Source organism: Ostrea edulis, chromosome 8 (assembly GCF_947568905.1).
Source record: "Ostrea edulis chromosome 8, xbOstEdul1.1, whole genome shotgun sequence".
NCBI lineage: Eukaryota > Metazoa > Mollusca > Bivalvia > Ostreida > Ostreidae > Ostrea > Ostrea edulis.
The window spans coordinates 18710332-18782420 of record NC_079171.1 but is presented as its reverse complement, the minus strand read 5'-3'; the positions used below and the strand labels follow the sequence as shown (position 1 = coordinate 18782420).

The window sequence follows — 72089 nt, the reverse complement described above, 5'->3', positions numbered from 1 at the left end:
TGTCTAGATCTAAAACTGAAGCATGCTTTTGAAGAATTTCATCTTTTGAAATGACAGTTGGAATATAAGTATGATTACCAAAAGTGGAATTAATGACAAATTCATTTAAAATACAGTTGTAATGAGCCTTAAAACAAAGACAATGTTGTTACAAGCTTTGTCAAATGGAATCAAAACATATACCTTGTGTAATAATGGGTTCATTTGTAGGAAATACTGGTTGTAGACTTGAACTTGAAATAAGTTTGAAATAAGTCTGAAATCTTTTATGACGAAGAATGGTGTTTATGTTGACGGCATCTATTCCTTTGTTTGTAACCCAAAAATAATTATATTTTCATCCCGACCCGACCATGTTACAAACTCTTTACACCATCGTCTGTAGACACACTTACAACGAAACAATTTTTTTCTCAGTACAACAGTGTATCATTCTTGTTAACAATGTAGATTATCAATATTTGTCGTTTTCCCGTGTGGTTTGTGATATTTGTTGATGTAATATATGTCTCTTGATAAAGACAGGGATTGCGTCGAAAATTTGAGTTTTAAATAATCAACAGTGTCATGGCCTTTTCAGTGCTTTTATAAAAAAAATTCTGGCCTAGTGTCTTTTTAGATCCAACACTTTAAGAAAGGAGGATATTCATGCTTCATGTTCGGGCGTTCATATATCTATCTAACATTTCACTGTTGACGTTTTCGGCTTTAATGCCTCTTCAGACAGTTATAAAATGAAATACATATTACTAAGTAATGTCAACATATCACGACGTAAGTAATTGTCCTATGTTACGTCATAATAAATTACACTGGTAGCGGTATAATACACACAATATTGGACAACACTTGGAAATCAATTATAGAGTTTGGTTAAATGTAGTTTCAATTTTAAACAGTTATTTTCTATTAAGTTTGGGATTAAACAATTTTATAAAGTACATGTAGTCCTCCTTTGCAACTTTGGAAATTTTGCAGTCATTATACATTTTATAAAATGGAAATATGTTGAAATCTTTATGACCACAATTGGCAAAATGTTCGGAACATGGCGAATTTCTGATACTTGGATCGCGAATTAGCTGCTTGTGGACCCGCACACGGGCGTTCAGTTTGCTGGTTTGTCCGATGTAGTTTTCATTACAGGTAGGGCAGGTCGTGAAATGTATTACGTTTTCAGATTTGCATGTCATGTTAGAATTTGGTGTTAATTTTTGCCGCATTTAAGAATTGTATCTCTGCCTTCCTCTAGATGATTACATGTACTGCAACGTGAATCCCAACATTTATGCACGGATTTGGAATTTTCGTAGTAAATCGGGCGCGAGTTAGAATTCTCTTCAGATTAGGAGCCTGTCTTCAGCTCTTTTTTATTTGAGATTCTTTTATCAGGTTTTTGAGATTTTGGGATTGTTCTAATATAGGAAAAAATCTAGCTGTTCCAAAAATATTGTGGTTGCGAGGGTTATGCGTAATTACAAAAGGAATATCGTTGTTTACATCGTTTTCTTCGTGTCGGGAGTTTCTTAAGATAGATATTGGTGTGTTCCGTGCTTTGGAAATTCCGTCATTAATGTGGTTTTCCGGATAATGTTGTCGCCGAAGTTATGCTTCCAATTCCTCCAGTCGTTTTGACAGTAATGAAGTATCCGTAACTATTGTACATATCCGTCTAACCATGTTGTATGGAATGTTACGTTTAGTATGGGAAGGGTGACATGAATGGAAATCCAAATATTGATATGAATCTGTTTCTTTGCAATAAAGATCCGTGATTATATTGGTATCATCCTTAATGATTCGGAGATCCAAAAATGGCAGTTCTTTATCACTCACATCCATAGGAAATTGAATCGATTGATGTAATTGATTTATTTCAGCACGGAATTTTTGTAAATTATCTGTAGTTTTATTCCAAAAGATGAAAATATCATCAAGGTATCTTTTCCAATTATGGCGAATATATTGTGCATATTTGCATAAAAAATCCAGGGAGTTTATTCTATAGTTTTTCTTCCAAGTAACCCATTACTAAGGTTGCATAGGTAGGAGCCACCTTTGTCCCCATGGCCGTGCCTTTGATTTGAAGATAGAATTGATCATCAAATTGAAAGTGGTTATTTTCTAAAACTACTTATCAAAACATGGGGCTCACAGCGGGTGTGACCAGTCGACGACGGATGCTTATTCCTAGGCACCTGATCTCACCTCTGGTATATCCAGGGGTCCGTGTTTGCCCAACTCGATCTCTATTTCATATTCCCTCTGAGAGTTATGAGATTGATCACTGTTTGATACCTTTTCATATATACTACCTACACTGCAGGAGGATTGTCACATAATAATATTTTGGTCATCCACCTCTAGACATTGAGAAGAAGTTTTGCAAAGGGTATATCGCTGTACAGCATCCTGGTATTGTTTTGACAAGAGCGTTAAGTATAAAATCTTTAGAAAATATTTCGTTAATTTCTGTTGGATATTTCTCAATCCAAAATTTCACAGCTTCTAGTCCCAAGTCATGTGGTATGTTGGTGTAAAGACTGGAAAGCATCAAAACTAACCAAAAGTGTGTCTTCCTGTACTTTTCCTGGATTGTAATTGAGAAAATCCAAATCATCACGGATAAAACTGGGTACCTTTTTGCATAGTGGTTTAAGAATTAAGTCTATCTTAACATGAGGAAAAAAATGAATCTTTTTATCTATACGAGATAAAGTTCTGTGTCCTTAAAATAAAGTCAATTACATGTACCTAAAATATAAAAGACGTGTCAAAACAATACCAGGATGCTGTACAGCGATATACCCTTTGCAAAACTTCTTCTCAATGTCTAGAGGTGGATGACCAAAATATTATTATGTGACAATCCTCCTGCAGTGTAGGTAGTATATATGAAAAGGTATCAAACAGTGATCAATCTCATAACTCTCAGAGGGAATATGAAATAGAGATCGAGTTGGGCAAACACGGACCCCTGGATATACCAGAGGTGAGATCAGGTGCCTAGGAATAAGCATCCGTCGTCGACTGGTCACACCCGCTGTGAGCCCCATGTTTTGATAAGGTAAACGGAGTAATTCGTAGTCAGAGTCAGTGTGCCAAGAACGGTCTAACAATTGGTATGAAACACGTCAGACAGACAGACAGACAGCATTTCACCCAATGATAGGTTGTATATTATAGGTTGTATGTAGACCGTTATAACGACCAGACAATTTGTGAAATGCTGACTTTAAACGAGACTGTTGAAACCCCTGTAACATAACTTTGTCAGTAGCCTGCCTTGATCAAAAACTGATCTTACGCAGAACAAGCCCTTGCGTATTGAATCAGTTGAGAGATATAAACACCAATACAGGTGATAATGGAATATTAGTACATAAATATGGAACGTTGACGATGGAGAAACAAATTCAGGTTTGTCTGTTCTCATCATGACCCTCAGGTTCAATTCGGATTCACAAGAGGGTTTCTGATACATACAAAATCTTCTAAAGAATGACAAAGGTGCAGTATGACAAATTAATATGCAAATATCATCAATTTGCAAATTCTATGGTCGTTTAATTATCTAATTCACAAACACATCCTGTGATTAGGTTGAATGCTGTCTGACGTGTTTCACACCAATTGTTAACCCGCTATTTACATACTGATTTGACTACGGATTACTCTGTTTACCCGATCAAGATTATAGGACCCACAGCTGGTGTGACCAATCAAGAGGAGATGCTTACTCCTCCTAGACACCGGATCCCACCTTTGTGTTTCCAGGGTCCGTGCTTGCCCTACTTTTAATTTTGTGTCTTTTATAAGATTAATGAGATTGATCATTGCTTATCTTCACATGTTCATTATGTAGTGTAGATTCAAACTTATACAGACTCCAGGGATTTTGACGGGGCTACAAGAGGGAGTGTAAAGTGATGAGAATGTGGGCCATTTTTCCTCTCGAGAATCACAAGGTTATACTTAGTCTAAATAAAAGAGTTCTTTGTAATGTAAAGTATGTGAACAGCGGCTTTAGTTTACATTGCCAATTAGCAGATGGAGATATCATGTGGCACATCAAAGGATGCAAACTTATACGGGTTGGACTAAAACCACCATAGGCAACCGCTCAACGGATTTTGTTCAAAATTTGTAGGATTGTTAGTCACCATATGTAGTTGATCAAATTGCTCCGCCATTTGAAATCGACAAATATTACAAGAGTTATGGGACTTTGTTAAATTTGTACATGCTACACTACATAGGAACACTGGACGCAACTCCTCAGAGACCGCTGGACGGACTTTGTTCAAATTTTGCAGGATTGTTAATTACAATATGCAGCTGTTTTAATTTAATGTTATACATGGGTATTGTTCTAGTAAGCAATGTAACCCCTAAACATCTTGTTCCAAGAAACTGTGTGTCAGAAAAACATAATTTCTCTACATATATCTTCAGCTGGCATGGGGCGTAACGGAAGGCTGGTATGCGGAGTTAAGAGATTTTAATCGCTCGACAGACGGCGCTGAGATATCATTTACCTGCGCGGGGTGGTGCGGCGAATGTGGACCTGTTTCTGGACCCATCAGATTTCAAGTGTCGAAAGAATTTAGTAAGATATTTAAAAACTATTTTCTACAATTAAAAACTTAAAAGTTATTTAACCCACCTGAGTTGACATCTCAAATGAAAGTTGGAGTTTGTCATCTGATTTTTTACTTCACTTTATCGACTTTTTCTATATAATAATTGGATCAGTTTAAACAAAGTGCGACGCAAAATTTCCTTGAGTAGAAGTATTTCAAATATGCTCAAATGAGGAGGTATTTTTTTTGAAAAAAAAAATGAAATCAACTCATAAAATTTCCTCAAGAACTTTTTTTTATCAGTAAATCTAAGATGAAAATGAGACCTTTTAATGTGATAAATTTTCAAGATTTTACATAGCAGTTAATTATTGTTATTGTATAGCGTATGTTTTTATCGAGAAATGAATAAGTACGACATGAATATTGTTTGTTTTCATCATGCTATGATATACAATATCTAACTTCTTTACTGATATATGAAATAATAATTATAGTATTTTGTTATTGCATCCTGTAATGTTGCTGTGTTTTAGATTGCTCTTTAGTGGGACCTCATCCACAGCAATTGCGATATAAATTAAGAGTAGTCATTAACTATACTAATTAGATATAAATTAGAGTAGTCATTAATCATACTAATTAGATGTAGATTAAAGTAGTCATTAACTATACTAATTAGATATAGATTAGAATAGTCATTAACTATGCTAATTAGATATAAATTAGAGTAGTCATTAACTATACTAATTAGATATAGATTAGTCATTAATTATACTAATTAGATGTAGATTAGAGTAGTCATTAACTATATTAATTAGATATAAATTAGAGTAGTCATTAACTATACTAATTAGATATAGATTAGTAATTAATTATACTAATTAGATGTATATTAGAGTAGTCATTAACTATGCTAATTAGATATAAATTAGAGTAGTCATTAACTATACTAATTAGATATAGATTAGTCATTAATTATACTAATTAGATATAGATTAGAGTAGTCATTAACTATATTAATTAGATATAAATTAGAGTAGTCATTAACTATGCTAATTAGATATAGATTAGAGTAGTCATTAATCATACTAATTAGATATAGATTAAAGTAGTCATTAACTATACTAATTAGATATAGATTAGAATAGTCATTAACTATGCTAATTAGATATAAATTAGAGTAGTCATTAAAAATACTAATTAGATATAGATTAGTCATTAATTATACTAATTAGATGTAGATTAGAGTAGTCATTAACTATATTAATTAGATATAAATTAGAGTAGTCATTAACTATACTAATTAGATATAGATTAGTAATTAATTATACTAATTAGATGTATATTAGAGTAGTCATTAACTATGCTAATTAGATATAAATTAGAGTAGTCATTAACTATACTAATTAGATATAGATTAGTCATTAATTATACTAATTAGATGTAGATTAGAGTAGTCATTAACTATATTAATTAGATATAAATTAGAGTAGTCATTAACTATGCTAATTAGATATAGATTAGAGTAGTAATTAACTATACTAATTAGATATAGATTAAAGTAGTCATTAACTATATTAATTAGATATAAATTAGGGTAGTCATTAACTATACTAATTAAATATAGATTAGAATAGTCATTAACTATGCTAATTAGATATAGATTAGAGTAGTCATTAACTTACTAATTAGATATAGATTAAAGTAGTCATTAATTATACTAATTAGATGTAGATTAGAGTAGTCATTAACTATACTAATTAGATATAAATTAGGGTAGTCATTAACTATACTAATTAAATATAGATTAGAATAGTCATTAACTATGCTAATTAGATATAGATTAGAGTAGTCATTAACTTACTAATTAGATATAGATTAAAGTAGTCATTAATTATACTAATTAGATGTAGATTAAAGTAGTCATTAATTATACTAATTAGATGTAGATTAGAGTAGTCATTAACTATACTAATTAAATATAGAATAGAATAGTCATTAACTATGCTAATTAAATATAGATTAGAATAGTCATTAACTATGCTAATTAGATTGGGTACAATTCATTGTGAGAGATTGTCTGGGAAATAAACGTTTTTGAGATGAAAAAGAAATAAAAACAGTTTGTACACATCGTGTTCCCAGAGGTCTGGTCGATGCTACAACGGGTTTAAAGTGTTATAGAAGAATTATTATATATCATGTATAAATGTAATGGTTCTGGCCGTGGATATCGGCCTGGGTAGCTCAGTCGGTAGAGCACCTGACTAGTGATGCAGGGGTCCCGGGTTCGATTCCCGGTCCTGCCATACATTTTCTCATTTCCTGTTACAGATTTGGTGCCGTTGACCACCCCTGGACTTGGAGGTGAAAGTCCTCCCAGGGGCAAATAAGAACTTGGGTTGCGTCTTCGAGGGCGAAGACAATTTAAGGAGCGAGGAATGTAATGGTTCTGGCCGTGGATATCGGCCTGGGTAGCTCAGTCGGTAGAGCACCTGACTAGTGATGCAGGGGTCCCGGGTTCGATTCCCGGTCCTGCCATACATTTTCTCATTTCCTGTTACATAACAAAATTCTTTAAGATATATTCTCAAGATCGTGGGGATCCCAGTTAGGAATTCAGTACCCTTACTTGTCGTAAAAGGCAACTAAATGGGACGGTCCTTCGGACGAGACCCCAAAACCCGAGGCCCCATGTCACAGCAGGTGTGGCACGAAAAGATCCTTTCCTGCTCAAAAGTCGTAAGCGCCGAGCATAGACCTAATGTTTGCAACCCTCTACCGGTAATGTTGACGTCTCAAGATTTATTAATACTTTCAAAAACCTCAACATTTCTTCTATTTATAATTTCTATTGTATTTGCCTTGTTACATACAATGTTACATCGTTACGCTAACACTTCTATTTATAATTTCTATTGTATTTGCCTTGTTACATACAATGTTACATCGTTACGCTAACACTTCTATTTATAATTTCTATTGTATTTGCCTTGTTACATACAATGTTACATCGTTACGCTAACACTTCTATTTATAATTTCTATTGTATTTGCCTTGTTACATACAATGTTACATCGTTACGCTAACACTTCTATTTATAATTTCTATTGTATTTGCCTTGTTACATACAATGTTACATCGTTACGCTAACTACAGTTTGGTTTGTCATTTATTATTTGAAAAAAAAAACAAACAAGTATCGCTTTTCGATAGAGTCCACTCTGATGTCACAATCAATAACGTTGACAAGTCAGCGTTTTGAGTGTGATGTCCCAAATGCTAGTATTTCAAAAATCTCCGCGAAAAAATAAAAGTACAAGTATATATAAAGGCAATAACCTTCCGCTTCATTCGTGACGTAACGAATGAGTGGGAACCAGGCATTATAATTACGTAACGGATCGCAAGACAGTGGGAACCAGGCATTATAATTACGTAACGGATCGCAAGACAGTGGGAACCAGGCATTATAATTACAGTTTAAACCCATCTATTAATTCACTGTGGAGGTGATATATATCACTATTCACTGTTCTGATAATTTTTCAAAGACTTAATCGGTGTACTGCAGAAAAATGTCATTTCCTTGATCTCTTCAAAAACCATAGTAGAATATTGTATAAACCATAGTTTCCTGGGCCACATAGGAGTTTTAAAATGAACGATATGGTCCATGGACCTCTTGTTTGGATCAATGGGAGCGGTTTAAAAGGCTTCAAAGAAATGTAATTTTGAAAAGAAAACCTCATAATTATGAAAAGAAAAACTCGTAGTCCAATTTTTTTTTTTTTTTTTTTTTACATTTGGATATCCGTATCTGCAAAGTTTAAGGTACCAATAACCACACAGAAGTGGGACGTTTAGATGTCGATATTTCTTACCAGATTTCGTTGATCATTTAGTCTAGGAAATGTATAAGTAAATGGAACAATATGATATATAGGTAATATTCTATAAATATTTTTAGTTTCAGCTGCCGAAGCTAACGTTGTAATCTGCAAAACCTGAACACTGTGTATTCTTCATCACGGAAGTCATCCGACCGATCATGTGACACAGAGGACTATTAATAATGTAGTTTAGTTAAGGTTGCCAACGCGTTCATCGGAATCCCAGAGCACGGAAAAAGTTGAATGTGATGTTATGTAAAAAACAAACACCCCCCCCCCCCCCAAAAAAAAACCTGATAAGGGTGCAACTGTCATACACTGTACTTTGTAGTCTAAAGTAATTAAACATATAATCAATATAATAATTTGCATTTATTCCTGGGGTCATGTGTACCGTAATTGAAGATTGGCGCGAAAAAGTGAACATAAAACAACATAAGACAATCTGTTTACTAAAATTTGTTGAAATAGATCAGGGTTGTAAAGTAATTATTCGAAGTAGTGATATGAATATCTTGGGGGACAAACATATTTTGAAATCTCGTTTTAAAAAATAGAAAATTATAAATACTGAAGGATTAATGATGTCTATAGAAGAAATGATTCAGACGTTTCGTTATTCTCCTATTGTAATTGTAATTGTAATTAAAAGATTTATATAGCGCCCTATCAACATTAGTTCTCTAAAGCGCTTTACAAATGTGAAAGAAAAGATAATATAAAATCGATGTGCACATACATGTGAATAAAATATTCATAGTGTCAGAATTAAAATGCATAAATATTATTATTAATATATAGCGATATGATATGATTACCCTAATAACATATGAAACAATTTAAAACAACCCTTAGGAATAATTAGATACATAAAAAGGACACAGGTATACTAAGAAACAAACAGCAGGTTGGTTTTTTTGTTTTGTTAACAGCACTGTAAGAGCTGTATGTAAGAGCACTAAGTATATAAAAATAATCACAAATTAAAAGCTAATCTTAAGAGATGCGTTTTGAGGTCCACTTTAAAATTAGACAATGAAGTACATTGTCTGAGTTTAAAAGGCAGAGAATTCCAGAGACTCGATGCAGCCTTGTCCAAACGTCGATCCCCATATGTTTTCGTACGTGTCCGAGGTACCTGGAGAATATGCAGAGATTCGGATCTTAGTGATCGTGTGGGATTGTAAATTGTAAGGATATCCTTTATGTAAACTGAAGATAGGTTGTTGAGAGATTTGAAAGTATGAAGATGTATCTTATATTGACTTCTGTATTCAACTGGGAGGCAGTGAAGATCTATTAGAACAGGAGTAATATGGTCGGATTTGTTTAGCGTGTTATTAATCTTGCAGCTGTGTTTTGTGCCCTCTGAAGTTTGCTGGTGTGTTTAGAATGAACACCATAAAGCAATGCATTTCCGTAGTCTAATCTGGATGTAACTAGCGAGTTTACTAGAGTTTTGCATGCTTCATCATTGATAAATGAACGGATACAGCCAATTCTGCGAATGTTCACATATTTTGATCGGGAAATAGAGAGACAGTGTTTTTCCATGGTATGGGATTTGTCAAAGAATACGCCTAATTTTTTTTCTTACGAAAGATGAATCATTTACAACACAATCACCAAATTCAAGATCAAAACAGCTCATATCTTTAAGTCTGTGTTTTGGTGCGAAGACTACAAGTTCAGTTTTATCTTCATTGAGTTTGAGGAGGTTAATACTCATCCACATACGTATGTCCGATAAACAACTCGAGAGTCTTTGAGACATATCAGTCCAATTGTCACTAGGTTCAACGATGATATAGATCTGGATGTCATCGGCGTATATATGATACGTCATATCATGACGTCTGAATACTTCCCATAAGGGTTTTGAAAAAAGACAGTAGAGTCTCGGATCCAGGACTGAGCCTTGTGGTACACCACATTCGAGGAGACAAGCATCAGACAAAGATGAACCGACGACAACACCCTTGATATCTATCACTAAGATAGGATTTAATCCATTTCAATGCATATCCAGTGATACCAAACATGTTTTCTATACGTTGCAATAGGATATTGTGGTCTATGACATCGAAAGCCGCAGAGAGGTCGAGCAATACAAGGATAGCGCAACTGTTATTGTCAAGTGCACATACGATGTCATGATGTACCTTCATTAGTGCAGTTTCTGTAGAGTGTCCCGTTCTGTACGCGGACTGAAAATTGTCATGCAGTTGATGCATATCCAGGTGGGTTTCGATTCGTTTTACAATAACCTTTTCAAGAATCTTCGAAGCAAACGAAAGATTTGACACAGGGCGATAGTTTTTGAAAATTTCTTTGTCAAACCCTGGTTTTTCAGTAATGGTCGAACGATTGCCTGCTTAAAGTCACTAGGAACAATAGATTCCAACAGCGACTTGTTTATGATTAAAGTGATGGATGGCAAGAAACTTTCAATGTATTGTTTCAATAGATGCGCATGAACTGGGTCCAATTCACAAGATCTGGGTGCTGAGTTCATAAGGAGTTTTCGAATCTCTCCTGTAGTTGCAGGTGCAAATTTCCTGAGGTGTTCACCATCAAATGGAATACCAGAGAAAAAAGGATCTTTTGCGCCATTGTTCGAGGCACTAGGTTCGCAAACTGATGAACGGATATTGCTTATTTTTTTCGTGAAAATATTTAGCAAAGGTTTGCGATAATTCCTTTCCCTCAGAAGATGCTAGTTGCACATTCTTCCGCGTTACTTAGAGGCTTGATTTCCAGCACCCCGCCTTGTCTCGTTCTCCGTGCACGATGAAACCTCTTTTTTACAGGAACTTCGTGAATACACCGTAAAACATCCTTAACCTCTCCGTAAAACTACAGTATAGTCTAATCTCACAGCGACTTCATGGAGGATTAGTGAATAGGGTCTTGATAAGTTTTCCACACGAATGATACATGTTTGTGGGTAATTAAAGAAGTGTTGTCGACTTGTCCAAAATCAGTAATATCTCATAATTCCCAGTGACGACATCACCTTTACTGTGATCACAATTTTCGACATATCCATTGTATTTACAATACATAGTGTGAAAACCTTATCACTGTCAACTGTGTAATGTTTTAAAAGTCTTAAATACTTCATCGTCACATCTTAACTCACCTGAGCTGAAGTTGTAATAGATTTGAAAAAGGTACCGACCGTATATCACATTTCATCGATCTGTGGGTCATATGGATCGATGTTTCGATTATAATATGATTGAAAAATTCCGACCTTTCTGATTGGCTGAGATTCAACATTGCAGAAAAATAGAACATTATGAACATGGCTTCGAGGTGAATGTAACATTTGATTGTCCACCATCGAACCAAAATAACATTGGGAATTTCCAAATCCATATCACTGATTATTTTGGTCCTTCAATAAAAATTTGCGTCTTATTCACTTTTGACTAGATCATGCATTGAAATTGTTAAGAATGGATGACTTCGATCATGAACTGTTGTAACAAATGTTGAATTATAGTAACATCGCATCCGATCTATCGATGACTGAACATAAATCGTTTGGTAACTTCTAGTAGCCGGTATAGACTATTTAGCCAAGGCAATTGTTCAGCCATATAATAAACAAAAATGCTCTCATTTGTCATCACTTTCGACCAGTTCTTGCATTGTATCTGCATACAAAATGTTTCGATGTTTTGAAATATTTAATCATATGATAAAACAAGTATTGACATTTTTGTCGGTCAATACTATACAATTAATCACTCTTCATGAGGTCAACATTGTGAAATGATGACCTGAGACCCTACCCACAAAGTGACCTGACCTGAACAAGGCCCAATAAAATTATTGATTTATTATATGGACTCAAAACATTATGCAATGGTTCGTATACAGGGTCGACAATCTGGCATTCACAAAAATCCTTTTAATGGAATTGCCAAGCCAAATGTTCTGTGACCGACTGGAGAATTGTCGAACCATATGGTATCAGAATCTTTCCTTAGCGCTTTGATTTCTGCCAGAAACACTCGAAATTTGAGTTTAACTTCTGTAGGTACTTCTCCAGACTAGAAACTGGACACCTATTATCATCTACAAGAACACATTAATCGAAAATTGAAAGAGGTTATGTTTCTGAAACAAACATAAATAAATGCAAAATTTCGTTATGCTCCCTTCAAAGAAGAGGGGTATACTACTTTTCACCTGTCGGTTGGTCGGCCAATATCTTGAGAACCGTTCACTTGATCATATCGATATTTCATTTGTGGGTTGGTTATGAGTAGAAGAGGTTTCACGTTCAAAGGTCAATCCACTCCGGACATGGGAAAATACTGTCCGCTCAATATATTGAGAAACATTTCCTTGACAAACATTAAACATGGTACATTGTGAAGAGTAGATGACCCCTATTGATTTTAAGGTCACATGGACAAAGGTCATAGGAAAATATTATAAGCTCAACATTTCGATCACCCCTCGCTTGGCAGACATCAAACTTGGTACACTGATACATTGTAAGGAGCAAATGACCCATATTGATTTATAGGTCACATGGACAAAGGTCAGGGGTAAAACTGGACATACAAATATACTGTCCATTCCATATTTTGAGAACCCTTTCCTTGACAGACATCAAACTTGGTACACTAGTACATCTTAAGGAGTAGATGACCCCTCTTGATTTTGAGGTCACATAGTCAAAGATCAAACAGGACATAGGGATTTACTGAATATACATATCTTGAGAATGCTTTGCTGGCAGACATCGAAATGTGTACACTGGTATAGTTTAAGGAGTAGATAATCCCTATAAAATTTGGGTTCATATGGTCATAGGTCAAACTAGACATAGTCATATATTGCCTCCTATAGAATTAGTTGCTTGATCGACACCAAACTTACTGATACATTATAGGGGTAGATGACCACTATTGATTTTTAGATCACATGGTCATTCCACTCTGGACATTGGAAGATATTGTCTGCTCTATATCTTGAATTGGTTTGACACTACTTTGATTTAAATGATGCACGTGTATAACCTTTTTCAATTTTGCACCATGGGGGCATATATGTTTTACAAACATTTCTTGTTTTATGATATTACGTCTTCCTGTACGGTCGCGGTAGCTCAGTGGTAGAGCGTTCGCTTTGTAGTCGGTATGTCATGAGTACAAGCCCAGCCCAAGGCGTTAAAATAGGTAGTGATTGTTCCTTCGCCAAACGCTCGGCATTTAAAAGTTAGAATGACGGCCGGTCTTTCGGATATGACCTTAAAAACGGAGGTCCCGTGTCGCGACAGGCGTTGACACGATAAAGAACCCTTACTACTACAGCCCTGAGCGCTAAGCATAAGTTTAAATTTGTGGTACTTCACCTTCAGCTGGTGACGTCACAATAAGAGTGAAAAATTCTCAACGGGACGTAAAACAATCAATCACTGATATATGCTCAATGAATCAAGATATAGGGCTCATGGCGGATGTGACTGATCGACAGGGGGTGCTTACACCTCCTTTAATGTGTCCGTCTTCCTACTATTCATTTTGTATTTCTATGGAATTTATAATATTTATCATTGTTCGCTTTCTTCATATTTTTTGGATAATATTTTAATCAATATCAATACATACGGGAGAATATGGACACGACATTTCTTTGATCATTAGCTTGCAATAATCGTGGTAGAATTGGATATGAATTGGTACATCTAATGAAATTATCAATCAGTTTTCAAATCATAAACAGAGAAAGCGCACAAAGCTCATTGATTGTCAAGATGAATGCCTTAGAAGAAAACACACATGTCTACATAAAGGGAAAAACACAATACATTTCCAATTACTTATGGACTGTTCTCTAACACTTCAAAGTTAAGAAAGGAAGAATTGATATGTATAGCTAAAATAATATGACTTTAACCAATTAAAAGTATTTTTTAAAGGAGCATTAGCTGTGAAAGTGATGGCAACCTTTTCCCCCTCAAATTTCTCAATGGCATAGGGATATATAAAAATGACTAATAAAAACCTTTATTTTGTACAAAAACAAGAGAAACTTGATAAAACTACGTTAGTTAACTACTTTTAGTGTAAAGACTCAAAACATTATGCATTATGCATTATTATAAGGAAGAATTATTGTCTTGCAAGGCAATGATTTAATCACCAAAATTACATATTCATGTCCCTGCTTTGACATTAAAAAGTGTTTGTAATAATTAGATACTACTGTTATTACTGGGATGTATATTATAGAGCAATTTTCATTGAATTCATATTTTGGTGGCAAAATGACAGCTAATGCCCCTCTAAATTTTTCGCTATCATATCACTTTTATTTTCTGTAAACTTGGATGGTTTCTACTAATTCCGAATCTACAGACTTGTCCAAGCTTAATCTACAGATATGTCCCTCCCTAATTAATAGATTATCCCTCCCTAATCTACAGATATGTTCCTCCCTAATTAATAGATTATCCCTCCCTAATCTACAGATATGTTCCTCCCTAATTAATAGATTATCCCTCCCGAATCTACAGATATGTTCCTCCCTAATTGATAGATTATCCCTCCCTAATCTACAGATATGTTCCTCCCTAATTAATAGATTATCCCTCCCTAATCTACAGATATTTCAGCCCTTAATCTTTCTCCCTATCAAAAGAGTTGCCTCTCTCTGATCTACAGGTCTGTCCCTCCTTAAACGTATATCTCCCTCTGTAATCTACAGATATGTACCTTCCTTATCAAAAGACTATCCCTCTCTAATTTTCATATCTGTACCCCCGTAATCTACATATCTGTTCCTCCCTAATCAACAGACTGGCTCTCTTAATCTTCAGATAAGTCTCTCCCGAACCTTTAGATATGTGCCTCCGTATCATTGAGATATGTGCGTCCATATCATTTAGATATGTCCCTCCATATAATTGATATATGTCCGTCCCTAATCTAGATGTCTGACCCTTCCTAATCTCCAGATCTGTCTCTCCCGAATCCTAATCTGCAGATCCCTCCGTTTACAAGTTCGTCCCTCTCTAAATCAACAGACATGTCCCTCTCTAATCAACAGACATGTCTCTCTCTAATCAACAGACATGTCTAGAAGGAAGATGTGTCTTTCACTAATCCTCAGATCTATTTCTTTATTCCTTTAATTTCATTGGGTCAAATGCTGTCTGACGTGCTTCATACCAATTGTTAGGGCGTTCTTAACACACTGATTTTGTCTACAGATTAATCTGTTTACCTGTTCAAGATAAGGGCTCACGGCGGGTGTGACCGGTCGACATTCAGATGCTTACACTTCCTCTAGTGTTTGTAGAGGGCCATGTTTGTCCTACTCTTAATTTTGTATTTCTATGGAATTTATGACATTGATCACTTAGCTATCTTCACTTTTTGTATAATCTCTTGATTAATAATCGGTATCAATATATACTACTCAAAATTTGATAAGGATCGCTAGGTTATATGTGTGTAATTTACCACCAACATAACAAAAGACATAAATTTGACTCAGAAACGTGTTTACTCAGGTTATGAATGAAAATTCATGAACAGTATGAACTTTTATCAATACGGAATGCTTGAAATCTGATAACAACACCAAAAGGCATTTCATTACAAAAAGTTAACAGCAAACCAGAGAAAGAATTACACAGTTTTTGGGGATAGTCCATCATTACACTTAGTCGATGAAGTGTCAATACCGGGTATGGCCTCCCCTTGCATCAATGACGGCTTGAGAACGTCGGCCATGCTGTCAATAAGCACCCGGATGTTTCCAATGGGAAGGTTGTTCCACTCTTCGACGAGGGCGTTTCCGAGCTCTGCCAAAGTCGTGGGTTGTGCTCTACGGCGTGAAAGGGCAACCTGCAGCATGTTCCATACATGCTCAATCGGGTTCAAGTCCGGCGAGAGCGCTGGCCAGTCCATACGGACAATTGTCTCCTGCTGAAGGTACTGCTCCACCACCCTGGCGCAATGAGGACGGGCGTTATCATCCATCAGGATGAACTCAGGGCCAACAGCACCAGTGTAGGGTCTGACGTAAACACCGACGATCTCATCTTGGTACCGCACCCCGTCATTGTTCCTCTCTCCAGGACATGAAGATCTGTTCTTCCATCCCTGCTGATTCCACCTCAGATCATGATGGAACCACCACCATAACGGTCATGTTCACTGATGTTGGCACCATGGAAACGTTCACGTTGTCGTCGCCACACTCGGTGCCTCCTGTCTGTAAAGTCCAAACAATACCTGGACTCATCGGTGAACAGAACTTGAACCCAATCGTTCTGTATCCAAGTGACATGATCTTCAGCCCAGTCCAATCGCTCCCGCCGGTGTCGAACAGTCAGAGGGACTCGAACACATGCCCTTCTCGAGTTGAGACCTGCATTGTGAAGCCGATTCCGTATCGTCTGAGTGGACACATTCACCCCCGAGGCGTTCAGGAGGTCGTTACGTAGGATGATTGCTGTCCAGAAGGGATGGCGTCTTGCCTGAAGAGCCACAAAATGGTCTTGGTGTTGGGTTGTCGACCTCTGATGACCACCCCCATGTCGGTGTGCTGCTGTACCAAAAGTTTGCTGTCGGTTCCAGGCCCTGTTTACAACGCTCTGGCTGACGTTTAGTGCATTTGCAACGTCATGTTGTGAATAGCCAGCGTCAAGCATTCCAATACATCTACCCAGTTGTTCTGTTGTCAGGCGACGCCTTTCACGTTGAGGGGGGCATTGTGTTGATAAACGTAGTGTAAACACTCAAGTAAGTTTGAAATTTTAGAAAGAATCAGACACCGATGCCTGAGTGAAAATCGTGCAATGGTAGCAAAAGCATAAACTGTGATGAGAAACGCATTTCCCATGGCATGAAATGCACGTGCAAGTTTGTTGAAGACGTTTTTGATTTCACTTGGACACAATATTGTCAATTATGCAGTTATTAATTTTTTAAACAGAAAAAATATCTATGATCCTTATCAAATTTTGAGTAGTATATATATATATATATATATATATATATATATATATATATATATATATATATATGGGGGAATAATGGACGCAACATTTTTTTTTATCCTTGCAATGATCGTGGTAGAAATGGATATCAATTATTGATATATTTAATGAAATTACCAAAGAGCTTTCAGATCCTACACAGAGAAAGCGCACAAAGCTCATTGATTGTCAAAATGAACACACAAGTATACATACAGGGAAAACACACAATACATTTCCAATTACTTATGGATTGCTTTCTCTTATTCCATCTGTTAAGAAAGAAAGAATTGATATTGCAAAAATAAAACACCTTTAACAAATTAGAATTATTTCTGAATTGTTTTTGTGTTATATCACTGTTATTTTCTGTAGACCTGGGTGTTTTCTAATCCTAATATACAGACTTGTCCCTGCGTAATCTACATATCTATTCCTCCCTAATCTATAGATATTTCCCTCCCTAATCAACAGAATGTATCTCCTTAATTTCAGATATGACCCTCCCTGATCTGCAGATTTATCCCTCTCGAATTTACAGAATGTCCCTTACTAATCAACATACTGTACCTCCGTGATTTACAAATATCTCCGTCCCTAATTAACATATATGATCCTCCCTGATCTGCAGATTTATCCCACTCGAATTTACAGATCTATTCCTCCCTAATTAACAGATTTATCTCTCCCAAACTTACAGAAGTGTCCCCTAATCTACTCCCCCCTTATCAAAAGATATGCCCCTTATTAGTCAACAGACATATTCCTCCCTAATTTACAGGTCTGTCTCTCCCTAATCCACAGTTATGCCCCTCTGAAGAAACTGTAAATTTCTAAATATACGCGAGGAAATATTATCGCGTAATTTCAAACGTGACGTCACTCGCGAAAAAGAAACATTTTTCGCTTTTATTTTTATATTGCTAAAATACATGCAAAAACACTTGATCAACAGAGCTCTCGCAAATTTATTTTCTCGCGATTTGACATCCCTGGGTCATTTCGCGATAATAAATATTCGCGTAAATTAAAGAATCTACTGTGTGTCTCTCGCTAATATACAGATTTCTTTCTGTATTCCTTTGATTACTTGGGTCAAATGCTGTCTGACGTGTTTCATACCAATTGTTAGTCAATTCTTTACACACTGATTTTGACGACGCATTACTTTATTACGTGTTCAAGATATAAGGCTCATGGCGGATGTGACCGGTCGACAAGGGATGCTTACTCCTCTTAGGCACCTGATCCCACCTCTGGTGTGTTCAGAGATCCGTGCTTGTCCAATTCTTAAGTTTGTATTGCTTAAATGACTTAATAGGTTGGTTGTAAGTTGTACGACCTGTCGAAAAATTTTCGCCCATATTGAGACGTCACCAGCTGTATGTAAAGTACAACTTTAGACCGATGTTTAATGCTTATGGCCGTAGCAGTGATGTTTACGTCTTAGGGTTGACTCGGCTATGGCACGAGCGGGCCTCGAATTCACAACCTCCTAATTACGAAGTGAACGCTGTACCACTGAGCTACCGCATCCGGTGTGGTGTTATTGATTGAAACCTTACTTTATTGGATATCAGTGTTATTATAGATAACAGTGAGTGACGCCTGACTTAATACGATATGAATGTTATTATGGTTAAGACCAAATGACGCCTAGCCTTAATCTGATATCATTAGATATATGATATTATAGATAAAACTGATAAATGCCTGTCTTTATCTGATATCAATGTTATTATGGATATAACTACTTGAAGCCAGTCTTTATTTGATATCCATCTCATTATAAATAACACTGATTGACGCCTGCATGTCTTTATTTGATCAATTTTGTTGTAAAACGATTTAAAAACTGATCATATGCAGAACAAACTCGTGCGTATCGAATCAGTTGAGAGACATAAACACCATATGCAGTCGATGAGGTTGATTGATGTTTGTCATCCCCTCGCGGAACTACGTAGTTGCAAAGGGAATATCACATCGCTGCTGTACATGTGTGTGTGGGTGTGTCCGTTACAGCTTGTGGGGACAATTTAAAGAAAACCCTTGCACTATGGATTATCACACTTCGCATACGTCTGTGGCATTGTAAGAGGAAGAACTATATTTTCAAGTAAATTGGTGAAATATTTTTTAAAATTATCGCGTCATTACCACAATCAAACACTGGGATTTTATGTACGAGTTAACAATACAGATTTCCGGATAAAGTGAAAGTAAAACTAGAATAGTAAGAGGGAGGGGTTGGAGGTGGGGGTTAAGTATTGACAGCTTGGACAACGTCAGGTAAGTTGATGAGCTAACTTTGTGTTCGTATGATGTTATATTATTCAAAGTTAGAGTACACAAATCAAATGGAATAGAGCTTAGTACATTAGTTTGAACTGTATTTTTCTTCTTCAGTAGAAGAACATGATGATATTGGGAAAGAAGTGCATATTAATTCCTCTCTTACAAAGAGCTTAGCGCATTAAATCGAGGTCCGTACTAGGGACACCGTTTGCTTCTTCAACCCTAACGTTGTATATTTCTGCAATTGTTGGATTAGCAAAGTTGCTGTACAGCGAAAAAGTTTTTTTTTTTTTTTTTTTTTTTTTTTTTTTTTTTTTTTACAATACGTCGTATAGCGAGTGACAAGTCAACGTACACTGGAACTGAATTGATATTGCTATTACTTGCATAAATACCACGTTTATGGACTAAAACTGTTTTCAATGTTTACATTGCACCATATTCTGACGATTTATTCAGGGAAACAGTGAAATAAATTCATTAAAGTGGTATATGAGTCACAGAGGACGACCCCTCTGTTTTACAGGTACCAGGCGCTTAAGTTTAAGCTATAAAACGAAATCCACATCATTTCGTGTAAGTCTTAAGTCAATGACAGTAAGTCTGTACATCGTTGAAACTTTTTAACAAGCGGGTAGAGTCAGCAAATGTAAAAATAGTGGTTTAAAAATGAATTCACATCTTGGTGTGTTATTCAAACATCCTCGCTTCGTCAGGTAATTAAAATAATTTGATAAACTCATTTTGAACATCATGGTTTCATTACCACTCGTGTCAGTTAACAATACAGAATTAATCTGTGAGGCTCTAGGATGTAAGTAATTTGTGAAAGCAAAAAAAAGACACTTGACAAGCTTCAGCGATCTCTCATCACCGGGATTTTGTCATCCCGTGTTATTACAAAAAATAGCCTAATGCAACATTAGGCTATTTTTTTGTAATAACACGGGATGACAAAATCGTTAGAATCGTTAGATTTGACGCTTGAAGTAACAGTAAGTTAGGTATATCACCAGACTTTAGAGCGTACGTGATGTCTTTCTGATAGGAAAAAGGGAAACTGCCCAACCACGGATGCATGTTATCCCCCCCCCCCAACAAGATGTTTTGCACCTGTTTGTTGGTCAGTTGGTACACAAAATGTTGTCCACTTGATATATATTGAACCTTTCCATGATACCTCTTCCGCTGAGAGAGAGAGAGAGAGAGAGAGAGAGAGAGAGAGAGAGAGAGAGAAGGGGTGATGAGAGCAGAAAGAGGCAGGGATGGGATAAAGGAAATAAATGAATTGAAAGTAGTTTCTACATGATAAATACGTCATATTTACTCTTATCAAAACTATATATATATATATATATAAGCACGAAAACCCAACAACATCCTACTTTCTTAAAGTGTCGGATCTATTTAAACCCGCGTCTTTATCACGAGACATATATTATATAAACATATCACACACCATGAAAAAAATACAAATATTGATAATCTACATTTTTAACAGGAATAATACACTGATGTACTGAATTGAGAAAAATGGTTTCGATGTCTACAGACGATGGTGTAGAGAGTTTGTACCATGATATATATTGCAGTCCATGTAACCTGTAGTTAATGTTGTAAACTTTCTTTTTTGAAATTTCCTTCTTTATAAGCTGTCTTGCTGTTATGCCCTCTGGGCCCAAATTTGGAATAAACTTATCTTATCTATACATATCAAAACATGCATGGACTAATCCATCTTGATTTTCTACAAAAGAAGTTGGTCCCATTCCTCATTTATGTCTAAAAATGCATATGTTCATAACATTTGCTGTCGCGAGGGGATGATCCGCTTAGCGGTGCTTTTGTTCTTATTTGATGTGTTTTTATTCATTAACCCTATACTGAATACATAAATCTAAGTGTATTTCAGTGTTATTTTATTATCACATGTAGTTATCATTGTAATTGACAATCATACTCTCTCAAGCCACTAGTGAAAGAATGCATTAGGACAATATACTTTTCGGATTGCATTAGATAGAAATCGGAAATTTTCCAAGGATAGATATCATGGGAGAGATAGCAACTTAATATGTAAAATTATGGGTTATTTTGGCCGAAATACAAATATATATAATTACTCAAAATAATACAAAATACAGCGATTTCAAGCTAGCTAGTGTAAACTCCACATTTCTTCTTTCCATTGGCTAAAGTTTAGTTCAATATTTCGGAATACTAATGAAGAGTAACTATTTCATCCCCTGTTTCCTTCAGAAAAAAATTAATTGATTATTGACATACGAAGTTTCAGTCTGTAACTGAATTGCAAAAACCATGATACTAGTGCTATCTAATATAGTAATGTTATGTATGTGTCTGATGACAGCATCAGCTGGGAAAGCAGGTAAGTTATTTAGTTATTGCGTTTCTAGAGTATGTACATCGGTATGTAAAACTAGAATTCCTAATTTCTATAGTATTGACATTTATCAAGCCAAACTGATTAAATAGCAACTCAAAATTTCTTGTTCCTGGCAATGAAAGACAAGCAATGTATCAAAGAATAAAATAAACATCTATTTGAAAATCTTAGCGTTTACTTTTGAATGTCAATTTGATATAAAATTAATCTTTCACACGTTTCTTTTTCCTTTAGGTGAAATATACTTTCGGCAGATTAAAACACGACTAGATCTTATCGAACCTTCATTGGCGGTCTGGTCTGGATTCGCTGACAGATTGAGTCAGTGTGGTTTTATATGTTTGCAAAAGGGTCGCTGTGTGTCCTTGTTGTACAGTCCTGTTGACAACTCTTGTAAGCTTTTCGATGTCATCTATGATGAAAGTGGAGGCATTGGTGACATAGAATATTATATACTAGATACCGGAAGTACCATTAGGGGTAAGTAAACGATGTTTGGGGATATGGAGGAATCGCCTCTTTTGTCTGTTTCCCCGAATACCATCCCACGATAACCTAATAAAGAAATACCTGGAACTCGTTCTTCAATTAATGCTCATGTCTGTCACCCCTTTGCTCAAGTTAAAGGTCACTGGGAATTTTGTGTCCGGGCCATAGTATTCTGATAGAAAAAGCAACCATGGCTCAGGGTCATTTTCGCAAGTCACTGGGAGAAAAGTTACATTTCGTGTCTAGTCCATAACTTTTTAATAACGAAAAAGAAAACATTAGATTATCGTATGCAGGATTCCAACAAGCAGTTTCCTCAGCTTTTGAGCACAAACACACAGGATGCTATAAATGTGTAGGTATTGGTTCAATGCTTATTCTACATATATTGCGTAAACCTATTCAGTTGAATACTTTCATGTCAATTCAAATTTTGAGAGGGTTTGGAAAGGACTACATTTTGTGGCGGGAGAATTGTTTTAAAAAGCTCTAAATCAGCACAATTTTACAGTTTCTGTTTCATCTAATATATTGTCAATAATAGTCTGGGCATGTAACGTATTTCAATTCTGTAATTTATTATGCAAGTTGTAGAGAATTGAAAGTAATTCAATTATTATAAAACAAAACACCAATTCTTAAAATTGTTTGGAACAACCTCCTTTTGAATAGCCCGAAGTAAGACATTGATTTCTAGTGCAAATCTGAAAACTAACTCCTACTATGATCTTTTAAACTCAACTTTTATATGAAAATCTTATTTCAATCCGGGTTAGAAGAAGTCCTCAGTACCCCTTGCTTGTCGTAAGAGGCGACTAAATGGGGCGGCCCTTCGAATGAGACCACAAGAACCGAGGTCCCGTATCACAGCAGGTGTGGCACGATAAAGATCCCTCCCTGCTCAAAGGCCGTAAGCGTCGGGCATACATGTAGGCCTAGATTTTTCAGCCCTTCACCGGCAATGGTGACGTCTCCATATGAGTGAAAAATTCTCGAGCGGGACGTTAAGCAATATACAATCAATCAAATTGGCCGACAATGTTTAAAAGCCTTCTAAACTATTCCAAAGAAACGCACAGGAATTGTAATATGATGCCTTTTATTTGATAATAGAAAAAATAGACACCAGTCATGGTAGCTCTTTAGCAGAGTGTTCGCTTTGCGATTGGGAGGTTGTGAGTTCGAGTTCCGCTCGTGCCACGGCCGCGTCAAACCTAAGACGCACATATAGGTAGAGATTGTTCCTTCTCCAAACGCTCGGTATTTAGAAGTGAGAGTCAAAGGTGCCATATGTATATACGTCCTCTTTGTAACTATTTTCATTTAAATTCATTGTTTTACTCTACGTATGCACCAATAAGTGTAAAATAAATTTGCCATGGAGCGTGTGTGGACTTAAAACCGTGGTTTGCGACAATGCTTCAGAACAAGCATTGAAAGCACTACAGTAATAATGTCTCCTACCGGCATACGTGGAGGAAATGTTTAAATAATCGTGCAAATGGGACACAAAACAACGCACCGATATAACATTCATATCTGTATGTTAAATAATTATGAAGGACTTCAAAATACTGCTTAATATCAACTATTTGAAGGCCGATTTTGAATACCCGCGACTGCAGCAATGCGGTAAAATTGAGAACTGCCGACGTATCAGACTTCGCTCACCGACTACACAAAAATACCCACGTAATTAACAGATTTGATACATGTATAAATTTTCCTTGACGTTCCTTTTGTGATTTAATGAGCTTGAAATATCAAATTAATGAAGTATATTTTTACAAAATCTGCGATCGAGGCTCGTCGACTGCCTTAATTCAGACTTCCTACTTTAAGGAGGTATACTACACCAGAAAAATTTGATGTGGATGTGTACAACAATAATTTTGAAGTTGAAAACTTTCAAGTTTACTTTAATTAGTAAAAAAAATGCAGTTTTAGTAGAAAACAATCTGAAACCCGTACTGGACTCGAACACACGATCAGCAGTCGACGTGCTACCTACTGAGCTACTCAGCTAGGCGATATTTTTTTTAATGAATAGACAAATATTGCTGATATTTAATTTTTTATCCATGTTTTAAAAGGAAGTCAGTCATTATGACGATGTAGAATACCTCCTTAACGCATTTCCATTGAAACTGAATGCCGATCCCGATGAATAAAAAACTTGAAATATAAAAATTAATTTCTCTAAAACTTGTCCATGAAACATTACGAACTTCGAACTTGATCTGTAGGTTGCAACTCTGAAACTATACTACAAATTTCAAATGAAACCACGCAAGCATAACGGAAAAAGTCTGGAAAACCAAACCAACATGGGACAAACTGACAGACAGATGGAGTACTCAGAAGAAAGTTATAGTACCCTTCGGTTTTACAAACCGGTAGGAGATTAATAACTACATTAACTTAATAACTCCTTGATCTATATTCACATTCATCATGGCGTCTGGAGAAATCAATTTTCGCGAGCACTTCCTTTCTTGTTTGCAGCAGATTGATTGAATCACACACCCGATGCTATTAATTAGGTGTAATAATTCTAAGTAATGCCATTCATAAGTAGCTTGGCTTTTTATTTTTTAGTAAATGCTACATACTCATTAATTGCTTATTTTAACAAATTTAAGTAAATAGAAATAGTTAAGTAAAGTCATACTCTAAAGTAAGTAAACTATTTTAGTTTAGTAATTGATATGTATTTCAGTAATAGTTTTAAGACTTTAAGTAAATGCTAAGTAATCATTAATTGCTTATCATTATGATTTTGCGTAAAAATATTTACCAAGTAAAACTTGTTTTAATAGTGTACCGTCACGTACTTTCAATTTAAATGAAATTTATCTCTTAAATTTACATTTGACTTTCAATTCTATTGGAATTCCCAGCCGTTGAAATAGACGCACTATATTTTTCAAGATTCATACGTGCACTGTTTACAACTACAGCGTGTTCATGAGGAAATGGTTACCATTACAATAGGTAAAGATAAACAAAAATTGAAATGTAAATATTTAGAAATGTATGGTAAAGTTAGGAAGTTTTCCGTATCTGAAAATAACATGGAAATTTATAGTTATGAGTTTTACCAGGAAATTACTTCTAAAACATCAATATCTAATCATTTAATATCCTTTGTGTGTCTTACAATTTATAAATATTAAATAAATTTAGACTTGATGAGGAGCACATATCCGAAGAAAACTTTACACACAAACTTAAGTCTCGCCTAAGAACACAAACTTAAGTCTCGCCTAAGAACACAAACTTAAGTATCGCCTAAGAACACAAACTTAAGTCTCGCCTAAGAACACAAACTGGTTCCCTGTACCTACAACACTCTACATGTAAACTCTGTATACTAGCTTTTAATATCTGAAAATGATTACAATGTACAACACAACATACAACACAGTGTTCAGCTAGTTTATGAGTAAATCAAGAACCAAGCGATTGTGAAAATTCAAAAAGCTCAGAAATAAAGATTTAAGATAAAATCAATACCTCAATTCTTTCTCAACAATTAACTATATATCGAATGTTACCCACATTGTGACTTAATCTATTATTTATTATTGATTGTACACTTATATATGTTCATATACCGTTCTTAATAATTGCTAATTAGCAGTAGCCTTTTCTAATTTTAATGATTTAATGTACCTTTAGCACCCTTCCAAATTATATTCGCACATCATTATATTGGAAAAAAATCTCCCTTTGTCTATCAAGAAGTTCTTACACAACAAAGAAAAAATATTTCCCATTCTTAATTGGGGGTTTACATTTTTTCGCGGAGTTGAAAAACAATCATTTGTTGATAATCATTTCAATATGTTTTATGCCATGTAAGTAACATTTTCTGATTTATTCAATATACAATAAGCAGATACAAAAACAATTATGTTCGAGCAAATACCTGGAGCCTGGATACAGTAGTGCATTATATGTCATTGGAACTGTAACTATGTCACACAGCTATAATGTCATATCAAGTATATTGTGATATAAAGTATTGTTTTGTTCGAGAATTTCTAAAACTCAAATTGAGACCACCAGCGTTCAGTTCCGTTACAAGCATATTTTAAAGATGTTCGCACCTGAGATTTGGAGTAATGTTGGTTTTTTGGGAAGTGTATTTTTAGCTCTTCTGAGCCAAAGGCTCAAAGAGCTAATGCTATGGCCATTTGTGCGGTGTGCGTAAACTTTTTAGAAAAAGGGCTATAACTCAAGAACCCCTTGGGCAATTTTTTTCAAATTTGTTACAGGGTATCATTGGCCCAAGGGCTTTCATACATACTAAATAGAGGGATGTGACCCTTTAACAAGGGGAGATAATCAGGAAAATACAAACAAAAGTAGTGGTTGCTAAAAAATCTTCTTCTCAAGAACCACAGGGCAGATTATCACCAAACTTACACATAAGGATGAGGATATGTTGTAGATTAAAAATTGTTCAAGGTATTACCCTGGGACAAAGGGCGTGGTCTCGAGGTCACTTCAAAGTTGACCTAAATTTAAATTTTTTTTAAATTCCTTAAATCTTAGATATTTTAGTCATTATAAGGACTAGGATCATCAAATTTTGACAGTTGATGCATCTTAGGACCTTGTGTCAAGTTGTCTCAAAAGTAGGTCACGGTGACCTACTTTTTGAATTTTGCAGGTATTTATTTTAAAATTAATTTTGATGCGTATCTTGGACACTTTGAAGCCTATGATCATCAAAACTTGTCAGTTGGTGGATCATGGGACCTTGAAATGCGTCAACTGAAAAATAGGTCATCGTGACCTACTTTCTGAATTTTATGGCTTATCATTTATAGATATATTTTAAGTTGTTATTTCAAATACCGAGAGGTTTAGAATCATCAAATCTTGCAAGTTGATGCATCTTGAGGCCTTGAAACATATTTATAAAAAAAAAGTAGGTCACAGTGACCTACTTTTTGAATTTTGCAGATATTCAAATTTCACATTTTCAATTTTAGATGCATATTTTGGGCATTGTAAAACCTAGGATCATCAAAGTTTGTCAGTTGATGCGTCTTCAGTCTTCGGTTTGTGTCGACCAAAAAGTAGGTCACCGTGACCTACTTTTGGTATTTGACAGCTAAATTACTATATTTCAGACACTATTTGACCTACAATCATCAAACTTTGTCAGTTGATGCATCTTGAGTCTTCGGAGTGTATCGACCAAAAAGTAGGTCACTATGACCTACTTTTGGCATTTGACAGTTATATTTATATATTTCAGTCACTAATTGACCTACAATCATCAAACTTTGACAGTTGATGCATCTTGAGTCAACGGAGTGTGTCGACCAAAAAGTAGGTCACCTTGACCTACTTTTGGAATTTGACGGCTATATTTATATATTTCAGATACTATTTGACCTACAGTCATCAAACTTTGTCAGTTGATGGGTCTTGCATATTCGAAAGGTTTCGACCAAAAAGTAGGTCAACTTGACCTACTTTTGGAATTGGACACCTATATTTATATATTTCAGATACTATTTGACCTATAGTCATCAAACTTTGTCAGTTGATGCGTCTTGCATGTTCAAAGGGTGTTGACCAAAAAGTAGGTCACCTTGACCTACTTTTGGAATTGGACGGCTATATTTATATAATTCAGATACTATTTGACCTACAGTCTTCAAACTTTGTCAGTTGTTGGGTCTTGCATGTTTGAAGCGTGTTGACGAAAAAGTAGGTCACCTTGACCTACTTTTGGAATTGGACGGCTATATTTATATATTTCAGATACTATTTGACCTACAGTCATCAAACTTTGTCAGTTGATGGGTCTTGCATGTTCGGAGTTCGCTGACCAAAAAGTAGGTCACCATGACCTACGATTGGAATTTGACAGCTATATTTCAATATTCAGATACTAATTGGCTTAAAATCATCAAACTTTGTCAGTTGATATTTCTTGGGTTCTCAAAATGTGTAAACCAAAAAGTAGGTCAGATTGACCTACTTTTTTTGAATTCTTAGGATTTAACTAAAGATTTAGAATACTAAGAGGCTAAGAATAGAAATGGTGGGGTTGTACAATTTATCAGAAGAGCGATTCTAGGCCCTTGGGCCTCTTGTTGATTTCAACATCGAAGGAGAATAAGGAAATTAAAAAGAATAACTAGGGTAGTTGCTATTGAGCTACAGTGTTTTATTGAGATCAGTATTGAACCAGTAAATACTTAGTTGTAGCATCCTGCGCAGTTGAGCTCAGGAGCGAACTTCCTTAAAACATTTTTTTATCTGAATTATCTCCTGCAATGAAACGCGAGTTCGGTTTTGAAGGTATAATCTGAAAGATTTGCTACTCTTCGAATTGCCGAGCGCTTGGGGAAGGATCAGTCCTTTTTAAGTTTTAACGCAACAAAGGCACAAACGGGACCCACGACCTCACCCTGACGAGGTGAAGGCCCTAACCACTGGGTCACATCGACCAGACTCACTCTCACGAGGTGAAGGCCCTAACCACTGAGTCACATAGACCAGACTCACTCTCACGAGGTCAAGGCCCTAACCACTGAGTCACATAGACCAGACTCACTCTCACGAGGTGAAGGCCCTAACCACTGAGTCACATAGACCAGGCTCACTCTCACGAGGTGAAGACCTAACCACTGAGTCACATAGACCAGACTCACTCTCACGAGGTGAAGACCACTGATTTACCGCCACCAGTGTTGTATAGAAAAGAAAACACAAAGAATTCGTTTCATATTTCAAATATAACATCTTCACTGCATGCATACTACTCACTAACTCTTGTTGGTGTAGTTAAAAATGAAGACCTAAAGTCACTTATTTCAAAATACCCGAAATTTAGAGAGCCCAGATCTTTCAATTTACAACAGAACTTCAACTCTATAATGTTGAATATTATGCCAAAAGATGGCTAAATATGAAAAAGGGAGGACTTGATACCTTGTCAGAATGGATAGAAAGTATAAGAGTTAAATAAACAGAAAGAATCTGACCAATTTGAAGAAGATATACATACATTTTTGTTTTCACCGCAAATATTACCAAGCTAGTCGTATACGATTTTCTTGAGGTGTTTTTGTTCTCTTGCTATGATATAAATGCGATTGTAGCACTCTCCGAAATAGCTTTAAATAAGTTTTCCTCATCATAATTTCCGTAATTCACATTTTGATCTTCATGACGACCTGGAACTTCTGAAAATGCGTCAGTGTCACCTTCCTAATGTTTTCTATCGCCAGGAACGTTATCTTACTTTGAATTGAAACGTGCTATTGTTCTAAAAATTGAATTGGGTTAAATTCTTTTGGTTAGATACTCGCTGCAATTTGGCGCTGTAATTTAAATTTAATTTTTCTGCTTAGATTAAATTTTGTCTTGATAAAAAGTATCATGCTAGACAATATTTTGTGTGCAACATCATTTTACCCTGTACCTTTGTTCAAAATATTAAAGGATTAAACAAGAAATAGCTATTTAAATTTTGAGGATGAGACAGTCCTTTGAGAAAGTGCTGGTTCCTAGCAGCTGTCTCACCCTAACCAATATAAGTGTATCAGATCTGATACATTACTAAGTAAAGGTAAGGTAAAGATAACGAACAGTAATCAATCTCATAACTCCTATAAGTAATACAAAATAAAGATTTGGGCAAACACGGACCCCCTGGATATACCAGAGTGAAATCAGGTGCCCAGGAGGAGTAAGCATCCCTGTCGACCGGTCATACCCGCCGTGAGCCTTATATTCCGATCAGGTAAACGGAGTTATCCGTAGTCAAAATCACTGTGCCAAGAACGATCTAACAATCGGTATGAAACACGTCAGACAGCATTTGACCCAATGATAGGTTGTATTGGCAAACTAGATCGTTATAACGACCACATACTTTGCGAAATGCTAACTGTAAGGTAGCTCACTACATTCAGAAATAGTTTCTCAAATCAGTACGAATTTATTTCATTATAAAAGATATGATGATATACAATAAGTATATATGTCAAAAAGGCAAAAAATATACCAATTTGGACAAAAACATGATTTTCAAAAAAATCATTTTTAACTATATCAACACATGAACAAAAGACTTTGAGGGATTTGAACTCGAGATTTGCGGTTCACCAGCCCAATGCTTTAACCACTAAGCTACGATGATAGACAAACAAATCGATCGATACAAATAATTTCACAAAACATTTAAATCGCCATCTTGTGACGTGGTGTCATACAGAGTATAAGCTTTAGTGTAGTGAGCTACCTTAAACGAGACTGTTGGAACCCCTGAACCATCAACTTGTCAGTAGCCTGCTTCGATTTAAAAACTGACCATAAACAGAACAAGCTCTTACGCATCGAATCATCTGAGAGATATAAACACCATATGCAGGCGACAATGGGATATTGCTACATAAATATGGGGATTTGACGACGGAGAAGCTGAAATCATCCTGTTTGCCATAAAGTTGAGTTGTTAGTTTGCCGTTAATATCTACTTTCAATAAAACATCTAAGTATGAAGCAGAAGTGAACGACTCTGTGGTTTCATTTATTTCGAGTTCACTGGGATATATCGGATCGACATATGAATGGAAATTATAATTTTAAATAGATAATACGTCGTTGATATATCCAAATGTCGAATTAAAGGCTACAGCAAGAGCTTTTTCTTCTCACGTAGAAGTTTTTGAATAAACTCTTTTTCATAGGAATTTTATAAAAAAACAAGTCAGCTAACAAAGGAGCACAATTCATGCCCATGGGTATTCCAACAGACTTTGGAAGACCTGATCACCAAAGACCACGAAGATATTGTCAATGAGGAACTCTAGCATATTTTTTGTATTTTGGAATCAGAGTGGCGTTTAAAGTAATTCCACCCTCCTGTGAAGTCATCAGATTTTGCAAAATCAATGATTTATTTAGATTTATGCATGTTGGGAACATAAATTTTGTGAGAGTCTTTTCCGATAGTTATTGTAAAAATTCTTGTTAAATCTAAAAACAAAATATCTAAGTTTTAGATGAATAGTCCATAATACGTTTTAAAATATTGAATCCAAGGGCAATAACTCTGTTTTTATTTATTTCTTTATCAAATCTATTATGTGATAGATGTCCTTTACTTTTACAGACATTTTGTATATTTTCGTGAAGATACAGTTTCATGAAATTGATATGAATGCTATTATATCGTCATAACCAGTTTGTATGAAATTTTGATAACGCTGTTTAAGGAACATTGCAATTTTCGGACGGTGATATGTACGTCTCGCATCTTAAAAAGTGTGATGACCTATGCATTTCATTTGATAATTTGTTAGTTTTAAGTCTAATGATTGGAAATAAATATACTTTTAAAACTTGTGTAAGATAAAACTGCGAGTATGGATTTACCTTAACAAATCTAATATTTTGAATGAATGATCACTAGATATGAATATTTCCGTTTTCCATGTTTGTTGAAGAAGCAACTGTTAATGATGTCAAAAAGTCTAGTCTTTAATGTATCGTGAGGAATGATCGTGTAAAGTGATGAAAATTAATACGTTTTGATGTTGTTGATTTGAGAAAGGTTTTGCGATTTAAAATTTACTAAAGGTTCTTTAAAACATTTTTAGAATCAACATTAGAATACATCGTACACTGTAAAAAAAAAAAAACCCATCTGGTTACATGTATAGGTGCAACAGGAAATTTTAATATAAAACTAATGAGAATTCCCAGTCAGAAAAGCTTACACAACACCAAAATAATGCTTTTGAACATGAACAACCTGAAGTAGATACCGGATATAGTATCTGGTAACAATAACATGAAAGCTCGAAAGTCTCGCCACAGGTTCCAAAACAAACACATCAATATATCATAAGACCTGGTACAATTGTGAAACCAGAGTGATTCAATCCATGTAAAATATAAAGCACTAAATTACTATACATGAAAAGGTGAAGATAACTAACAGTGATCAATCTCATAACTCCTACAAAGAATACAATATTAACATGGACTTCTGGGCATACCAGAGGTGGGATCAGGTGCCCAAAAGAAGTAAGCATCTCCTGTCGACTTGTATGTTGATTGTTCATATTGTGTTTGAAGTGATTATGCATGTAAAATGGTTTTGTGTTTTGGTTAAATGAGATTATATATTATCTAGTCATTTACTAGTCAGAACATTTATCAAGAGTTATCTGTCGTTATATTTTGGTATTTTGTATTGAGCACGTGCGACGCGTATATGTTCTATTTATAATCAAATAATGAATATATAGGTTAGAAACATGTTCGTTTGTGTTCGTGACTTTTCATAATCGGTACACCACCCGGCAACATACAAAAGAAACGCATCATTAATTACGATTTCCCGCTATTCTCTTTGTACTTTGAATTCAACGTGATTACTAAAACAAACCCAGCACTGCATTCAAAAGAGTTGAAATAACAAGTATAGTCCGACAATGATTCTTACTCTGGTGTAAAATTAGTATTTTTCACGTGACCGTGGAGTAGTTCTTAGCACAGTGTTTCTGACTACAGATTACTCTGTTGACGTGATTATAGGACTCGTTTACTTAATTATAGGTCTCACGGCGGGTGTGACCGGTCGACAGGGGATGTTTACTTCTGTAACGTGCAAGGGAGGTCACTGCCTGTGAACCCCCGTGGGCTCGTACCCATGATAGAAACGGATAACCCTGAGATGCTGCAAATATGTACAATGCGCAGACTTTAATCAGTTATACTGCGCCTATATAGGATCTATTGACTGGTAGCGAACAAGTGCACTGGCAGGGAATTCCACACACCAGCGCACTTCCACAAGGACAAGCAGGGATGCCCGCACCCGTGCCCTTGCGCAGCGATAGGCAGGGATGACCGCACACTCTCTAATTACCGGTTCTAATTAGAGACACTGGCAGGGATGTCCGCACACCAGAGCTCTACCACAAGACAGTCAGGGATGTCCTCACACCTGATCTTGCGCAGCAACAAGCAGGAATGTCCGCACACTTGTAGCTATGAGATGCCAAATCCAGAGCAGGGTTTGACCACCCACTCTGACAGTAATAAGCAGGGATTACCACACACTTACTACTTAAACGTACAATATAAGTAGGGAAGTCTGCATACGTACCTTGCAGGGTTTGTCGAGTTTTACCTCTCGAACAGATCTTTTTACCCATTGTGTAGAAGAATCTTATATATCCGCAGTACCATAATGATCCGTAGTGTATAATTACTTACAAATTAAGACAAAATACTAATCATGGCCAAACTGGCTAATCTTTATAGAATCTACTATAGAAACACACAATGATTATAATTTTATGAACTTTAATTTAAAACTAACCATCATGAAATATTTATTTGAGTATGTCTAATAAGCAATTAAAATGACAAGGGCGATAACTCTCGCAATAAGGATAACATAAGAAATACAGCTTTCCACTTCACTTCTCCTAGCCACCTGATCTCACCTCAGTTATATCCTGAGGTCCATATTTGCTCAACTATCTGTTTGTATTCCTTATAGGAGTTATGAGATTGATCACTGTTAGTTATCTTGTGAAACCATAGAACATTTTGCCTTTTTTAAAGCGGTTTTCAAACCTTGGCAATAGGCGATTGGGTGATAGGTGATTGTTATGGTATTTGACAGTGTACATGTAGTATAGACGTGATTGGTGGAAGGAACTTAACTTTTGCGTTTGGGCGGTTTCGAATAACCCTGATCTTGGGTACCACATGTTCTCTGAAGCCCCTAGGAACACGGTGGATTGCCAGGGTATCGGATGACAATAAATCCTTATTGGCGTCCTCTTTTAGCGCTTGTATATCTCATCTACGAAATTTTCGTTTTGTTTGAGGAACTTTCTATTGATTTTCAAAGAAAACTGCTGGTTTCAATTCGATCGATCGATCGATCGAGAGAGAGAGAGAGAGAGAGTCTCTTGACACGGTGTGAAGTTGTCTAGATTTGTACTGTACTTCCTGTTCCATCACGATACCGACCAGGACTTTAATGTAAACAATCTAATAAGTAAAAAAGGTGGAATCAGGTGACTCGGAGGAGTAAGCATCCCCTGTTGACCGCTCACACCCGCTCTGTCTTGCTGTTGACTAAGTTCAGCTATAAATATGTACATGTATACAAAAAGGTAGTAATTGTAGTGAATTGGAGAAAAAGTAAAGATAACTCTCTTTTTTTTAGGTCACCTGAGTAAACTCAGGTGACCTATTGCAATTGGTTTTCGTCCGTCGTCGTCTGTTAACAATTGAACATTTTTAACTTCTTCTTAGTAACTGCCAGTCCAATTCTTTTCAGATTTGGTATGGAGCATCATTGGGACAAGAGGAACATAAATTGTACATTTCAGGACTCCAGCACCCCTGGGGCCCTAGGGGTGGGGAAAAAACTGCCCAAAATTGACGAATTTTCAAAAATCTTTTTCTCAAGAACCACACACATGTAAGAAAAACTAAATGCATAGTGATGTAGAGCATGAAAGCCTCTACCACAATTGTAAATTTCATGATCCCCGGGGTAGGGGTTCTGACCCCAGGGCGGGGCAAATTTTGTTATATAGTGTTTATGTGTAAAACACTTAAATTACATCTTCTTTAATGCTATTGATACTAAATTAAAAGTAAATAGATATTTAGAAAGAAGAGGTAGTCCTTTGCCAAAATTGTAAAGATGATCCCAGGTGTAGGGGTTTTGGTGTCAGGGTGGGGTCAAAATGTTCAGTTATTAAATGTGTGAACAATAGATATTTTTAACTTCTTTTTGATAACTATCATTCCAATTCTTTTCAAATTTGGTATGAAACATATTTGGAACAAAGGGAACATAAATTGTAAATTTCAGGATTCTTTAACCCCTGGGGCCTTAGGGACAGGGCAAAAACTGTCCAAAAATGACAAATTTTCAAAACTCTTCTTCTCAAGAACCACACACATGTAAGGAAAACTGAATGCATAGTGATGTAGAGCATGAAAGCCTCCATCACAATTGTAAATTTCATGATCCCCGGGGTAGGGGTTCTGACCCCAGGGCGGGGCCAAACTTGTTATATAGTGTTTATGTGTAAAACACTTAAATAACATTTTCTTTAGTGCTTTTAATACTAAATTGAAACTAAATGGATAGATCCGGTAGTATTTTACCAAAATTGTAAATTTCCCCAGAGTAAGGGTTTTGACCCCAGGGTGGGGTCAAACTTAGTATATAGTGTTTATGTGTAAGTTTGCTGATACTCTATAAAATCTAAATGCATACTTAGGAAAAGCAGAAAAGGATGTACAAAAAATGGTGAATTTCACAACCCACAGGCTTTCAAGTGACATTTTGGAAACACTTGCAATAAGGGCCATTTTTAGGGCAAATTATCAAAACAATAAGGGCCTTTTAAAGGATTTTTAAGGGCTTTTTATACAAAAATAAGGGTTAAATTTACAAATCAATAGGAAAGAAAAAATGTTTTATTCACCATTTGCAAGAGCAATAATACAAAAACTAATTACCCGCTCAGAAGATCATACCAGTGGTCATCAACAGCCATATTCGACATTCAGCACAAACCATGATATAATTGAGGTGAACTCCCATGGCTCACAATCAATGCTGAATATGGCTGATAACCATCAAGAATTAATCAGCATATTCATTTTCTGAAAATATTATAAGAATAAATTTAATAAATTCCAACACTTACTTTATGTCAAATTTATTTAAACTTTCAAAATTTGAAAATGTAGGAATTTCAACAAAAAATTAGGGCTTTTTGAGGATTCTAAAGCTCAAATAAGGCAAAATAAGGGCTGTTGTAGAAAAATAAGGGCCCGCTTGAAAGCCTGAACCCAGGGTTATGACTCTAAGATGATTCCAAATTATAGTCATATCTTTTGATGTTTTAATGTTAATACACCTATTATTTAAAACCATCAGTGTATGCACTTTTGAGGGCAGTTTTAAGAACACATCTTGTTTTATACTGTTGCTGAACATTAGAATTTAGCTTAGATACTTAGAATAGGAAAGTTTTTCTAGATTTCATAGCCCACGGAAGTAGTGATACTTTTTCACTAGTATTCAGGTAACCGATAAGGCCTGTGGGTCTCTTGTTTCTTGGAGAATTAGAAAGTAACGTTACGTTAAAGCTGATATTACGGATGCGTATTGCTGCCAACTACAGTAATAAATATGCAAGGTGAAGTTAACGAACAGTGATCAATCTCATACATGTAACTTCTATAAACAATACAAAATAGATAGTTGGGCAAACACGGACCCCTGGACACACCAGAGGTGGGATCAGGTGCCTAGGAGGAGTAAGCATCCCCTGTTGACCGGTCACACCCGCCGTGAGCCCTATGTCCTGATCAGGTAAATCCTGATCAGGTATCCGTAGACAAAAACGGACGAACGACGTTATGTTGTGTACAGCACGACATTCCTGAAAAAAAAAGACCTAACGTGACGGGAGTAAAGTCTTGTACACCCCCACCCAAAACAAAACGTGACGGGAGTAAAGCCTTGTAACCCCCCCCCCCCCCAAACAAAACGTGACGGGAGTAAAGCCTTGTACACCCCCACCCAAAACAAAACGTGACGGGAGTAAAGCCTTGTACACCCTCACCCAAAACAAAACGTGACGGGAGTAAAGCCTTGTACCACCCCCACTTCATTCATGCTGGAACCCAACCCAAACTCCACACATTAACTGTAATCTTGCGAGTTCATGAAAGTAAAGTTGTATATCAAAGGCTACCCCGTTTAGAAATTTTCTCACAATATCACTACTTGAGATAACTTTGAAAATGATTCTGTCCTGTTTATGTAGTTCCAGAGTCTTGTGTAGATGTCGCCACCTGCTCAGGAATAACGACAGATGGGGAGTATTGGATATACCCTAAGTCATCCCAGAGAAAAAGAATCAAGATCTTTTGTTACAAATTGAGGTCAGATCCATCGGAATACATCACTTTAAAGAGCACCAACACCTTTATTCAACATGATGACACAAACTGGCCATCGAAAGGACGACAATGCTACTCGAGCTATAAACTGCCCTTAAAAAGAGCAGATTTCACGAAGGTCGGAATACAGATTCAGGTATGCATGTTAATTTAAAGCTAGATCATGATTAACTTTGTTAACTTTTCCATTAAAGGGAAAGGCAACCCTAACCACATTGTTGCCTTTATGAATAAAATATTAATTACTGATATCGCAAATCACATTCTTTAAAAACAAAAATTCTTGCTTAACAATTAAATCAATATTAATCTATCTTATATTTCAAATTACCCGCCGCTAAGAGAGCGGCCAATGAAGTTTAATTTATTACGTCAGACCGTCGGTTCCGGTTTATTTCATCAGCAGCACTGTAAATATGACAAGTCACGAACAACTAAGTTTGGAGCCGTATAGATTTGAGCCCGTTCTTTCGCAAGAAGAATTTAAGAAAAGACGACGTTTAGTCGCAGACCAGGCAGTTGGTACTCGTTTCTTCATACTTGTAAATGTCTCAAACCTGAACTTGTTATTACGCAAATGATGGATCCACAGTTTACATAGTATTTTCTTTTCAAATAACTTTGTTGGGTCAATAATTTCGGGAAAAAAAAAACTTTTTTCACATCTCCCCTTCGCATTAGTGTAATTAACTGCTTGACAGGAATGTATCCACATATTTACAATGTATTCGTAAAATCTACAACATGCACTGTGTCTTTGATGATCTTAGAATCTTATCAAAACCGGAATAGACCATGTGACGTCAAAATTATTGATTTTTGTGGTTTTGAATACAAAAGAGTTCTGCATCATGGCAGCCTCTATAGATGGCGGGATTTTCAATTTTTAACGTTTTAAAATTAGTACTGAAGCTTATCTAGGCCGTATATCAAAAGAACAGTATGACAAATCTTTATCATCTAATTAATCCTATCATATGTCATGGAAAAAATATTTCACGTTGATTTGCCAATGTAACGCAGTTTGAACCCGGCCTTTGACCTGTGGGCATTATGGCCCTTATGTTTGAAAAACCAACGTCATTAATGGTAATAGAGTAGATCATTATTATCATATTATGTCTATACCAAAATAAGAATCATTAACATGACATAGTCACGAAGATCACAAATTTAAAATGTTACTGTTTTATTTTGTTGTTGCCAAAATTGACAAATTAGTGATACTACAACTCAGTTTGTGATCTATGATAATTTAAAATGTATTTTATCCAAGATAATTCTTTCTACAAGAAAGTTATAATGACATTACTTTTGTGGAAGATTATTTGACGACAATCGGGTTTGCTTTCCAGCAGTGCGCGATCCATCGGTGACAAAGTCCAGTATTGCCAGGCTTTAAGAAAGAACCCTTAAGTATTGATTGATTGTATATTGTTTAACGTCCCACTTGAGAATTTTTCACTCATATGGTGACGTCATCATTGCCGGTGAAGGGCTGCAAAAGTTAGGCCTGTGCTCGGCGCTTACGACCTTTTAGCAGGGAGGGATCTTTATCGTGCCACACCTGCTATGACACGGGGTCTCGGGTTTCACGGTCTCATCCGAAGGACTCCTCTTACGACAAGCAAGGGGTACTGGGGATCTATTCGAACCCGGATCCCACGGGACCCCTTAATTTTTCTTTACTGTGATACTAATAATTACTAAATGGAGAGGTATTTTTTCAAGTTTAATACTTGTGAAAAATATTACGCAGAACATGGAAGTAGATGGAACAGACTACACATTTGCACTGCTGACTGGTCTGGTCACAGTACCATTTGGACACAGTATGGACTGCAATGGCGAAAGACAGAGACAGCCATGCCCACACTATGGAACTGCAACCATTAACACCCGAGGAACTGGACTAATTATCGATCTCACTGTAAGAATATCAATATCATCATATGTATATCTTGATAAAATCAAACTATCAAACTGTTTTTAGGATTTGTTTTCTACGTTTTCGACATTTTCTCTCTCTCCAATAAGCGACATCACCAGCAGCCTTTTTCTCTCTCTCCAATAAGCGACATCACCAGCAGCCTTTTTCTCTCTCTCCAATAAGCGACATCACCAGCAGCCTTTTTCTCTCTCTCCAATAAGCGACATCACCAGCAGCCTTTTTCTCTCTCTCCAATAAGCGACATCACCAGCAGCCTTTTGGCCTTTGCATGACATTCAGGGCATTTTTTACCGCGACAAGGACCTTGCTTGCCAACCCGTAACTCTCACTTCACGAGAAGAAAAATTTCTTGTTGTGGCCTTAAATTCGACATTTAGATATTTTTACAACGTCTATTAACAGTAATCATTTTCATTCATACATGTATGTCGATTCGATATATCCTTGTGAACGCGAGATAAAAGACATCATAGAGTCCTCCACATCTGCTTCGTACTTAGAAATTTCATTGAAAATTAATATCATCGGCAAACTAACAACTCAACTTTATGACAAAACGGGTTGATTTAAGCTTCCCCATCGCCAGCTTCTCATATTTATGTAGCAATATTCCATTATCACCTACATATGATGTTTATGTTTTTCAACTGATTCGATACGCAAGAGCTTGTATGATAAGTTTTTAAATCGAGGCAGGTTACTGACAAACAAGTTAATGTCGCAGGAGTTTCGAAGTCTCGATTTCGCAAATTATCTCGTTATAATGATCTAGTTTGCCAATACAACCTACCATTGGGTCAAATGCTGTCTGACGTGTTTCATACCAATTTTTAGGCCGTTCTTGACACACTGATTTCGACTAAAAATTACTCCGTTTACCTGATCAAGACATAGGGCTCATGGCGGGTGTGACCGGTCGACAGGGGGTACTTACTCCTCTTAGGCCCCTGACTCCATGTCTGGTGTGTCCAGGGGTCCGCGTTTACTCAACTTTTATTTTGTATTGCTTATATAGGAGTTATGAGATTGATCATTGTTTGTTATCTTCACCTTTCATTCCAACTTTTAAATACTTCTAAGATATAGTCACATGATGCTTTCGACTTAGTCATCCTATTTTCTTTTGACTAAAATGGTACCAAATTCAAAAGATGGATTTCAAATCGAATGGAGGTCAATTTTAAATCAATCTTTTTTGGATGAAAATTATGAAGTCACCTCTCTCACGAAATGTGGACTGCTTCTGTTCATTTTTTCCAATATACTACATTGTACATCAAAGCAATAGATATACTGGCTACGACACTGTTGGTTCTGTAGACCTCAGTCAAATTGTCGACGAAACCCGCGTCTTTAACATGAGACAAAATTTGATGTTTAAATAACCAACAGTGTCGTGGACTTTTCAGTACTTAACTATACTTGTATTCTTTCATATCCGACACTTTAAGAAAGTAGGGTGTGTGTGGGAGATACATTTTCAATTATCAATGTTTAAAAATGTAAAGGGCAATAAATCCTATGCTGGTATTTCTCTACCATACCTCTATTAAACAGTGATTTACCTAGATATTTATAATTTATACTTACTTAAAAAGTAGCAAATTTTTTAAATTGAAGATCAAAATTGTGTGATTCTAACGTCTTTTTTATTAGGCTCTTTAACATGTGATTTTCTGATGTTGACATACTTCTGTTTACTTGCTAGATATGTCTGGTAACATATATATTTTCTTTAAACTACATGAAATGGGAATCTACAGTTTTTCTACTTTGAACCCATACTAGTGTGGGAATGAAGTCATTCTAATAATACTGATGTTTGTAGCAACGATTTCCCCCGTATATTACAGCCTGGAATAACGGGCCGAGGTCGGATTTTCTTCTCTCTTGGCTAGAAACGTGTCCTATGATAGATTTCGCACGGTTTTCAAGGTCATTTTAGTTTCTTCCTATGGCAAAAAACAACAACAAACTCCGCCCTGGATCAATATATATATATATATATATATATATATATATGATCCCGAACGCACGGTCAATATTTACATACGCCGCCTGTGATATAGAGTTATCTTATACCAGTACAAAGGTTTTGTGCACATTTATTTCCAAATTTTTATGATCGTTATCTTGTGGCTGTAAGTTTGACCTTGGCTTATGATCTTTAAAAAATCCAACAGTCTCCCTCCTCTGACTAGCAGATGCTGACAGACGGACAGACAGACGCACTGTGCCACACCGAAATCCATAGAACATTATTTGCAAATTTCTTCCAATGTCTCGAAGGGAAAACATGTCAAAATATGACAAACACAACTTGTCATAGGTCGAATGCTTTCTGATGTATTTCATACCAATAGTTGCAATAGGCCGTTCTTGTGAGCAGTGTGTTTTATGAACCTCTTGTTCCAAAAAACGTTTTGCCAGAAAGACACAGAATTTCTCTACATATATCTTCAGCTGACATGGGGCGTAACCGGTGGCTGGCGAATGGAGTTAAAAGATTTTAATCGCTCAACAGACGGCGCTGAGATATCATTTACCTGCGCGGGATGGTGCGGCAAATGTGGACCTGTTTCCGAACCCATCAAATTTCAATTGTCAACAGAATTTAGTAAGATATTTAATGTGATATTTCTTTTAAAGCTATTTTCTACAATTAAACACTTAAAATCTATTTAACCAACCTGAGCTGATACCTCAAATGAGAGTGGGACTTTGTCATGTGATTTTCTTCTTCACATTTTTGACTTTTTCTATATAATTATTGGATCAGTTTGAATAGAGTGCGACGCAAAATATCTTGGAGTAGAAGTGTTTCTCAAATGAGGAGATAATATCAAAACGAGAGGCTCATGGGCCATATCGCTCACTTGGGCAGCAGTTCCTAGCAATAAATAAGCTTGAGCTTTAACTATCATTATACAAGCAGCTTGGTTCAGATGTTTTTTCAAAAGTAACGACTTAAATTCACCAATTTTCAAACTTAATTATTAAACTTCGACTACAAATTCATCAATTACCATATGCCTTTGTAGACGGATATGGCTTTTATATTAACAAATTTTATCTAAAGATGCTTTGTACCAAGTTTGATTCCCTATACATTCGCATGTAAAACTTTGATCCCCTATTTTGGCACCTTTCTAACCCCAGGGGTCATGATTTTTACAAACTAAAACCTCCACTTTGCCAGGAGGTTTTCCTGTAAATTTCAGCTCTTCTGGCCAAGTGGTTCTTGAGAAGAAGATTTTTAAATGACCCCATCCTAATTTTGCATTTTTGTGATTATCTCCCCTTTGAAGGGACATGGCCCTTCAATTCAACAAACTTGAATCCCCTTCACCTAAGAATGATTTGTACCAAGTTTGACTGAAATTGGTTCTGGAGAAGATTTTCCTATATATCAGCATGTAAAATTTTGACTCCTTATGTGGTTCCACCCTACCATCGGGGGCCATGATCTGAACAATTTTGAATCTACTCTAAATTATAGGAAGCCTTCACTTAATCTCTATCATATGGCCTGGTGATTCTTGATAAGAAGATTTTTAAAGTTTTTCTTTTTATATTCGCATGTAAAATTTAATCCCTTATCGTTGCCCCATCCTATCCCCAGGGGTCATGATTTTAATAAACTTGAATATCCACTATGTCAGGAAACTTTCATGTAAATTTCGGCTATTCTGACCCAGTGGGTCTTAAGACGAAGATTTTTAAATGGTCCCTTGTGATAATTCCCCTTTGAAGGGAGCATGGTCCTTCATTTCAACACACTTGAATCCCCTTCTCCCAAGGATTATTTGTTCCAGTTCTGGAGAAGATTTTCCTATATATCAGCATGTAAAACTATGACCCCCTTTGGTGGCCCCACCCTACCCCGGAGGCCATGATCTACTCTTTATCAGGAAGGTTTCAGATAAACCTTCTCTCATCTAGCCTAGTGGTTCTTGAGAAAAAGATTTTTTATTCTTTATACATTCGCATGTATAACATGGGCCTTCACTTGAACAAACTTGAATATCCTTCACCCAAGGATGCTTTTTGCCAAGTTTGGTTGAAATTAGCCCAGTGGTTCTGGAGAAGAAGATGAAAATGTGAAAAGTTTACGCCGACAACAGATAGCTTGAGCCTTTTCACAGCGGCTTATTGAGTGAAGCGCGATGGCTTGAGTCGCTTTTCACACCGGCACATTGAGTGGCGCGCGATAGCGTTCCATGAAATATAAGCCGATTTGACGAGACTCGAGGTAAATGATCTCATATGCTTTCAAGAATTGAAAGACATTTCTTAAATTTAGTTTCTATTGTATCTATCTATCCACTTCGACAGGGGATGAATACTCCTCCAAGGCACCTGATACCACCTCTGGTATATTCAGAGGCCCGTGTTGCCCAACTCTCTATTTTGCATTCCTTATTGGCATTATGAGATTGATCACTGTTTGTTATAATCACTTTCTTGTTACAAACAATATCATGGTGCTATGCTAACTGCATTTTGGTGTGTCATTCACCATATGAAAAACCAGAATCGCTTCTCGACGATGTCCACTCTGACGTCACAATCAACAAGCATTCTGAGAGTATTGAATGGCAATGCATACAAGTAATCCCCTTCCGGTCGCAAAAATTCTTGAACTACAACAAAATTCAAAGTTCCTTATGTAGGTTATCATAAACGGGAAAATTGTGGAACCAGGATAGGAAAGAAATGGTTGGAAATCAACTACTATTCAGGTACAAAGACTAGACCAGGAAAAAAGACAAATTAGGTTCAGGTCTTCCACCAAGTCAAATGAACTGTGAAATGTAAGTGATAATGAATAATTTAGCTACATTGTTGTATTACTATGCTAGAAGTTTTAATGAGTGTAGTACTTAGCTGCAATAATGTAGCCCTCTCCGATTTTTTTGGGAGTTAGGATCTCCGTAACGGTGCAAATGCGGGAGTGATTCACTCCCGCAACATTTTCAATCGTTCTAAACATTTGCTGACTTTCTTTACGTCAATAAAATGATATTCTATGTTTCTTAGTCAATATATAAATTTACAACCTGCAACTTACGATTTGTGACGCTCTATTCTACCGTTTTCAGCAATTTCGATATATTCCAATTTCTCGATTCATATTTGTGCGCCATGTTTGATGTACTAAAGTTTCAACTTTCGATTGTCAAGTTGTTTGCATATGCCATTTAAAGTAGTATTTACATCAATGGACAAGTATAGAGGAGAAAGCTATTTCGTCGGTATTAAAAAAAACTTAGATTTAGTTTCAAGTTACAAAAAAAAAAAACGAACAACAGTGTAAATTCTTTCTGCAATCATATGATTTTCCTTTCTTTGCCGGCTCGAGTAACTACATTTTCGCGCAGATTGTCAATGTTTAGGTTTTTCAGTAGGTCCACCTACGAGATCTCTCAACGAAGAACTTTGCATGCTGTACGTGATGTTCAATGAAAAACACCTTTATTAGACATGCCCGAGCACAACGTTGGTACTCCTTTTGGTGTAAACAACATTTGGGACTAATACACGGAGCTTATTATCGGTTATTCATAAAAAATAGTTTGCACCATTACGGAGATCCTATGTAATTGCAGCCCTATCCCGAAAACGTCAGAAAAAATTAGATAGGGCTGCATTATTGCAGCTAGTAGTACTCTTATCTACTGAAATAAGGAACTTGGATGTAAACTGATAAGCCATGCTATTTTGTAAAGTCCAAGGGCAATAACTTAGCAAACACAACAAAAAATGTGCGGAAAGCTGATAATTCATGTTATTTGTATAAATTCAAGGGCAATAACTTAATGAAAAATCAACAGACCGAGACGAAATTCGAACTTGATCTGTTACTTGTTATTTCAAAGCAATGTATCAAAAACAAAGAGAGCAAGCATTCTGAGAGTATTGCATAGCAATACATAGTCCCCTACCGGAGGCAAAAATTATTGGACCGCAACAATATTCGAAGTTTATTATGAGACTAAGGTTATGGTACAAGGGAAGATTGGGAAACCAGGATAGGAATGGTTAGAAATCAACTACTATTCAGGTACAAAGACTAGACCAGGAAAACTTCAAAATTGATCTGTAACTTGTTATGGCAAAGGAATCATCATATGATCTACTGAATATCAAATGAATATCTGTAAGGACAAAAAAAGTTAGAAAAACTGACAATTCATGCTATTTTTCTAAGTCCAAGGGCCATAACTTAATGAAAAATCAACAAACCGAGACGAAATTTGAACTTGATCTGTAGCTTGTAATGGCAAAGCAATGTACCAAATATCAAATGAATATCTGCATGCACTTCAAAAACAAGTCCGGAAAACTAATAATTCATGCTATTTTTCTAAGTCCAAGGATCATAACTTAGTGAAAAATCAACGGACCATGGTCGAGAAATGTTGTTCTGAGATATAGGCCTACAAGCCGAGGATTTTATCAAAGTCGAGAAATGTTGCGAGATATAAGCCTACAAGCCGAGGATTTTATCAAAGTCGAGAAATGTTGCGAGATATAAGCCTACAAGCCGAGGATTTTTGTTTGTTTGAAAGATTTCGAGATCGAGGAGGTTATCCCACATCATCTGCGAAAAAACATTGCATTATTATCGATTTTATCGTTCTTTAGCAAAACACTAATTGTAAAAGCAGAGAGAGGATCGCAGAACAGCCATACATTTGACACTGAATACGGAATACAAATCGTCTACTCGTTCGATTGATTGATTGTATATTGTTTAACATCCCACTCGTGAGTATTTCACTCATATGGAGACGTCACCATTACCGATGATGGGCTGCAAAATTTAGACCGATATTTGGTGCTTACGGCCTTTGAGCAGAGAGGGATCTTTATCGTGACATGATGCCTAGGGTTTTGAGGTGTCATCCGAAGGACCGCCCCATTTAGTCGCTTTTTACGACCTATTCTAACCCGGATCCCAGTGAAACCGGTATGGTCTCAATAGATATTACATTATGCTATGTTCCTACTATCACAATTCGCAGAACGATTGAGATATACAAGTGGAGGAATTTATATTTCACACAGCATTTCGAGATCAAGGATGTTTTCCCACATCATCTATGAGAAAACAAAATTTCATCGATTTTATTGTTGCATTAGCTAAGTGTAAAAATACAACGGAGATCGCGGAACAGATATTTAACACTCGTTTTAACTCAATACAAAACATCTACACAGGCCAAAGAGGGAAACAGATATGGTCTCAATAAATATACATTTAAAACACATTTATTCATTGTGGAACTTCGATATATATCACTCTAAAGGCTTAAATCGCTGTATTACAGAATAATATCATTTCTTTGATCTCTGCAAGTACCGTAGTAGAATATCGTATGAACCATGGTTTGGTCCATGGACCTCTTTTTTGTTCAGTTTCATTGTGAGCAACTTTAAAAAAGGCTTTAAAGAAATAAAGAAATGTACTTTTGAAAAGAAAACCTCATAATTTTAAAAAGAAAAACTCGTGTTCCAGGTTTTTTTTTTCATTTTGATATCCGTATCTGCAAAGTTTAAGGTACCAACAACCACACAGAAGTGTGACGTTTACATGTCGATATTTCTTACCAGATTTCTTTGATCATTTAGTTTAGGAAATGTACAAGTAAATGGAACAAAATGACATACAGGTAATACTAGTCGTTTAAAACTATTTTTTTTTAGTTTCAGCCGCCGAGGCAAGAGTTGTAATCTGCAAAGCCTGATCATTGGATATTTCCCATCACGGAAGTCATCTGACTGATCATGTGACACAGAGGACTATTCATAAAGTAGTACAGATACATGTACGGTTGCCAAAGCGTTGATTGAAATCCTAGAACATGGAAAAGGTTTAATATGATGTAATGCAAAACAAGTATGCAACATACTTTGTAGTCTAAAGTAATTAAACATCTATTCAATATAATCATTTGTATTTATTTAGTCATGCGACCCTTAATTGAAGATAGGCTTGAAAAGTAGAACATAAAGCAACACGGAAGAAGAGTTGACTATCTGCTTACTAAAATTTGCAATAACAGGGTTGTTGTAATAAGTAAACATTGTTCGAAGTAGTGATATGAATATCTTTGGACAAAGTTTTGAAATATCGTTTTAAAAAATCGAAAATTATTCTTGCACTGTTCTGGATGACTAACGGTGTCTGTAGAAGAAATGAATCGGAAGATTCCTTCTTCTCCTATGACCGAAACAACATTTCTTCAATACTGCTAAGAGGCTCGATCTCCAGCACCTCACTTCCTGTCTTGTCCACAGGCACTCGACGTTTTAAATATCTGTAATAAAAAATTGTCTTCCTATAAATAAAAATTCACAAGGTATATCACGCCGCTATCTTGGTTTTCTTCTTTACCAGCTACCGGTACATCAATTGCAATTTTCGGCGAAAAGTTTAATATAAAATGATAATTAGACCCTTACCGTTTAGAAGCAACTCTGTCAATGTCTTACCTCTCGCATCGTCATGGTGAACTGGAAATAAAGTCCATATATCGGTTATAATCAACCGTCAAACATCATCTACTGCTTCTCAAATGCCAACAAGAGTACCGCAAACGGTACAATATACGCCCGTCGGACAGTGAAATTCAACTTGGAAGCATATTGTGCACTCTGAATTAATACAACACACATTCTGAATAGAAAAGCCTTAAAGTGGGTCATGGTGCACCTATCCATCTGACATATGAACTGATAATGTATTAAATTTTCACTACGGTTGTGACAAAATGTCGGTGCAATATCTATATATGATGATAAAAAGTCAAGGAAGCCATTTGATCTACTTTTAGCCCTAAAGTACTGTAGGTCGTAGTGCGTAAATCCAGCTGAAATGTTAACTGCACTTGTCTTCCTCCGAGAGGAAGCCTTTAACTAAACATCAGGGCAATATTTGTATCCGTAATAAAAAGAAAAGCTCAGAAAACTGTCTGACCTATTTTTAGTCCAAAAGTATGTCAAGGATGTACCAATCCAACTGAAATGCAAACTGAACTTGTATTCCTCTGAGAGGAAGCCTTTGAAAAATATCAGGGCAATATCTGTATCCGTAATGAAAAAAGGCCCGAAAAACTGTTTGACCTATCCCCCCCCCCCAAAAAAAAAATAGGTCAAGGATGGACCATTCCAGCTGAAATGCAAACTGAACTTGTATTCCTCCGAGAGAAAGCCTATGACTAAATACCAGGGCCGGGATTCATAAAGATTCTAAGAAAATTCTTAGATCTCATACTTAAGTAGTAAAAAAATTCTTAGCTAAGAAAAATACTTAAGTATTAATTCATAAAAATGTTAAGCATAATTCTTAACTAAGTTTCAATCTTAGAAAAATGAAACACTTAAGTAGAAATTCTATGGCAACGCGAACGATTTCCCGGAATTTTTACCGCACTCTCCAGCAAAAGAGGTAAAAAGTTGAGGATAATGATGTCAACAACAACATCATGGAATCCAAGCAGACGAAAAGAAAGCCTAATTGGAATGCTGATGAAACGCTTGCCTTGGCTTCGTTAGTAGAAGAGAACAAGCATATCCTGAGGGGGAAATTAGGGCCCACTTTAACCTCCGAGATGAAGCACCGCACTTGGCAAAGTATTGCCGAAAGACTAGCCGCGATGGGGGTGGGTCCAGCTAGGACAGCGGTGGAAGTGGAGAAGAAGTGGCACAACGTCTTCTCCAAATCTAAATCTGAAATCTCAGATCACAGAAGAGTTGTGACTGGGACAGGTTGGTTATTATTGATAGAACTTAGATACTTAAACTGTCTATATATATAAATATGTGCGTGTGTACATGCACACTGTTGAACTTGCGTAAAGCTTTATTTAAATCTGTCAACATTGGTATATACCAAAGAAAAGCGGTCTTCTTATGCATCGAATTTGACTATAAATATCATTATGAAGTAGGTAAAGCACTTAGCAAACTGTTGCCTTATGACTTGACTACTTCCGTGCTTGTCTGAATATTGTTTACGTTTCCAAGGTGAGAAAAGGGGGATAACTCCAATGAAAATATTTTGAGGTGCCCCACAGGATATCAACATTACTATAAATGTACTAATCTTTAACAGTTTGGAACAATATTTACTACATGTATTTTCACTCACAGTAATTTACTATGGCATCTAGGAATATTCTTTATAGTATATGAATATATTTTAGGCGGGGGCCCACCACCAAAACCTCTCAGCGCAGTTGCCACAACAGTGTGTGGTGTGGTAGGAGAGGATAATGCTTGCCTCAGTGGGATTGATGGTGGGATTGACTCCTCTCTCTTGCAGATATTAAACATTGGAGAAGGGAGTCAACCAGTGTGAGTAAATACAAGAAAATTTGTCTACATATTCACTTATATTGTATTGTATGTAGTTATCTGTCATAATTCATCATCATCATTAATTATTATATGTACATGAATGCAGTGATTCATGCACTGCAAGGATAGATGAAATTACTTGAAATCTGTCATGATAGAATTGTTCTTTGTATCTTTGTAATTCCATTTATATGAATGGATTATTATTATTATCTTTTTATTAACATCTAAATAATTATAATAAAAAACAATTATTAAAATAATCATTAAATTCATCATATAATCAACCTCAGTCATGTTGTGTATATTCAAATGTTAGAATTTGGGGTAAATTAGCTTCAATTTTTTCAATGACAGAATTGTCTTTTCTGTATTAATTCGATTTGTGTAGAATATGAACATCAACATAAAAAAGAATAACATTCATTGTAATAAACATTCAATGCAATCATATAATTTAATAATTCAAAAGAGCTGCAGAAGATATAGAAAGGAGAATACTAAGTAAGCATTTAATTAATCTCTTTTCATCACAGGGGAATCAATGTCTTTGAGGGACCTCCTGGTATGGATCCCCTCATTCTCAACTCTAGCCCTCTAGTCGCCGCATCTGTACAAGAGCCTTCACTACCATTAACATCCATGACTACAAGTTTGCAGGCCTCTGAAAATAGAAGCAGTCAGCCTGATTTGAAAAGGAGAATCGAGGAGCTAATTTGCAGGAAGTTGGAACTGGAAGTCCAGTATATGGAATTAAAGATAAAAAAACTAAAGCAAGAGGAATGAATTTTATTAGCTCACCTGAGCCGAAGGCTCAAGTGAGCTTTTCTGATCAAAATTTGTCCGTTGTATGTCGTCGTCGTAAACTTTTCACATTTTTCATCTTCCTCTCAAGAACCACTGGGCCAATTTCAACCAAACTTGCCACAAAGCATTCTTAGGTGAAGGGCTTTCAGGTTTGTTCAAATGAAGGGCCATGTCCCTTTCAAAGGGGAGACAATCACAAAAATGCAAAAATAGAGTGGGGTCATTTAAAAATCTTCTCAAGAACCATTGGGTCAGAAAAGCTGAAATTTTCATGAAAGCTTCCTGACATAGTGCAGATTTAAGTTTGTTCAAATCATGGCCCCCAGGGATTGGATGGGGCCACAATAAGGGATCAAAGTTTTACATACTAATATGTAGGATAAATCTTTAAAAATCTTCTCAAGAACCACTGAACTAGAAAAGCTGAGATTTACATGAAAGCTTCCTGACATAATGCAATGTGGCCCCTGGGCCTCTTGTTTATATTTAAAAGCATTTTAATTGATGTACTATATGTACATGTTCTTATCTCATCTGAGTGAAAGGTTCAAGTGACCTTTTAAATCTGATCAAACTCTGTCCATTGTCTGTTGGCACACAGTTGGGCCACATGAATAGATCATTTTTTTTATACATGGGAAATATTTTGTAAATCTTTTCAAGAACAACAAGGCCATGGTTAGTAATATTAACAAGCAAGCAATCTATTGTAGTGCAGAATCATATAACAGCTGTAGGACCATCAAGGAACCTGGGTTTAAGGGTGGGCTAGAATCTATGATAAAATTTTACATAGAACATGGATATATTATAAACAAAGAATATTTTTTTTAAATCCTCTCCAGCAAGATCATTAAATTCAGTTGTCACCCTCTGGGGCTATAGGTATAAACTCTAATTTACCATACCATTTGTAATACCATTGATTATTAACTACATGTTTTCTTTCTTTCACATTAAATAGACATGTAAATATGATGCCGTAACTGATAAAACATTTAGATTTCATACTATTATTGTATATGATATCTGAAAGACATAGAAATTCAGTATACTTTACCAGACATTGTTGTGTTTGTCATAATAGATATTAATAATTAATAAGTTAAGTTTTTTATGTTTCATATTTCAACATTAATAAGTAGATACTCAATAGATGAAATTAATGATATGTGTGTTAAAATTTTCACTTTCCATATAAAGTAGTTGTTGGCTTTTAACTTTTCACATTTTCATTTTCCTTACTAGAATGACTAGGCCAATTTCAACCAAAATTGGCACAATACATCCTTGGGCATTTTCCCCCTCAAGAACCCCATAGCTAAATTGCATGGTCAAAATGTAATACATTTGTAAGACAGTGTGGTGTTTTCCTAAGTAGATATATTATTTCATTACTATATGAAACATATTATTATTTAAAAAAGCTGTAATTTAAGTAGCTCATAAAGATTATCACATGCCTTTATTTTTAACCTGCTTTAATTTATGTATAATTTGATAATTTGTACATATCTCTAAGTTATTCATAGATTATAGAATCATTATGGTCATTAATCTCATCTATGTACATGTATATAATGTATTTGCTGAATATTCAGATGGTATGCATTTTGTATGATAGTGGATGACTAAGAGTAATGAAAATTTACATCAGTTTGAATGTACATTTAAAATATGAATTATCATGATAAATTAAAATTTAGTAGTTTAAAAATTTATGTGTGGATTTTGGAGTGTTCGATTAGTATTCAACTACAATGTATTTTCATTTTTTTTTTTTTATAATTTCCTTCTGTGGATAAGTGGTCAATATATGGTAATATATGATTATTTGTATATAGATTAATATTTATTAAAGGTTCTGTGTCACACATAGGTATGCTTTGCATTGCATTGATTTGATATTTGTTATTATTTTATGTTTTTTGCATTCTGTTAAGTTTTTGAATATTCATATGAAGTTTATTCAGTCTATGATTTTTAAAGTAATAGTCGAGTAAGATAAATCTATTTATCAATTATATACCATATAGTAAATCAGTAGCCAAATTTGAAGTTCATTTATAATCTATCATTTCTAAGCACTGTTAAAGTAAAGATGTTGATTGTAAATTGTGCTTGGCAAATGAGTTTTTGTTGTTGATTTTTTATCTTTTATATATGTATGTATGTATGTATGTATGTATGTATGTATGTATGTGTGTGTGTATGTTTGTTTGTAAATGTTATATATATGTTCAGAGCTGGAAAAAATATAAATTAACTCATGTGTTAAACATTGATTGGTGTTGTTGTTTAATGTATACCACCACAACCCACACAAGCATCATTACATCATTATTTAGATTCAAATTGGTTAAAATGGTATACCCCAAGGTCATAATGAGGTTTAAAAATTTATAGGGAAGTACATGTATATCTCATCATTTTCATTATTTTGTACTTTAATGATCCACTCTTCAACTTCTAGTTACATACATGCAGTCAATACATACACAACTCCCAATGCAACTCAAAAGTGAGTCTCTGCAAACTGTTGTCGGTATCTCAGACCATCATTGCCATTGTTGTTAAATATGTGTGGTACATGTACATTAACTTGTTGATCTTCACCATCATCTTCATGATCTTGTGGGCATGGAATGCATCGATCTTTGCAAATGTTATGCAAAATGGCACAGGACAAAATAACCTGACATGCCTTCTCAGGTGACAAGCGGATTTCACCATGTAGTACATGAAATCGCCTCTTCAGTTGTCCGATACCCCTTTCCACCACAGATCTTGTTTTCTTGTGAGCTCTATAAATCAGTATGGTAAAATCTGATTGGTTTGCTTATTTAAAAAAATTGGTTGTTGTACACATAATAAATCACATGAATACAACAATCAAGTTATATATGTTAATATTGATATCATTATGTGTAGAGAGAGAAGGGGGGGGGGGCATGTTTTAAGTATGACCAATTGTTATTTGAGAAGCATAATATCTTGGATGCGAATTACAAAAAAAAATCATTCAGAAGACTTCTATAGTAAATCCCCATTGTAGGCATTAATTGTTAATATTAAATTAAACAAAAACAAAAACAAAAAAAAAAAAACACTGCCGGGAATGACAAAACTTTCATAAAAGCATGTTTCATATGAATTATTGTAGTAAAAAAAATCTTCCACCCGCCCCAATAGTCAATGCTCATCTATTTTCAAATTGTTAAAAAAGAAGAAGAAAAGAAAATTCCCCACATCTCGTTATGCTATATGTTTATATGTTTATATCGAAATAATTTCTAAGTTTGAATTTTATGTTTTAAAAAATATTGGTTATCAATATATATTCTGGTACTGTGTTACCTGAGTATGTGATAGTCAGGTGCATGTGACATGTACCACCCTCCCCCTTTTATTTACAAAATAATTAATAATGTACCCTTTATTTACATGTCAGTGAAATAAAACAATCAAAGTAGATATATATTTTATTATTTTATAGATTACATGCAAGAAAAGGAATTTAAATTCTAAGAATTGCAATAATCAAAAAGAGCCAATTAAGCTGAAATTGCACAGTCTAAAGAATTGACAGCTGTTTACATCACATTTATGTGACATTATATTCTGAATTTGACGTTACCTAACTAATATTATCCATATCCATGATGCAGTGTCTGCATTTGATTTCAATTCATGAAAGTGCCAGTATATATATTTTATAATTTATATGTTGAAACACTTTTACATACTTATTTTGTCAATCCCACAAGTCCCCCCCCCCCATTTTTTAAACAATACATGCAAGAAAGAGGAGAAAATTTACAATAAATGTAAATTGGAATAATAATACTAATACTACTAATAGTAATAAAACCAAATATTGAAGTGGTTTTTATTTAGTTTCATGTTTACACCCCTCCATTTGGAAAATGTTGGATCCACCCGATTGTTTCTCAAATAGGGGGCGCTAAGTTTCGAACTAATTTTACACCAATCAGAATTTGTTTATACCAAGAGGGAAATATGGATGTGAGAAAAGCAAAGACTCGTTTATCATGTTTATTTAGAATATTTAAAGGTGTGCATGTGTCTTGTGTATGAAAGAAGATTTTAAATCTTTACCTGTTGTAATTCAACTGCGATGGTTGGTTTGGTCTCAGAAAAGGAGTCAATAACCAACGTTTGGAGGGATATCCGCTGTCGCCAAGCAAATGTGTGTGAATGGGGATGTGATTATTTTCGAACAGGACTCTCAAACCACTTTCGTTAAGGATTCGGGAATCGTGAGTGGAGCCTGGCCATTTAGCAACAACATCAATGATTCTATATTTTGCATCAAAAACAACTTGTGTGTTAATACTGTGGTAGTTATGTCTATTGACGTATTCATTTTCATATTCGTGTGGTGCAATTATTTGAATGTGGGTACCATCGATGGCGCCTACTATCCCTGGGAAGCCCGCGATTGCGTGAAAAGACTCTTGGTTTCTTCTAATCTCTGCTGCGCTAGATGGAAATTGTACAAACCGACTGATCATAAGAGGGGAGGTAAGGCTTGCCAGTGTTACGGTAATGGCCCGTGAGACAGTTGGCTGAGAAACACCCATGTCATCGCCGTTGCACAGCTGCATTTTGCCCGTAGCTAGAAACCTCAAAGTAAGAAGAACTTTCTGAAGAGAGGATAATGCCATATTACGCCGAGAGCCACTAGATATTTGATCACGAATAAGTGATTCCACAAAAAGGATTCCACCTGAATCAAGCCGAAAACGTTCGATAAGTTCACGATCACTGTACTGCTGTAAACAGTCTTTTCTCTCTCTAAAATTCCTTCTGTGAACTATGTTGGCAGCCATTTTATTTGTGAACTTAAGAAATTCTGAAAACTTAAGTCTGCTACAGACTACACTTACTTTTAAGAATTGTTTAAGAATTTTCTAAGAATTAAGTTGTTTTATGAATAAAACTTAAGATAAATACTCATTCTTAGCGTTACTTAAGTTTTATTTATTGATTTAAGAAATTTCTTATACTTAAGCATAACTTAAACATCTTTATGAATCCCGGCCCAGGGCAATATCTGTATCCGTAATGAAAAAACGCCCGGAAAACGGTTTGACCTATTTCTAGCTCAAAAGTAGGTCAAGGATGGATCAATCCAGCTGAAATGCATACTTAACTTGTATTCCTCTAAGAGAAAGCCTTTGACTAAATATTGGGGCAATATCTTTATCCATAATAAAAAGCAACCCGGAAAACTATTTGACCTACTTTTAGTCCTAATGTAGGTCACCGACAGACGGACTAATCCAGCTGAAATGCAAGCTGAACTCGTATTCCTCTGAAAGAAAGCTTATGTGCAAATTTCAGGGCAATATCTGTATCTAACGAAAAAAAGTCCGGAAAACTGTTTGACCTACTTATAGCCCTAAAATAGGTGAAGGATGCACCAATCCAGCTGAAATGCAAACTCACTCTTATAATTCTTAAGGTAGATATTGTGACCAAATTTCAAAGTTGTACATGCACCAGTTACGGAAAAAAGTCCGGAAAACATTACCCGGGACGGATGGACAGACGGACAGACGACCAGTCAGCCAACCGGACAGACGCACGGACAGCGCCATAGCATAATGACGGGCGTATAAAAATCAGTAAATGGGGACGGAAGTTGACATAATTTCGGGATAGCCCTTTTTCGCGGTTTTACGGAAAGGTAGGACGAATCAGTTCAGACCTGTCTTGACACTCAATGGGAACATACTTTTCTATTCCCACATATTACACTCAATAATTTTAATATGTAGGCGTTTTGTTTGTTATCAGCTTTTGTAGTTTAGTTGTAGTTTTAGTTTCCTTTTCTATTTAGTTTTCTTTTCTATGTAAATATTCTATCGTCCTGAGGAAGAGACAGGTTGTCCTGAAAATTTGACAATTCACTGTTGTTCGTGTCGTTGGTCATTTTTAGTGCTTTTTAAATCCTTTTTTATTTGACCTCGTATCTACTATTAGATCCGACACTTTGGATGTTGAGTGTTGTTGGATTATAGTGCTTTATATATATATATATATATATATATATATATATATATAGTGCACTCGTTTGTGAAAAACACAAAATTACTGAAGGCAAATGCGGCGCATGTCGAGACAGAGGAATGCGCAAGAGCAGTTGGCATTGTCCATGCTGTGCGCAGTTTACGATAGGTTCGTTTTCTTCAATTACACTCGATATTTGACCAAAAAAATTCAGATGCAGTGTAGGAAACAATTTAGAAAGTCAATTAAATTGATCATTTTCACAGTTTGCTAGAAATATCAATAGAGACCACAAGACCATCATAAACCTAATCCGAAAATTTAAATGGAACCGGAAGTGTAGCAGATCTACGCCGATGGCCTAAACGACGTGTAACTACCCATCAACAGGACCGCTACACAAGAGTGACCCATTTACGTGACATATATTTGACAGTTCGAGCAACAGCAAGCACACATTTGGAACACATGGAAGACTCCTCCGTGATCAAACTGTGAGAAACAGATTAAAAAGAGGATTGTGGGCAAAAAGGCCTTATGTTGTATTGAGTGGGTATTGTCTGCAAGACATAGACAACTTCGATTAGCGTGGTCAAGACGCCATCTGAGGTATACACGCGAGGACTGTGGACAACTTCTTTTCACCAATGAGTCCAGATTCAATCTAAGGCGATTAGAAGGACGATCCCGCGTCTACCGCAGAATTGGGGAATTGGGAAACGATATATTGACGCGTGTGTGAGGGAACGAGGGCAGTTTGGAGGTGGTTCTGTCATGGTGTGGACGGGATTATCGTTTCACACAAAAAACACCAATGGTCCCGATCCACCAGAACCTGAATGCAGCAAGCAACCAAAACCCTGTCCTTCAGTCGCAATTCCGCACATCCAAGCAGGAGAATGCGACTCCACACACAACAAGAACCACCCAACAGATGCTGCAGGGTCACAGTATTCGTGTAATTGACTGGCCCCCTTGCAGTCCAGACCTCAATCATATTGAACATGTATGGGACGAGGAAATAAATTTATAATCTTAGCTATTCCTCCAATTTCCGACTTGAATTCGCCATCGGAATCTGTCGTTTTTTCTGGCATACATATGTAAGTCACGCTCACTTATTGTTATATCATTATACATCATTTGTCTGTTGTCTGTCGTTACGTGCATATTTTTTGGACAATAGTGCGGTATTTTTTCTTTTTAAAAACTCTATAGATTTCGATGTCTGCTCAAGATTTTGTTTTGAAGGTAGATCAATATTCAATATATATTGTTTTGTTAATTGAATTTAAATAGAACCACGAAATATTTTTAAGAATATCTCCTTATATAAATGATGCATCTCTATAGGCTATTGTCGTATGTTTATCTTACGTTGTCTGTGATTGGTCGATTTTTTTTTTACTGCGGTGGAAATTATTTTTACTGCTGGTATAAATATTTGATTGTGGCTTTTGACCAGTGTTTTATTTTTACTGGTGGTAAAATTAATTTTATTGGTAATATAAATAGATAATTGTGGGTAGGGTGGACACTCATGAATTCTTATTGTAGTAAAGAATTATTATACTACCAGTAAATTTAATTTTACTACCGGTAAAATAATTTTTACTACTGATATAAATAACCAATTATGGGTAGCTTTGGCTAGTGTTTTATTTTGACTGGTAGTAAGATTAATCTTACTGGTAATAAAATTAATTTTACTGGTAGTTTATATAAATAATTGTGAGTAGGATGGCCAACCATACGCGTCACGAGATCTCCATTTTTTAAGGTCATATCCGAAAGACCCGTGAATGCCGAGCGTTTGGCGAAGGAGCAATCACTACTTTGTGTTTACCATATGGTGTGTCCAGAGGTCCATGTTTGATCTCCTCTTTTAGCATTCGTTACAAGTGTAAAGAGATTGATCACTGTTCGTTATCTTCACCTTTCTATAATAGTGTAACGTAATTTAATCTTGCATCAGTTCAGTTTATTTCGCTCAAAACATGGAATGGTACATAAAACATATTTACATATATACAATAACAAGGGTTAAACAGATGAAAAATCTGGAGAACAGACAATATTATTGATTTTCGATCTATGTTTTCGCGAAAACTGTCTGCTCTGTTTACGGACCACATTTCACGGTTGGTTGGGCTATCACAGGTGTAGGGTTAACAGTAAGATCATTTACAAAACAGATTGGGTAATGTACATAAAAATATAAATCACAAAAATCTAAAACATCAAAATTGAAGAAATACTGAAACAGTTCTAAACTACATACATGTAAAACATAATCCATCGTACTACTGTTTTTGCACGTAAGTGCTCCAACACCCTTGTCGCTACCCACACGGTCCTTGACAATGTATAGATTGTTATTTTTACAGAAATCAACCATTCTGTAGCCGAAATTATTACAAACAGTGTCCGAGGCAGACGTAGAAAGTGGAATATCCAAATTTTAAAAGAAAGATCATTATTGTCAGTGATAATATTTCATTGTTTAACATTTGTTAGAAAATCATCAGGCAATACAAAATCTTCAAGTCGAACTACTCTAGAATTGAAATCACCCATCAAACATGCGTAATTACAGTCTGGTTACAGTATTTAATTCTTGTTCAATTTCGGAAAAACAGTCAGGGGACGAATATTTACTACCTTCAGGAGGAATGTAAAAAATACCAAAAACAAACATCTTCATCTAAATTAAACAGTGCTTTACTAATTGTGAGCCATGAAATAAATGGACATTGAGTATTGTAGTGTGTTTAACAATATGATCTTTGACAAGTACTGCGATACCTCCTGATCTGATTTTTGACAATTTACATCGGTTTTTCAAAAATGCAGAATAACCAGGCACATGTACCAGTCCGATGAGAGTAGACAATAGGGTGTCGTGATGGGAATAAGGTATCCGAATACTGTGAAGTTTAGAATGATATTATGAACTGGTTTCCTCAGCAGTGTGTGTATAACATTGGATGGATACAGGTTTACATTCCAAAATTCCTTGGACAACCAAACATACACATCTAGTCTATATACAATTTATTTTGTCATTTAACAGTACATGTATATTTTATTTTTCCAAATAATAATATATAGTGTTAAATTTATTTTTTCATGAACATTATAATAATATTTACTTCAGAGATAATCTTAGGCAACTTAGAATTGTACATGTAGATTGTTGCACACGAATAGGCGGTTAGCTATCACAAGTTGTAGATTTTTATTCAATAACAGGCGGGATCCATCACAAGTAATTATTGTAGAATATGTAGCTCAATCATGCGAGAATCGTCATCACAGATTGTAGATTATAACAGGTGGGTCTCAATCACAAATAATCATTGTAGACTATCAAACACCGACAGGTGGGTCGCCATCACAAATAATCATTGTAGACTATCAAACACCGACAGGTGGGTCGCCATCACAAATAATCATTGTAGACTATCAAACACCGACAGGTGGGTCGCCATCACAGCACTGGACTCGTATCTGTCATAATAAAGGATTGTATGTCATCAATTTAACTATTTTTGTTGAAGTCTGTTACAGTGTATATAGTTGAACTACAGAAGAACTGAACTATTTTGGCAAATAAATTCACAAGATGAAATCTTGGTTTTGTCTCATAAGAGTTTGATTTGCAAAAAAATCAGATGTCAACGATTTCATAATGTTTACATGGATGGAGTCAAATTTGTACTATACTCAGCTATAGTCTTTCTTTTTTTATTATCTATGTTAAAGAGTAATTGTATTTCTTTGTTTTGCAAACGTTTTTTTTTTGTCATCTTATTTCCTACCTCATCAATGTATCCTTTAAAATTGCTATACATCCCTCCTGCTCCTATTACCAGACCTGTCTGTCTCAAAAGAACCATTTCTGCAATGAAAATAATAATTTAAAACATTACATTGTTCTATGAAATGTTCAAATAAGGACTAGAGGCTTGACTAATAACACATAAAAATAAAATACAGACCTTTGCTACATTATTCATCTAAAATAAATGAACATATTGCCTATTAAGGACTACATATCAATCACATCTCACCTTGAATGTATTGCTTTCTGTTCTCTTTATTAAGAGACAAGTTAATAACTGTCCCCTTGTGGTCAAAACTCAGTGTTACTGTGTTTACGGTATCAACCTGAAATCATCCAGAATAGCAAAGATGAGCAAGCTTTGGGGTTATACGTAGTTCAATTAATGCGTTGGATTAGAAGCCAATGCGAACGTAATGAACTACCTCCTAAGGTGTCCACAAACATCACCTGATATTTCATTGGGTGCCACCAGATGTAGCTGCCAGTTTCCGCGGTTTGAGTTTGCGCCCCGATCACGTGATTTATCCTGTCCAGAACAATGGCGACGCTTGCTGTACAGGACTTGTAGTAACAGTTTGAGAGCAGGGCTTGGTACTTTGTCTGTGATGGAGGGTCGTCAAGCTGCAGGGCCATGAACTTTAGCGAGATCACAAGACTTCTGTACAGATCATATATGTGTGATTAGACAGATTTATGTGTAATTAGACATATTCATGTTAGACAGATATGTGTGTAATTAGATTTGTGTGTAAATAGACAGATATATTTGTAATTAGACAGATATGTGTGTAATTAGATTTGTGTGTAATTAGACAGATATATGTGTAATTAGACAGATTTATGTGTAATTAGACAGATTCATGTTAGATAGATATATGTGTAATTAGACAGATTTATGTGTAATTAGACAGATTCATGTTAGATAGATATATGTGTAATTAGATTTGTGTGTAATTAGACAGATATGTGTGTAATTAGATTTGTGTGTAAATAGACAGATCTATATATTTGTAATTAGACAGATATGTGTGTAATTAGATTTGTGTGTAATTAGACAGATATAGGTGTAATTAGGCAGATATATGTGTAATTAGACAGGTTTAACCCATTGAAAATATGCAGATCAATGATGCTTTCTTATCTGAAATAAACATTGTTTTGCTTTGCATTTACTTTATGATTTTGATCAATACCAAATGTATTAAGTTATATTAATATATAATTATAAGTTATATTAATTGATTTCATCCATTTGGATTACGAAGGAATACATTATAAACATTAAATATTTAAAAAATTGAATAACAAAACAATATACACAAACCACCAAAACATCTTAATAAAAACAACAGACAAGAAAACAAAACTGCTAAAATTAGCAATCAAAAACATAAATAAACAAATCAAGAGAAATCTTGCAATGAATAGTACATGCATATTTTATACGTTGATCACAAAAGAATGGGATGCTTACTCCTCCTAGGCACCATATCTCACCTCTTGTGTGCCCAGAGGTTCGTGTTTGCCCAACTATCTATTTTGTATTGCTTATGGGATTTACAAGATTGATCACTGTTCGTTATCTTCACCTTTCATGCATATTGTCACAAAATGATAAATTTTAGAAATTCCATCAAACCTATATTCAATGTTAGAGAACCTCCATATATTCAAACAACTGGAAACCCCATCCAATTCTATCATGCCGTCTCCTTTGTCGGACATCACGGCATTACGCTGCGCCACGTGAATGTTCCGCCCAGAGAAATCTTTAAACCCGTTCACGTTTCCCTCCTGGCCTTTGTTGAATTTCAGATAAAGCTCATCACGGCATTCTGTCAATATTATTAATCAAAAAGGACTACATTGTAGTTCATATGAAAACACAGTTAATCAGTTTTCTTTTCTGATGGGAATCAGTATAACAAATTTTTCCGTTTGTCTAATGTTTGTTTCTGTAATATATATTATAACACGTTTTTTAGCATCATCTATAGTGCTAATATTTATAACTTCCCTTTTATTTGCCCAAATTATAACTTACTATTGATAAATTGGAGGTTACAATTCATTGATACATTGGAGGTTATAATATATGTATGACATACGAAAATAACAAAAACTTGCGATTAATATCTGTGTTTGGAGGCGTGTTTGGAGTCACGTGATCTGTGCAGCCGCATGCTGATTGGTCGAAAGAAGATCCCGGTGCACAGGGTCGAGAGATATTTCGATTGTGTACTTCCTCTATGTACGAGCTACTGCCTTGGGGATCAATCCATCGCCTACAATCTTGTTAAATATTTGGAACTGTGTATGCAGCGAAATTTGTAAATGTTGATACGAAACGATTAATAACTAAAATACAAACCCAAAAGATTTAAATTTACAGTTGATATTTCTACAAATGTGCATGAACTTTACAATAGAACACTTGCCAATACCTCCATATCAAACAGAATTTCAAACGTTTAGCGTATACCTCGTATAGAACCAGTTTTATGTTTTGGTGGGCATGGTTCTGCACATGTCGGGTCAGGAACACAGCCCCGAGTTGACTGAAATCTGTGACCCTGGGTACAGCAGGCTGGCAGTGATGTCTTATCCAAACATGTCCAAAATCCAGAACAACGTCCGTTCATACTGTATGAGTAGCCAGCGGAAAATCTCTGGCAAGGATCTGAGGAAACATTCAACTTGTAAACTTAATATTGACGAGTTAAAAAAAAAAAAAATAATAATAATATTGACGAGTTCAATTATAATGAAATTCTTGCTCATATAGTTAAATACCAGTGTTAATTACATGCATACAATCTGCACTCTTTAAGCAAAAGTTATAAAAATAGTATATACTCTCTCTTGTAGATTTATGATGCATGGATATTATGGTGGGCTTACCATTAGAACAATCGGTGTGAGTAGAATTAACGCATGCAAGACTCATTGCATCCCAAAACAATCCAAACGAACAAGATTTAACAAAGGTGACTTCTCCTTTTGTCCCCGGTACCACCTCTATATACTTTGTACAGTCCGCGGGATGGACAAGGAAATGTCGAGATTCATCCACAAAACCTAGAAAAAGTCTATTCAAATTGTTTCCGCAGACTTCAATATGTATACTGACGGACTTTGAAAACGCAACACCTATTTTTTCTGCATATAAAAAATTATTTTACCCCAAACTTCTTACAAAACCCCCCTCCCATACATCGGCGTGCTGTTATACTGCATGTGTTTACGCGGTGTGAGAAAAATTGCACGAAAGTTTCCAGACGCTACGCAAAAGCAATGAAACGGTAAAAACCAGTTTTGTCGTAGTGAAACATGGTAAATGCACTTACAACTCAAAATATCCTTTCACGACAAGCCCATTGATACGACCCCACCGCCAAACAGAGTGCATAAAGGATTGCCTGGTCGACCATTTATGACAATATAACCTCAGTAAGCGTTCATAAGGCAGCACCTCTCCGGAATAGTTTTACGGCTGCCGCGACGACGGCGGGGCAAATGGTAGGACATTCACCGTAGAACAGTTTCTCAAATATTGAAACGTCAAGGGATTCTCTGCAAATTACAAGTTTACAACTTAAACCAATCATCGACGTTACAGAGTGCAGTGGGTCCGACAGCGGTTAAATCAACGCCAAAATTGGACACATGTCTTAATTTCTGACGAATCAAGATTCAATCTTAGTAATGCAGACGGCAGAGTACAAGCTTACTGACATTGGTAGACAATTGCGTGCTTGAACACATATTTGGTGGAAATAGCGTCACGGTTTGGGGCACGATTTCAAATTTTCTCTCCCTAATAAATTGTCATTTTGCACGGAAACTTAACTACTCAGCGGTACAGGTTTATAGACCCCATTCTGCAGCCTGTGTTTGGATCATTGATATAGCAGCACAGACATGACATCCTGTAAGGATTTAGGCACTAAAATGCGCGCGCACAAAGCGAGATTGAGACGGAATTTTCTTCAAATAGATGGCACCAATGCCTTTTTATATATCAAGGATTATATACCAGAAGTATATCTTTCAAATTAAAAATTGAGAAAAGAAATTAACAAAAAATTACCCAATGTTACGTTTTTAAAGTCCTTCAATATATTTTTCATTCAGATGTGTACAAAGCAGTATTATCTCTATTTTAGGGTTCTGTCTACGTCAACTGGTTTCTCCCACGTGCTCAATTTACAACGCACTACAGCATATCAATATGATACGTTACACACGTTATACACGATAATGTTTGTCTTTATTCTGTACTTGTCAATCGGTTCTCAGATGATACAATAAAAATCATCAAAGCAATGCTAACAATTTTAGTACTGCTTGGAATCTTTTCTTTCAACCTTAAGGTCATACCGCCAGATTGGCTTTTTTACTACATGGGTATGAATATTATTGAAGCGAGTGTGAGAATCGTCCAACAAAGTAAAATATTGCTACTTTCTACTTACATTTTTACTTCAATAAATCAATTAATGCTTCATATAAGCATTCATCACTGGCATGTCCTCTAAATATGTTTAATAAACTGTTTTCGGGAACTCTGATATTGTTATCCTTGAAGTGAATCCAGCATGGTATTTGACCCATCCAGAGTCACATAGTTGGTGTATTTGTATTCAATGTGAAGAGACAAATGTAATAGGCAAAACTAAATCATGTGTACCTATATGTACATAGTCTAGTAATATCAAAACTTGTCTACGAATATCAAATACTGCTTAATTGGTAAAATCATTAGATGTTATCATAACGATCCTAAATTCAAAGGATAGAACCCCATGCGAAACGAATTCTCTCTAACCCAAATAAGCTCACATTGTGTCGACTTCAGATATAATTGTATATATCATTATTTAATGTAGCTACCTTTCGAGTCAATCCCTGTCACTCACCATCATTTTTGCCGCTCGATTCTCCTATTCTATCTGGTACTGAAAAAAGCAGCATATTCTGTCAGTAATTTAACTTCGCAATGCATTTGGTTGATAGACATTCCACAAGAAAAGTTTATAACATACACATATGTATGTCTTTAAACCATGTATCCATCCTATGCACACATATATCTGTCATTAAACCACACCTCCACCCTATGTACACATATGTCTGTCATTAAACCACACCTCCACCCTATGTACATATATGTCTGTCATTAAACCACACCTCCACCCTATGTACAGATATGTCTGTCATTAAACCACACCTCCACCCTATGTACACATATGTCTGTCATTAAACCACACCTCCACCCTATGTACATATATGTCTGTCATTAAACCACACCTCCACCCTATGACGAAAATGTTTTACGTGTATGTGAAAACACAGATTCTCAAAATGTTGATATGAACATGTATAGCTTTAAGTCATGTGAATTCATGGATCCACGGCGCCCTCGAGCCCCGTCCGCTTCATCTATGCATCACAAAGAAAACAATAAGTCGGTCAATGTTGCACCGGCATCCGATTCAATTTCTAATGTTCCCGACACAATTTCTGTATCATTTCTTCCCCCGTGTGAAATTAAAAGTCATTTTGAGTCGACGTCAGGTGTTGATCCACGTGTACAAAATGTAGAGGCGTATGCGTGATATTTTGCCCACTTCTACTAGAATATTTTGAAAATGTTTTAGGGATAGAACAAATCAAATTGATTGAAGTCTTGGATATGAATAAAATATGTAGATCTATCAATAGCAAGTAACTCTATGTATACCATTCTCTCAATGAGCATCGCTTGTATATACATGTAGTTGGATATCTGAAAACATCACAAGGGCTTAAAATTCACATCTTGATACATATCCCTGTCAGATCAACAGAGCTGTACCAGCATACCCCGATAGTGGCATGTCCCAGGAACCGATCCGGGCTAGATTATCCTCAGTACCCCTTGCTTGTCGTACGAGGCGACTAAATAGGGCGTACCTTTGGATGAGACCACAAAAACCAAGGCCCCGCGTTACAACAGGTTTAACACGATAAAGAACCTTTCTTGCTCAAAGGCCGTAAGAGCATAGGCATAAATTTTGCAGTTTTTCATCGACAATGGTGACGTCTTCATATGAGTGACAAATTTTCGAGCGTGACGTTATGCAACCAACCGGAGACATTTTCTTTAGTATTTCAATTTGCATACAATGTTAGTAATAAAATGTACTGATAGATGTGTAACTTTTATTCATATCTAAGATCTGTCTGTCTGTCTGTCTTGTTTTGACCACACCCTTCGAGGAAAAGAGGCCCACAGGCCTTATCGGTCACCTGAATATTAGTTCAAGGGTTCACTAGTTAGCTTAAAGTTAGAAGTCTACCTTAAATTCCTGTTTTTCATATCTAAGCTAAAGTTTAATTTTCAGTAGCAGTATAAAACAAAATGTGCTCTTAAAACTCAGATGTCCCCCAAAGCACCCATTCTGATGTATTGATTAATTTTACGTCTCGTCGAGAATTTTTCACTCATATTGGGGTGTCACTAGCTGTAGGTGAAGTACCGTGAATTTAGACCAATACTTAGCGCTCAGGACCGTAGCAGTGAGGGTTCTTTATTGTGACAACGCCTATCCGGACACGGGACCTCCGTTTTAAAGGTCATATCCGGAAGACCCGTGATTGTCGAGCGTTTGAGGAAGGAGCGATCACTGCCTATTTCAACGCCTTAGGTTTGACGCGGTCATGGCACCAGCGGGCCTCGAACTCACGACCTCCCGGTTATGAAGTGAAAGGCTCTACCACTGACCTACCACGACCGGTTAATCTGAAAGATTGATTGTATATTGTTTAAAGTCCCACTCGAGAATCTTTCACTCGTATGGAGATGTCATTATTGCCGGTGAAGGGCTGCAAAATCCAGGCCTCTACTCGGCAATTATGGCCATTGACACTGGTATTAAACTGATGATAGTAACGGTCGTTACTATCATCCCAAGATGGCGGAAGGAAATTCTGGAAAGACCACGTTTACTTATTATACCTATTTGTAAAATTTGTCGTTGAAAAAACAAACAGGATGATAGTAACGAAAGTTTTTAACGTTACTATCATCATTAATTCCATTACTGTCATCCTCGCTGTTTTTTCAACGACGATTTTTCTGTTCATATGAGCCGTATAAAAGATAAAATAACACCTGATCATAATTGTTGCTAGTGTATGATATTTCTTACCTACATATCATTCGCAAATAAACAATACAAATAAATATAATAAGTAAACGTGGTCTTTCCTCCCGCCATCTTGGGATGATAGTAACGATCGTTACTATCATCAGTTTAATACCAGTGATTGAGAAGGAAAGTATCTTTTTCGTGCCACACCTGCTGTGACACGCGGGACCTCAGTGTTTGTGGTCTCATCCGAAGGCTTTTACGACAGCAAGGGGTACTGAGAAAATATTTAACCCGCTTCTTCACGGGTATATTCTGAAAGATGAAAGACTTTTAAATTACATATATAATGATAATACAATATATTTATTTTATAATAATACTATATGACTTTTTTTGGGGATCCGTTCTAGATTCAGAACCCTTACCCCGGGATCCTGGAATTAAAAAATATTTGTAGAGGCCTTTTCATTTTATGTAGTTTCAGTAAAAGCTTTAGAATGCAATAGACGTTAACGGTATGAAAAGTGAAGATAACGAACAGTGATCAATCTCATAACTCTTATAAAGATGAAGATAACGAACAGTGATCATCTCACAACTCCTATAAGCAATACAAAATAGAGATTTGGGCAAACACAGACCCCTGGACACACCAGAGGTGGGATCAGAAGCCTAGGAGGAGTAAGCATGCCCTGTAGACACCCGCCCTGAGCCCTATATCTTGATCAGGTAAACGGAATTATCCGTAGTCAAAATCAGTGTGCCAAGAACGGTCTAACATATTGACCTCGCCCTCTACCCCTGGTGTTGCGAAATTCAGTTTTGGTATAACCCTTTCTGCTTTTCCTAAATATGCATCTAATTTTCATATCCTATTAACAGATTTTAAGAAATGTTTTAATCTGACCATTTATGCCCCGCCCTGGTACATGTATCAAAACCACATATCCCTGGAATTATGAAATTTATAATTTTGCTCCTTAGAAATATTCATTTAGTTTCAATAGCATATAAGGAGGAATAACACAGAGAGAAAACTGTTGAATGGAAAGAGGAGAACATGAACAGTAATATTTTGAAATTGAAACCTTTTAAATATACCATATTTAGTTAAAAGATGCAGTTTTAGCAGAAAGTAATCTGAAAAAATAAAATGAAATGAAACCCTGTTAGACTCCAACATATGATCTACCGATCAGCAGTCGCCACATTAACCTTCTGAGCTACCCAGCTAGGGCATTAGATTTAGCATTGTCTATATTTATATTTTCAATCAAGTTTCAAAAGGAAGTTAGACATTATGACGTTGTATTATTATGACGTTGGGCCATATGCTGAGCGAAAGACCCGTGATTCTCACTAATAAATGCTGAGCGAAAGACCCGTGATTCTCACTTATAAATGCTGAGCGAAAGACCCGTAAGGCCATATGATATCGGACGCATCAAATGATGTAGCATTTAGTTTTGTTTACGTAGATTTTCGGGGATTTTTTTGCTCAAACAACAATGTAAATCGGTCATCAATACATGCATTGCATCAATAAAAAGGCGTTTTTCAAGGATTTCAATTTTCCATTTAATATTCAAGTAACGATTTGTAAATAATGCAAAAACAAAGGGTATTTCAAAGGAAACGCCTGTGGTAAATATTCAAAACATTTAGAAATAGTTTTACAACATTCTATAACATTGGGATATTATGTCCTTTAAACCGATCGCGGTAGCTCAGTGATAAAGCATTCATTTCGTAACTAGGAGATCGTAACGTCAACATAAGTAGTGATTGCTCCTTCACCAAACGCTCAGCATTTATAAGTGAGAATTACGGGTCTTTCGCTCAGCATTTGTAAGTGAGAATCACGGGTCTTTCGCTCAGCATTTATAAGTGAGAATCACGGGTCTATAAGTGAGAATCACGAGTCTTTCGGATATTACCTTTATGGTGGCTCATTACACCCAGAAATAGTTTCTCAAATCAGTACGAATTGATTTAATCATAAACGATATGATGATCTACAATAAGTATATATGCCACAAAGGCAAGAAAATATACAAATTTGGATAAAAACATGATTTTCCAAAAAATAATTTCAACACATAAGAACAAAAGACTCTGGGGGATTTAAACTCTAGATCTGCGGTTCACCAGCCAATGCTTTAACCACTGAGCTACGATGATAGACAAACAAATCGATCAATACAAATAATTTCCCAAAACATTTAAATCGCCATCTTGTGATGTGGATCATACAGAATGTAAGCTTTGGTGTAGTGAGCTACCTTAAAATGGGTTCCCGTGTCGCGGCAGGAGTTGGACGTTAAGAACTCTCACTGCTACGTCCCTGAGCACTAAAGTCAAAATGTGTGGTACTTCACCTACAGGTGATGAGTAAATAAATTGCCAGAGGGACGTAGAACAAACCAATCAACAAAGGGACGTAGAACCAACCAATCAACAGAGGGACGTAGAGCAAACCTATCAACAGAGGGACGTAGAACAGACCAATCAGCAGAGGGACGTAGAACAAACCAATCAACAAAGGGACATAGAACAAACCAATCAACAGAGGGACATAGAACAAACCAATCAACAAAGGGACGTAGAACAAACCAATCAACACAGATGATTTACAGTTTTGGTAAAGGTCTTCCTGCATATAGTGTTTCTTACTATATTACGTACATGAATTGGATATTCAATAGCAACACATAACCAGCTGATAATGTTAATATTTTATTTGATACATGTACATACGCATCATTGATGTGTTATTCATGTAATTTCTCTGTTTTCATAGAGATACAGGTTCTCCAACTTCTGTTAACAGGAAGAATATGAAATTCAAATCTAACAATTTAATAAGAACACTAACAGATATATATATATATATATATATATATATATATATATATATATATATATATATATATATATATAAACTCTAAACACTTTGTAGAAATATTTCTTTGTAGAAATATATATATATATATATATATATAACATCATTAAACAGATATCACAGTCTATTCAAATTGATATGAACGCGATGAACACAGAACTGGCAAAACATGGCACAAATCACTACAATTTTCACAGTTATTATTTTGATATGTTTATGCTGAAGTTTATTGTTCCTATTGTGCATCTGTGGAAAGCTGGCATAATTTGCCTGGTCTGGACACTCGAAAATCTGGTTTCTGTTTGAGATTGTAGAGTATGATCACAGTTAAAGTCACCAAAGAGATCTGAAATGTTGATTCCCTGCAATTCGGCAACGGCTTCATGATCACCATGTTCCTGAGGTAATGGCACCAAGCTACTGTCTCCAACAGATTCGAGTAGAAGTAGAGCAAGTGTTGCAGTGCTCGGTAAAGCAGCGACGGTTTTCGTACTCTGCGGTGCAAGACTTTACCCATTGCCTGTCCCATGGCGATTTTTTCCTCAGTATCGGTTCGTTGGTAGACTGTTAGAGACTGCACTGATTTATGTACAGTCACGGTCATTATTTGTGATGGACTAAACAAACATTTGGTCAAAATTGTAGCACCAGTGGTCCTTATTGAATGGTTGGTATAGATTTGTGACAGATTTGTGTCCTGGCTTAGTTTTGACATGAATGATGCTACCGGTAGTTTTTCTCTCACCCAATCGCACGTTATAGTACCAAGTTTTATGATCATCGTCAAACGAATCCCTTGGTCTTTGCCATAAACTTGAGGAACTGGGATGGAGTTTGCTAATATACTTTTCAAAAGATCTTACCGGACAGTATGGAGATCCCGGGGATTCTGGCATCACACCGGAGGTGGTTTCCCTGTCGTTACGGTTTTTAGTTATTTCGTCTGTACATTTCGCCACATATTTCAGTCCTGATTTTGGTTCCTGCAAGACCTCGAACGTTGATTTTGACATAATATGCATGTTCTCTACAGATCTCCGGCAAAAGTATAGCCTTACATCAAATTGAACTTTATTCAAAAGTCCGTACGGGGTTTGGGGATTCATGTGCTTCGACTCGTACGGTTTTTGAGGTCACTCTCGTTAATAACAGGATGATGTTGTACACTACATTTCCCTATCCGTTTTAGCTCTGCCAGGGTGGCCTTCAATGACACATTTGCATCGCGAAATTCGTTATCTTTTATTATGTCAAATTTCCTATTATATGGGGGTCCCGAAAGTACCTGTTGATCGCATTCCTCATGTTTTCAAACGTTGTGGCCATGTAAAATTCTCCAACCTCTTTTCGTGAATTCATGTAGAA

The 72089-nt window shown here is 35.9% G+C and overlaps 4 protein-coding genes across 4 annotated transcripts in view; 3 read left to right on the top strand and 1 right to left on the bottom strand.

Moving 5' to 3' along the window:
* LOC125662908 (A disintegrin and metalloproteinase with thrombospondin motifs 9-like) overlaps window positions 1-4650 on the top strand; it is a 17725-nt gene extending 13075 nt beyond the window's left edge. Inside the window, exon 5 of the mRNA XM_048895254.2 lies at window positions 4456-4650. Coding sequence (XP_048751211.2) covers window positions 4456-4650 — 195 coding nt within the window. The remainder of the gene's footprint in view (window positions 1-4455) is intronic.
* A 17483-nt stretch (window positions 4651-22133) lies between these two features.
* Window positions 22134-47545, top strand: LOC125662907 (A disintegrin and metalloproteinase with thrombospondin motifs 9-like). Its single transcript, XM_048895252.2, has 7 exons — window positions 22134-22176; window positions 22366-22662; window positions 25028-25036; window positions 37545-37816; window positions 39440-39610; window positions 42095-42248; window positions 47342-47545. Exons 1-7 carry the CDS (start codon window positions 22134-22136, stop codon window positions 47380-47382), a joined length of 987 nt encoding a protein of 328 aa, XP_048751209.2. The 3' UTR covers window positions 47383-47545.
* A 1329-nt stretch (window positions 47546-48874) lies between these two features.
* LOC130049449 (uncharacterized) lies at window positions 48875-55783 on the top strand. Its single transcript, XM_056147063.1, has 3 exons — window positions 48875-49405; window positions 49843-49993; window positions 50533-55783. The coding sequence occupies exons 1-3, from the start codon at window positions 49123-49125 to the stop codon at window positions 50780-50782; spliced, it is 684 nt and encodes a 227-aa protein (XP_056003038.1). The 5' UTR covers window positions 48875-49122; the 3' UTR covers window positions 50783-55783.
* Window positions 50404-55656, bottom strand: LOC125669398 (putative nuclease HARBI1). Its single transcript, XM_056147062.1, has 3 exons — window positions 54923-55656; window positions 53302-53607; window positions 50404-50660 (listed from the first exon to the last, which is right to left on the bottom strand). Exons 1-2 carry the CDS (start codon window positions 55654-55656, stop codon window positions 53319-53321), a joined length of 1023 nt encoding a protein of 340 aa, XP_056003037.1. The 3' UTR covers window positions 50404-50660; window positions 53302-53318.
* Window positions 55784-72089: the final 16306 nt, after the last annotated feature.

Bases quoted from the DNA above. Each gene is read 5' to 3' on its own strand.
- LOC125669398 (XM_056147062.1), bottom strand. From the start codon at position 55,656: ATGGCTGCCAACATAGTTCACAGAAGGAATTTTAGAGAGAGAAAAGAC. The intron at 53,608-54,922 runs GTAAAGATTTAA...ACTGATTTATAG, and splicing joins TCGCAGTTGAATTACAACAG to AGCTCACAAGAAAACAAGAT.
- LOC130049449 (XM_056147063.1), top strand. From the start codon at position 49,123: ATGGAATCCAAGCAGACGAAAAGAAAGCCTAATTGGAATGCTGATGAA. The intron at 49,406-49,842 runs GTTGGTTATTAT...AATATATTTTAG, and splicing joins AAGAGTTGTGACTGGGACAG to GCGGGGGCCCACCACCAAAA. The intron at 49,994-50,532 runs GTGAGTAAATAC...TTTTCATCACAG, and splicing joins GGAGAAGGGAGTCAACCAGT to GGGAATCAATGTCTTTGAGG.
- LOC125662907 (XM_048895252.2), top strand. From the start codon at position 22,134: ATGTTATGTATGTGTCTGATGACAGCATCAGCTGGGAAAGCAG. The intron at 37,817-39,439 runs GTATGCATGTTA...AATATTACGCAG, and splicing joins AGGTCGGAATACAGATTCAG to AACATGGAAGTAGATGGAAC. The intron at 42,249-47,341 runs GTAAGATATTTA...ATTTTTTTTTAG, and splicing joins TCAATTGTCAACAGAATTTA to TTTCAGCCGCCGAGGCAAGA.